The following is a 72,089-nucleotide window of genomic DNA, read 5'->3' as shown; positions in this document are numbered from 1 at the left end:
TTTGGCCTCCTTTTCTAAGGAAGGACATTCTTACGAGAGAGGGGGTGCAGTGAAGGTTTACCAAATTGATTCCTGGGATGGCAGGATTGATGTATGAGGAGAGACTGAGGCGGTTAGGATTGTATTCACTGGAGTTTAGAGCAATGAGGGAGAATTTTACAGACACCTCCTAAAGATATTCAGGCTAGGTGGATTGGCCATGCTAAATTGCCGATAGTGTTCAGGGATGTGTAAATTATGTGGGTTATAGGGGGATGGGTCTGGGTGGGATGCTCTGAGGGTCAGTGTGTACTTGTTGGCCCGAAGGGCCTGTTTCCACACTGTAGGAATTCTAAGAATGACTAAAATACAATTCTAGTAGGACGAGACAGGTTAGATGCAAGAAAGATTTTCTCAATGGTGGAGGAGTCCAGAACGATGGTCACAGTTCAAGGATCTGGGGTAACCCTTTCAGGACTGAGAGGAAGAGAAATTTCTTCACCCAGTGAGTGGGGAGTCTGGAATTTACTATCATGGAAAATGCCTGAGGCCAAAATATTGTGTTTTCAAAATGGGGGTAACTATTGCTGTTGCGCCTGAATGGATCAAGGGATATGGGAAGAGGGTGTGATTAGAGTATTGAGCCCAATGATCAGCCATAATCATAATGAATGGCAGATTAGACTAGAGGGGTCATATGGCCTCCTCCTGCTCTTACCTTCAATGTTTCTTGTCAATGGTGAGACCTTTGAGGCCTGAAGGCTCTGGCACCATATTTAAAGGTTAGATGGAAAGCATTTCTAGGCTTCCACTGAGCTTCTCATGGTCCATCCTACAACACAAGAGAAGCCAATCAAACAAGCTGCCATTGGCTCCCCACTTCAATGAATATGCTATGCAGACCATGAGTTCTGCAAATGTGAGTAGCTTCCTCACAGAGAGATCTCTCAATCTGACTAGGGATAGCAAGGTCTGCAGATGCTGGGGTCAGAGATAACACAGTGTGGAGCTGGATGAACACAGCAGGCGGCAGCATCAGAGGAGCAGGAAAGCTGACGTTTCGGGTCAGGACCCTTCTTCAGAAATCTGTGTTCCTCCAGTTCCACACTGTGTTATCTCTCAATCTGACTATCCTTGATACCATTTCAGTTTATCTGGAAATACTATTTTGAGTTTCTGGTTGTCTCCATAAGTATCAACCCAAAGGTCTTTTGCCATCCCTAGTGTGTTATGAAACTCTTAACTTGAAAGACTGAGTTATGACAGCAACAATTAGCTTTCACAGTCAGCAAAGACATGCATCAAAACTAATTATTTTCACATTGTGGACACAGTGTTAAACTCTATTACAGACTGTCACAATCACATTGAATGATAGGTATTCTTAGCTTTAGACTCAGCCTCTTAATTCTTTGAGTGCTGGATAGGCCTGATGACATTGAATTGCAACACTACTTTGTTATTGCTTTAGACCAAAATAAATATCAGTAGGTAACTCTCTGAGCTTCTGCACTAAGAAAATTCTAGGCTGAATGCTGCACTGCCAGAAATACCACTGCTTTGATGAAGTACTAAACCAAAAGTGTCCTCCCAGCTGGATATAAAATATTCCAAAGCTGTGGCATAAATACAAACAGTGGCACACTGTCAAGACTTATCTTTGAACCAACGTTATTAGAACAAATTATCTGGTCAATATCACAGTGTTGTTAGTTGGATCTTGCTGTGTGCAAATTGGCTGCCATTTTCCCTGCGCTCTAACAGAATCTAGACACCATTAATACTTCTTTGAATTTATTGTCATGTACTCACATGTGTACAGTGAAAAGTTTACAAGTCATCAATTACGCTGCCATCTTAGGTACCAAAGTACCTAGGTACAGATTCTTGAGCACAAATTCTTAGGAAAAGAAAAATTAGAAAAATAAAGAAATAAGTATTCTGGCATTACAGACCTTCAAAAGTACAAAATCACAGTAATAAATTAGATAAATGAAGAAATAAAAAATCCATGATAATATAACAAAGAACAAAAAAAGAAATTTTGGATAAAAGAATTTAAGAGAAAGTCCATTTAGTCCATTTCATGGCTTTGGGCTCGAAGACCCATCGGGATTCAACCATAGGGAATGGCCAGATCCACACTGCATTCTCTGCTGCTGCAACTCGACTCCAATGAAACATCCACGAAGAAAAAATGTGGCTGTAAAGCTAAGGTCTTGGAGCACGCTTTATCAATGCATGCTCTTTTGTAAGGTAAAGGTGAAGTCACTGTGGTCCCAGAGGACCAGAGAGCTGCTTTCTCAGAGAGAGTTGACTGGTGGTGGTTTAACCTTAGGATCACCAAGCCACAGACAAGGAGTGAGGTTGAGGAGTAGAGTTCTTTATGGTAACTCAACTAGTGCGAGAATTAACCAGCACTGTTGGCAAGCTAACCAACCTTCCTTTTACTTGTAATAAGCATATGAAGTAAGGACAAAAACAATTACTTCAATTGAGTTACCAAAGTAAAAGAAAAAAGAGACAAGCTTTTCAGTTCTCAAGTGATCAAAAGTCATGTGGAAATTTCTTTTAAAGCAAAGTTTCCTCTGGATGCCCAATGAGGCAGGAATAAAGTACTCTAGCATAAAAGCATCAAAAATAGGAGCAAGAGTAGGCCATTTGGCATGATGTCATCAGCTGTTAATTTCATATAAAATCGTACAGTATCTGGACCATTAATTAGCAGAATAAGATAATGTACGAATAATGTATCGTCATAAATAGAGTCCTGTTTTCACATTTTCCAAACTATATGAAAATAAGTATTTTAGGGACATTTTCCGCCAACTCAAAGTTAAGCCAATTATAAAAACTTATAGCTTTACTTTTAAATATCAAAAACATTCATTCAAGTATAAAATTGCACTGAGCAGCTCCTTTTCATTGTTAATTTAAACATACGCTTAAATGCCCCATGTTCTTAGCTGGAGACAAGACCACAGGGAAAATGGTCTGCCAGCCATGTTTGTCAATAAGTGATCCAGAGGTAGTTCATCCATCTGGAAATTAAGGCACCAAGATTGGTCAACTTGGAGTCTGACTGAACTTATAAGAGGAAGACAGAGGGGAGAGATGAGGGGCCTTATTAGCATCTGCCCTCTGCATACACCTTCAAATTTGGCCAGCTGGATGGAATATGGGCGCTATCATTCTGGGTGAGGAAAGTTAGTGGGAATTAAAATGGTTGGCTGCTAAAAATGGATCATGATGTGCTATTAACCTGCGCCGGTTCAGTGAGATTCAGGCTGCACTCCAACTTCATTACAGACTGCTCGTCATCATTGTCAATGGCTGAGAGTTGTTGGCTTGGTTGGGACATGGCCCCTGGGATCCTTGTTCCTTGGTGAAAGCCCCCTGCTGATGTATCAAGTGTGTGAGTATCACAAGATGCAGTGGGGCCTTCTTGTTAAGCAGGGATCCTGCTGGTTCTCCAGACTGTGTCTGTAACTATGCCCCTCCTCCTCCCCACCATTTCCACAAGATTCTGTCCACAATGCATGCACCTTAAAGTTGGGACTGGAAACATTGAGCAGTGAGATCAATCCAGCATTACCTCTTGATGTGAAAAAAAAGCACTGCAGCCATGTGTTGAAGGAATGGCCAGAACCTATCTATTGAGGATTGAGTCTCTGCACTGGGGACAACCAGTAAACTGGGTGCAAATTGCACTGGATATTACACCTTCATTTTGAAGTGAGGTCATGCTTCAAAGTTTTGCCCAAACCTATTTGTATAATCACAAATGCAAACTCAACTATTCCAAGAGGCAGCCGACCATAGAGCCATTTTCAGTGACTTTCAATCATGTTGAGAAAATGCACTGAACTACTTACTATCTCACTTGGTGTTTGCAAGACAATTAAATACCTTTTAACGTTTCAGATCCTTTAAAGCATTCTCATGGATGTGCCTAAGAAAACCAACAAAATTTGAAGAAACGTCCAGAAGCAGAACGACAATCAAAACAAAAAAACAAACTCATCATCTTTTTTGTTCCAATCTGGTCAGTGTGATCAGTTTTGTGGGCAGTGATGCCTGGAAGTGAAATGGTTGTTGAACCATCTTGGTAAATTATGTTTTAAATTTCTCAATTGTTTGTGCTGATATGATCAATTTCACCAGATTTGCATTGACAGTGCTGGTTACACAATGAAAAACTCACCCCCCTATTTATTTTCTCGTAACTGTATTTTGGAATGAGATGATAATATGCACATCAAATGCACTTTGGGGATTAGAATGACACATTGGCTCTATTACTAACTGAATTTAACTGCACATGCTAAATTTAATGGCCTATAAATCATCATATCGGGTTTATATTTAAATAAATCTCCTCAGACTAGCCATTAGGCTAAAATATTTATCCTTTTTTGTTACCTTAATTTAATACTTTATTTTCTCTAACTTTATCTTCAGCAGATGAAACATACTGGCAGTTTTTAAAAATCCACTGCTGGTATGTTTTGATTTGTGCCAGTGGCAAAAGGTTAATGAAGATTAATGTCTGTTGAGAGATAAATCATTCAAATTAACTCTGAAAACTCAGAGACTTGATTTCGAACTTAAATGGTATCCCTCAATGCCAGATAGGGAATGTTTCTGGTTTATTGTATTAGCTATTTGCTTTCTTTTTGTAAACACTCACAACTTCACTGAAATTATTTCATGCTTTGCTTCAAAATGGCTTTAAGCAATAACATCAATCTATCAGAATATTATGGCTCAAGTGTTGACTGGATGCAAGTCTACAATTAATCTTAGATAGTTAAGAATATAAAACCACTTATTGCCGAAAACAATCTCATGAAGCCAGCAAATTATTGCTCTTTTTTCATTTCTTCATGCATTTGTTGCCTATTCCTAATTGGCCGGTAGGAGGTGATAGCGAGCTGGCTTCTTGAAACACTGCAGTCCCTGGGGTATAGGTATCCTGGCAGTGCTGTTAGGGAGGCAGTTCCGGGATTTTTACCCAGCGACAATGAAGAAGTGGCGATATAATTCCAGTCAAGATAACATGAGATTAAATTTAATAAGTTGACTTTTGCATTGTTGGGCATATTGTTTTCTGGGAAGGGGTTTGGGCTTTATAGACATGTTGGGAGATTGTGTCAAGCCACTCCCCCAGGTGAAGATATTTTCTAATCAACCTGCTCAGAGATGTTAATTAGTGCAGTAATTACATACATTTCATTGTCAACACCTCATCCTATACCCACTCTCCTTAAACATTCACTTCTTCAACCAACGACACATAATGGCAGCAGTGTATATCATCTACGGATGTTCTGCAGCAAATTATCAACCTCCGTTTGACGGCACCTTCCAAACCCATGAGCCTACAAGACAGAAGGACAAGGGCAGCAGATGCATGGGAACACCATCAGATGCAAATTCCCTTCCAAATCACACACCAAGTTGACTTGGAACCATATCGCAGTTCTTTCCTTGAATCAGCATCCTGGAATTCCCATCTTATCAGCAAAGTTGATGTACCTACACGACATGGAAAGCAGCAGTTCACAAAGACAGATCACCACCATCTCCTCAAGGTCAATTTAAGGATGGGAAAAACAAACGTTGACCCAGTCTGCATCACCTATATCCTGTGAAAGAAACCCAAAATCCTGCCTGTCAGCTCTAAAGACTCAGCTGGGTATTAATTGCCTTGGAATAAAAGTAAGTAGAAAATTCTGGTGGTGGACTAGTCAAAAATCTCCTTTCAAACATAACCACCAAGAAAGGATCAGCTCATCATTTCTCTGAGTGAGAGACTGGTGTGTGTACAATAGACACACGTTTCCTTATAATCCCTGCATATCAAAGATTTTCTAATGAACCTGTTCAGAGATGTTATGACACACCTCTGGAGCAGGTGAAACTTGAACCCAGGTCTCCTGGCTCAGAGGTAGGGACATTACTGTTGCACAAAGAGCCCGTGACCCCTGCATATCATAGCAATTTATCAAATTGGAGATGCTGTGTGGAATTTCAGAGATAAATGTTGAGAATATATTTGTTTTGGTATATACACATACACACACTTGCACACACACGCGCGCGCGCGCACACACACACACACACACACGCACACACGCACGCACACAGAGTTTCCATTTCTCTATTTACCCAAGTATAGGTTTTCTTCCAAAAGGTTATGGAGGTTTTTCGAACAAAAACTTTAAAAAAAATTATTAGTAAAGCAGAATGGGAAGGCAAGTAGACCACGACTGAAATAATGTCATTGTGACATCAAGGTATGATCGGCCTTTCGTTCCAGAAGAAAAACCTGCTGTGAAACAAAAGGTTTCTTACTTTTCCCCTTCTTGTTCTTTTCTTTTATCCAGATGCCTCCCTGGCCACTTGTTTACGCAGTTTGCTCATGATCTCCTTCCTGGTTATCACTGGAGAACACCTTAACTACATGAGGTGTCAGCCTGGGCTCTGTGAGCACTCACTTCTAAGTTGGAAAGTCAGAGACTGAAGCTCTGCTAGAGAGACACCAACACATAATCTAGTCTAGAGGTTCAGTACAACACTAAGTTGGTGTGGGGTGCCATGGTGTCAGATCAGAGCTTAAACTAAGGTATATCTGCTCACTTGGTGGAATGTAAAACTTTTCATGCCATTACTCAATAAGAAGATTCCTTTACATGCAAAAGATTTTAAATGTTCCACATGTTCAAATGAACAAACTGTGCACAATAAGAAAGTTTTAGAGAGCACTTCAGTCCAAATATAATAGTTGTGGCCAATGAATGCTTATTAGATAGTCAGTAAAATATTTTACTTCTCGTTGTTACAAATTTGAACATTAATTAGTGCTATGTGCAATATTTCTGCAGTACATATCACCAAGGATGATCTGAACAAGGGGAATATTTTAAAACAATGAATGGCATTAGCTTAGGAAGGCATTGGCAATGTTGAGTGACAGTCTAGGAAGAGACATAAAAGTTCACGTAAAAAAAGCACACAGTGCAGTGATGGAATTGCATCTTATTCTTGACTATACTTCAATCTCATGATCTGTACCAGCTAGACCAAAAAAGCTGATGATCCTTGACTACCATAGGCTGCCACATGCGAGCAACAGCGATTATATCATGATGGTAACTGTGGAGGGAGTCACTGGAAGCTGCAATCAACTGTCAAGACACAGTAAAAATAAAATCTGAAACAGAAACAGAAATTGCTGGAGGAACACGACAGGTCTGGCAGCACCTGTGAAGAGAAAGCCGATTTAATGTTTCAAGCCTTCTGAAGAAGGGTCACTGGGCTCAGCATGTTAACTTTGTTTTCTCTCCACAGTTGCTGCCAGACCTACTTAGATTACCAAGCAATTTCTGTTTTATTGTCTATAACAGAGGTATTTAGGTTATATCATAGGGCAGTTTATGAATAGTTATGATTCTAGATTCAAACAAATGAGTCAAATGGAGGTTAGGAATTGGAAGAGAACACCATTGGTAGGTTTTGAAAAAGTTAACAGTGCAAAAATAATCAGGCTGAATGGACAACTTTAAAATTAAAACTTCTGCTTTTCCAACTTGGAATGAAATCATTACATGCAGAACACATGAAACAGAAGCAGCAAAGTGACAGCTAAAGAAAGACTGTGAAGATGTTGCTTTGAGAGCACTGGGAAACATAAAATGAATCCATCAAATGTTAGAGCAACTTGAAATGGTATTTAAGATTTGAAATTAGAAATCTGGTGTAGCACCGAGATCATTTCAGGGGTAAAGAGGTAGCATTAGGAGCATTAGGTAGCATTAGAAGAAATCACTGTGAGGGACACAGGGAAATTTCCATTGTTGCAGGAAAATTTCAAACACAGAATAGGAATACCAAGTAAGCATGGAAAGACATTCCATTTGAAGTTCCATTGCCAGAAGGATTAAGTCACAGAAATGGACTAAATTATGCCAGAATTGGCCATTATGGAGAAACCAATTTTTAAGGATTAGAATTACTTCAAAATTAGAGAACAACACTGATGCAGAACAAGTTAATATAATTCTTTATTCCATTGGAAGCACAACACATGATTTAAAAGCTTAACAACACATTAATGGGGCATAAGACAAATTTAATTAAGCTTTAAAAGTTTCTGATAGTTACTTTAATCTCAGAGCCAATTAAATTCTGGAAAGAGCAAAATTCAATTAAAGAAGTCAAAGTCTTGGAGAATCAGTAGATGATTTTATTGATGATCTCTACATAATAATTCAGAAATGTGAATATGGAGATTTGAAGGCAAACTTGGTCAGGGACTGGATACTTGTAGGTATTGCTGATAAAATCTTCAGCAGATTTATTGCAGAAAAAGGAAGTCCCCTCTCTGAAGAAAGTAATTCAGTTGGTGAGTAAAGCAGAGGTTTAGAACAGAACAGATCAATCCACAGAGGAAATTAAAAGCCTTGGAACAGAGGTCTACAGAATCGATCAATTTCCTTAGGAACAATACAGCGCAGTAAGACACACTGGTAGGACAAGCACAAGAGTTCAGGAATCCCCGACTACGCTATGATACCAAAAAGCCTCAAAGTGTAAACCATGTTCAGCCATTAAAATGGAATGTTTTCATGACAAGCAAACACTTCTTATTTTGAGAAGATAGCTAAAAGCAGAACACTGACATGGAGAGATCATAAAAATAAAGCCTTCACACACAAAACTATCAAAAGATAAAACAACCTTCACCAAAAGATAAACCTGAAGTCTTCCTTGGTGAGATCAATGATCATGATCAAGAATTTTGGCACACAGACATTTTCACCAACGAGTATCTTCTGAATTTCAAGTTGAAACATGATAACAATCGTCACATTCTTGTTCAGCAGAAAGTCTCTTGTCACAAAACTGCTTATAACCAACAAGAATTCAGTTACACAGTCCAGTGGGAATAGAAATAAGCATCAAATATGTGCTGCAAGTAACTCTGCAAAACAAGGAAAACTAGACAATAAAGAATTTATCTGCCTTGCATGATCAAGAACTTTCACCATTATGCAGAAGAGCTTGCATTGACCTGAATCTTATTCAGAATGTTGAACATAAATATAAACACACATAGAATTGGTCCAATTATCCAATTGAGACACAATTCATGTACTGTGCATGTTACAAGGATAATTGGTCTTCCAGTCTTAGTTGTTTAATACCAACACTACAACATTTCTTCATTGGCTATATAGCACTTTAGGACATCTGCAGGTGGTGAAAGGCTCTATATACATAACCTCTGTCCATAAACTTAAATTCAACTGCCTTTCATATAAAAAAAAACTCAAACAATTGTGGATGCTGAAAATCAGAAACAGAAACAGAAATTGCTGGAAAAACTCAGTTGGTCTGGCAGCATCTTGGAGAGAAAGAAGAAATGATATTTCAGTTCCAGTGACACTTCTGCAGAACTGATGATAGCTAAGAAATAATTGGTACTTATGCAGAAGATGAGTTGGGAGTGTGGAAAGCAAACCATAAGTAGAGATAGGACCCAAAGAGAGAAATAAACAATTAGACAGACAAAGGGTTGGGTAATGGTCAGCCTTGGCGAATGAGTAGCTGTTAATGGGGACTATTAGTAGCTGACAATGGGTTGTGTGTGGTAGCAGCCCATGCGACGACAAGGCCTGATGTGTGGGTGTTGGGGAAAGGACTTAGGAGAAGGTGCTCAAACCCTAAAATTCTTGAACCTGATATTGCGTCCAGAAGGCTGCAGAGTTCCCAAGTGACAAATGATGTGCTGTTCTTTCAGTTTGCACTGAGCTTCGCTGCGAGATAGGGAACACAGTTGTGTGCTGAAGTGGTAAGCAACTGGAAGCTGAGGTTCATTTTTGAAGACAGGATGTAGGTGTTCTGTGAAGCGGTCACCCAGTCTTTGCTTTGTTTCCCCAATGTCGAGGACACCACATTGTGAGCAGCGAATGCAGCAGACTAGATTGAGTGAAGTTCAGGTAAAATGCTCCTTCACCTGGAAGGTGTGGCTGGGGTCTTGGATACTGAGGGGAGAGGAAGTAAATGGGCAGGTGTTACACCTTCTACAGTTGCAGGGGAAAGTGCCGTGAGGGTGTGGGAATGTGTTGGGAGTGAAGGAAGAACAGACCAGGATGTTCCAGAAGAAACAGCCCCAGCTGTGAAAATACTATGGCTTTAAGAAGTCTACTTTGTCCTGGTTTGTTTTTGAAAAGAGGTTTCAAGACAGAGGTTTGGAGCTGAGACAGTAAGAACTGCAGATGCTGGAGAATCTGAGATAACAAGGTGTAGAGCTGGATGAACACAGCAGGCCAAGTAGCATCAGAGGAACAGGAAGGCTGATGTTTCGGGCCTAGACCCTTCTTCAGAAAAGACCCCATTTCTGAAGAAGGGTCTAGGACGGAAACATTAGCCTTCCTGCTCCTCTGGTGCCGCTTGGCCTGCTGTGTTCATTCAGCTCTACACCTTGTTATATCAGAAGTTTGGAGCTGTCTAGTTGATTTCAATAAAGTAAACAATTTGCGAGGCCTTGGGTTTTTTTTTAAGTTAGAACAATAGAAGCAGCCTGAATAAATCGGGTCAAGTTCTTCCAGAGCCAGGATTTTTAGTTTTAGATTTTCAGAAGCAGTTGTTGCTTGGATCTTGAAGCTGGATTTGGAAGCTACAGTACATCTCTCCCTGCTATTCTCTCTCTCACAGTTTTCAGTTGATTTTTTTTCCTCCTGGGCTGAAGTATTGCCTCTGAGACAATCTATTTTCCTGAATTTGCCTCAATTGGTTTTTTTATATTGGAACAGTTACTGTTTAGTAGCTAAATAATCTATTATTCTGTTAGGTTTTCCAATAGAGTTGTTATTCCAATTTCTTTTTTCTTTTCTTGTATTTCAACTATGAATGAAGTGCATTTTGCTTCAAATCCAATTTGGTCTGGTCCATTAGTCAGCAGAGGGCTAACAAGGGAGGGGAGGGGAATATGTGTCTGCTGGTGGCATCCTGCAGGAGGTGGCGGAAATGGCATCTGATGATCCCCTGGAAGTGGATGCTGGTGGGATGGTAGATGAGGACAAAGTGTCTCCTATCGCTGTTGTGGGAGGGAAGTGGGGATGGTGAGGGCCGAAATGCAGGAGAAGGATTGGCCTTCATATCAAAGTGTCTCAGAATATTACAAAGAATGTGACAGATTGGAAAAACAATTTGGCAGGTGCTGTATTTTGATGAAGATCCAAACGAAAGAAGTAATCATGATTCAATATTAGAGAAAATCATTAAAATAATATATAAAATGATAAAAAGGATTGCATAAGTATAGACATTTGAATTTATAAACAGAATACATTGTGAAATGCAAGCGTTCTTCATTTACAGAATAAAAATCCAAGACTTACTGCACTCCTCATTTTATACTAAAGTCCATAACTCAAGCATTGTCATGTTGAGTTTATTAAATTTGATAAGAAAGAATAAGAAATTACCAGCAAGCAAAAAAACACCACCTCTGGCAATTAACACAGAACTTAGTTCCATCTAACATCACTCAAGTATTTTGCATGCCACTTGTAATATTGAATTTTATCATGCCCTGAATACCCTTACTTAAGTCAATGAGAAGGGAAGCTATTACAAACCAGGGAATGAAATGTAGCAGAGCTAGTAAAATGCAAGTATACCATATCTAATCACACTGCATTGGAGAATAGTTGCAGAACCTTTATAGATTCTCTTGAAGAAATAAACGCTTTTTAAATACAGCAAATTTTTAATTGCTCACGTGCATCCATTAGGTCAGCCAGCAAATATGAATCAACTGTAGAAAAAGAGAGTTTGTTTTAGAAACAATGATTCCAACTGAGGACTCCCTTTAATCGAAGGAAGAATGTTCAATACTAAATAAAAACTGAAAGAACTGCGGAGGCTGCAAATCAGGAACAAAAATGCAAGTTGCTGGAAAAGCTCAGCAGGTCTGACAGCAACTGTGATGAAAAAAAACAGTTAACGTTTTGAGTCCGGTGACCCTTCCTCAGAACAGAAGAATGTTCAAGACTGACTGCAACAGTGGGCACAAATATTAGCTTACATTTTAAAAAAATCACAAGATTTGATCGTTGGCCTTGGTGTAGAAGCTTCTATTGCACTTTAAAAAAGAGGAAAGCGTACTTTTATATTGTACCTTTTGTGGTTATCTCTGACACTTTGTGGTCAAATAAATACTTTTGAAATGCTATTACTGTTGTAGAAGAAATGTGACAACAGAAGTACACAGACTAAACTCCCACAAATTAAACGGTGAGGGTTGACCTTAAAATATGGTTGCAAGGTCATGATCTCCTTTAAGTTGCCTGCCTCCCATACAGTAGCAGTGGTGGAAGTCTGCAGATTTCTTCAGACACAGGTTTAAGAATCTTGCTTTAAGCTAAAGAATGAGCAGAATATTCCAGAATCCTAAGAAAGTTCAAGAAGGTAGAATCTACATTCAAGGTAAAAAAAAAACAGCATTTCCAAACTAGTAAGAGGCAAGTAGCAGTGAGTATGATATAGAAACTCCATGGAGATGCAACACAAGTCATGCCAAGGGAGTTACACATAGCATCAGGTCCTGGTGATCTGTGGGAACAGTTCTGAGTTGAGATTCAAACAGAGAATGAACGGATATCAACGGTGCCATGAGTAAAATTGAAATCCACGGTGGGAAAGGGAAAACTTTAGAAAGATGGCACAGTTCACAGGCTGTTAAAACTAGAAAGTGCTTACAGCCCAGAGTCAGTGTTTTCGCCATAGTGAACAGGCATCACGAGGCATGGCTACAGTAATGGGACACAGAAAAAAATTAAAATGAGGTTGCAGAACAAGGAACATCACAAAACAGAATTAAAGCAATAAACAGGCAACTTAGAAGAATGAGTAAATAAAGTGTAATGGAAGAAAGAAGTTAGGAGATGATCGTGGCAGCAGAGAATGTGGGAGATCCATTATTTAAACAGTGGTAAAGGCAGGAAGCATTAATTTAAGCCACACGCAGCGAGACTCATACAAAAATACATTGTGAAAGCAATAGGGAGGCAATAGAGACACAGACAATAGGAATCATCCATGAAAAACCAATAAAGGAGCAGGCTATACCTTAGAGAGCTGCAAAGTACGACATTCATTCAGTAAAGCTGTTAGGTGAATGAAAATCATTTGTCAAGCCTGCAATTGATGCAGAAAAGCTGTGACAAAGTTGCAAATCTTAAGTGGTATGAACTCTCTGTTTCACTCACAGGAGCCTGGTAACCTCCCAGACGAATGCAGAAATGTGGGAAAATCCCTCTAATATAGCAATAAATAGTAGTAGCATTGTTAAGGGAATTGCCAGCTTTTTGAAATGAGGAAAGGAAAACTAGAAATAGCTGAAGAAACTCAGCAGGTCTGGCAGCGTGTGTGAAGAGAAAGCAGAGCTAACATTTTGAGTCCAGTGACCCTTCTTCAGAAGGATCACAAGAAAGGTCACTGGACTCGAAATGTTAACTCTGCTTATTTCCACAGATGGTCTCAGTCGTGCTGAGTTTCTTCAGCAATTTCTGTGTTTGTTTCAGATCTTCAGCATGTGCAGTTCTTTGTTGTGTTAAAGTAAATAATCACATTTGGAAAACCTGAAAACAGAAATAAGATTGTCAGGAAGATTTAATTTCACTGATCGTAATATTAACAGAAGGGTTCAGCATTCAGGGGAATACAGAGATAATGATCTCTCCAGATTAGTGCAAAATTCTGACTCTGTCGATTTAAATTCAGAACTCAAAAGGGACAGAATTGTTGTTGGGATCGCTGATGATTCTTTGTCAGATTTATTACAGTCAAAAAAAAGATTGACCCTCGAGAAAGCCATTTCAATGGTGAGTGAATTAGATGTCCAGAAGCAGCACAGATCAATCCCAAACAGATAAGATTAACTATGTTATGGTAGATCAGCAGAACAAATTAAGTTCTGAAGGTTAAAAATCACAAAAGACATATGTGAGAAACCAGTGCAGTAAGTAGGTGAGATACTAGGAGAAATTGTCAGTGCTGTGGAGTAAGGAAAGCTCACAGGCACAAGCAATGCCCAATTATTAAAAAAAAGTATACTCTTTCTGTAAAACAATTGGTCACTTTCAGAGAATGTGCTGAAGTAGGACACAATCACAAAGAACAAAGAACAAAGAAGATTACAGCACAGGAACAGGCCCTTCGGCCCTCCCAGCCTGCGCCGATCCAGATCCTCTATCTAAACCTGTTGCCTATTTTCCAAGGATCTGTATCCCTCTACTCCCTACCCATTTATGTATCTGTCTAGATACATCTTAAATGATGCTATCGTGCCCGCCTCTACCACCTCCGCTGACAATGCGTTCCAGGCACCCACCACCCTCTGAATAAAGAACTTTCCACACATGTTGCCCTTAAACTTTTCCCCTCTCGCCTTGAAATCGTGACCCCACTCTGGGAAAAAGCTTCTTGCTATCCACCCTGTCTATACCTCTCATGATTTTGTAGACCTCAATCAGGTCCCCCCTCAACCTCCGTCTTTCTAATGTAAATAATCCTAATCTACTCAACCTCTCTTCATAGCTAGTGCCCTGCATACCAGGCAACATCCTGGTGAACAGAGAAACAAAAGATCAAGTAGCCATTCCAATGAAGAAGTTGCAGGGGCAGAACAGGCTATAATAGAAGAATAGCCAAAGATATTCGTTAGAGGAAATAAATGATCCAGATATAGATATTTGACAGGAGGATATTTACATCAATGGGCATCTCACTAATTTTAAGTTTGATACAAGCATAAATGTCACTGTACTACAAGATAGTGTTTTGTCAAAAACCACGTGACACCAGGTTATAGTCTAACAGGTTTATTTGAAGACACAAGCTTTCAGAGTCTTGCTCCTTCTTCAGGTGTACCTTTGATTTAAGAAACACCATAATTTAAGAAACTTAACAATGCAACTACACAATCAAAGAGGTATGTAGTATTTAAGATTAAAGGGATGTTACAAGCAACCCTGCAACACAACTGGAGTCTGATGGTAGAGAATTACATTTTGTTAGAATCAAGAATTCTCACTCTTGAGCATGAATTGGTGTTTTGACCTGAATCTTCTTCAAGTGGAAGAAGGATTCAAATTAGTTACCATCAAGAAGGCACTGGTCAAGAAAAATCCAAGTGGGTGAAAAATAGCCAGTCATCAAAAAGTAGGTTAAAGAACATTTGATTAAGCAAAAGCTAGTTGTGGAAACAACCAGTCAAAGGATACCCAGTAGAATATTTCAAAGGATTGCTAGGTTCATGGTGGAACTCAACCAGTTATGTTGGCATAAGAGACAGTAAGAACTGTAGATGCTGGAGTCAGAGACAAAACAGTGTGGAGCTGGACAAACAGAGCAGGCCAGGCAGCATCAGAGGAGAAGGAAAGTTGACGTTTCAGGGCAGGGCCCTTCATTTCTGAAGAAGGGTCCCGACCCGAAATGTCAACTTTCCTGCTCTTTTGATGCTGTTGTGTTCCTCCAGCTCCACACTGTGTTATCTATATTGGAATAAGAAATTTGTTTCATATTATCAAAAAGATGGAAATCAATGACTATTTTGATTGGCAGAATTTTTTATTCTGAAGAGAGTTCAAATTACGGTATTTAGCAAGCATTGTAAGAAAACATAAGCAATCAGACTGGCAATGAGGAGTAGAGCACATTTAAGCTTATTGATGAATCTTCAACTGATATAACTGAGTGCAACATGGTTTGCTGAATAAACTGTGATGACAGATTCAGGGGCAACCAGGGATAGAGAATAAACGTTGGCCCGGCCAGCGTTGTCTACATTCCCTGAGTGAATAAAAAAAATGAAAGTGTAGTGCATATATATCTCTGTTAGCCATGACTAGAAGGGATGCCCAATATCCAAATATTCAGGAGACAGTGAAGAAATTGCCTGTTTTGGAGATCCAGGATACTGTATTAAAAGAATCAAAAATGCAGAAGTTCTCTGTGAAGGAAATTCTTGAGATTAAATGTCCTTTAGATTTAAATGGAGCAACTGTCTACTCCAGCAAGAAATAAGTTCCCAATGAAGGAAATCTAAAAGATAAAGGTCCTCCAGTTTAAAGGGACTGACAGATCTCACACCGTCTGAAACAGAATCAAAGTCATTGATCAATCTCATGAATCTGAAGAGAGTGCTTCTAAAGGAATTTTGAAACATTCAGACCTCATGGATTTGTGAAGTCAGAGACTTGGGGAGATATGGGTTAGTGGTAAAAGTAATTATGTACCCAAATTTTTCATGGGAAATAAAGTTTGAGGAGAGATGTTGCATAAGGATGGAAAGATCTGAAAGAGTTAATGCTAGAGAGTACCAAAAGCACCACCCATTATGGTGATGTCATATGAATTTGATGTGAGAACAGCTTGGGACCTCAAGAGTGTAAAACCTGTCATCTGAATCTTCCTTACAGTCCCTGTAATAATATCCATCATATCAGTCTAACATTGCTATCATGCAATGATCTATGTTTTGTTTAAGTCAGGAGAGCCTTCTCATTAGACCATAAAATAGTTTATCTCTGCTACACCCGACCAGCAGACATCCCACAAGAGGCTGGTGGTAACAAATCTACTAGAAATCTCATACAACATGATGAGCAGTGCTGGCGATTCATTTTTCAGCACAAGACATGACAGAGAAGTCCAGTTTTCATTCCACCTAATGTTATTACTTAACAAGTCAGATCCAAGACTGAAATCTGGCTTGATAGATCATATAAAAAAAAATGAGGTGATCATTCACTGGAACACAATGCTGCAGATCTGGTTTTAACAATTAAAATAAAAGTTTATTACACAAAAGAAATAGAATCTCTACAGTGTGGAAGCAGGCCATTCAGCCCACTGATTCCACAATAACCGTCTGAAGAATGTCCCAGCCAGACCCATTCCCCCTACCCTATCCCTGTAACCCCACATTTCCCATGGCTAACCCACCTAGTCTGCACATCCCTGGACACTATGGGCAATTTAGCATGGCCAATCCACCTAGCCTGCACATCGTTGGACTGTGTGAGAAAACCGGAGCACCCGGAGGAAACCCACACAGACAATTGCCCAAGGTTGGAATCCAGCCTGGGTCCCTGGTGCTGTGAGGCAGCAGTGCTAGCCACTGAGCCGCTGTGCCAAGATCACAAGATAAAATTGCGTAAATCAAACAATTTAAATATAACATCATTTGAAAAGTTTTAAAACACTCAATTACATTCAATATTCTATCTACCCCAACAGCAACCCTTTACAAAACTCTAACACCAGAGAGAGAGTTCACTTTTGTGCCACATCTATAAATTTAACTTAACTGGTTCTTTAAACCCACAGCTTAAGAGTTTGATAGCCTTTTGTTTGAGTATTCACACAACTAAACATTGATGTTTTCATTTTCAAATAACCCTTTCAGGGTTCTAACCTAGCACTTCTGGTCAGAAAATTTCAACTAGACCTTTACATTGAGGTAATATCCACCTAATTTTCTGAACCAACTCTTCATTCCAGAAGAAACATCCATTGAACTTCAATCAGCATGTCTGTGAACTGAAACCAAAAGATTTCCAAGCCATAATTGTTTTCGCTAAGCAAAGAAGAATACTTAACCTTCTAACTGAAAGTAAACTAATTCTCTTGAATATTTATTCTGTCCATTCAGAAAACTCTCTCAATGCAAATAAATTCCCATTAGCATTCCAGCAACTATCTCTCTCGTAGTCATTTTTAAAGAGAACATGGCTTCAGAAAGCCTGACAAGTTAATGATTAAACCCATTCATGCAACAGATCAAAACCCACATGACAGTATGTTAAAATCAAAACTCTAAATTAAATGACATTAAAATATATATAAATGACATTTCTTTAATCTCAATCCCTATCTCCTCCAAAATAGTGTTGCAAATTGTTTTTATGTCTGCCTGAGAGGCCCAACAGAATTTTACTTTGATGTCTCATCCGCAAGGCAGTGTCTCTGACAGCTGTGGCACTTCCTCAGTATAAAGCTTATGCTCACGTTCTGGATTGGAATTTGAATCAAGAACCTTTTAAATCAAAGGTTACGCACTGAGCCACACACACGTTGAAAGAATAGGTCACTAAAGATCAAAAGATTAAAAAACTAAAAGATCAAATCTTTGCTTATAATGAAAATTACTGATTATAGAAGATTAATCTGGCTTCAAAATATATCAATGATTCTGTGGACAATATATTTATCTTGCACAGTGCCCTGATAACAATCCTTAGACTACTTTCCTAAAGAGAGAACAAAGAGACTATTTAAACCAACAAGTACTGTAGTGGGTTGCAGTGAGAAATATATGACTGAACGAGAAGGTTGAAAGGTGACTTTATAGAGCTTGATAAAATCATGAGAGTATAGTTAGAACTAATGGTAAGTGTCTTTTCCCTAGGATGGGGGATTTCAAGGCTGGGGGCATATATTTAAGATGAGAGAGGAGAGGTTTAAAAAAAGACATGAGGGGTAATTCTTTTACACAGAGGGTGGTTCACATGTGGAATGAGGAAGTGGAGGATGCGGACCAGTTGCAATGTTTAAAAGACAATTAGATAAGTACATGAATAGGATAGGTTTGGAGGGATATGGGCCAGGAGCAGGCAGGTGGAACTGGTTTAGTTTGGGATTATGTTTGGCATGGAACGGTTGGATTGAAGGGTCTGTTTCTGTGCTGTATGACTCTATGACTCTATAACTAGCAATGGTGATAATATATGTGCATTGAAGGCAAGGTGTGCAATGCACATGTACCATTTAAAGAGAAGATTACACAATTGTCGCAAGAAATGTTTTCTGAAAATAAAAACAAAATAAGAGAAACTATGGCTATCATGAATGAAATGAAAATGTATTTTAATGTTCTCTGCTATTTTTCAGCTTGATTAATCATCATTCATTGCAAACTGAGGAAGATCAAACAGAGAGCTTGTCGGAAACTATGAGGCCAACCCCGTCATTGTTTTCTTGGCTATTAACCATTCACTGACTGAAGACAGTACACAAGAACCTTCTTATGCTTAGACATTATGGAAGACTTATGTGGTGAGAAAATTAGGATTGCAGTGACAATCTGCAAACATATGCAAGCTTCACACAGAAGTCAAGCTGAAGCTCAGAGAGACAAGAAGAATGCAAACTGTAGTACATCTTAATTAGTGGACAGTTTTCTGTCATGCATTGGCAAATGGCCCAGTTGAAATCTCCGTAAAAATATTCAGATTTATAAAATAACCTTTATAAGAATGGGTCATAATAACATGTGACCAATGCAGTATTTCTTTTCTGGCTTCAATCATGCTTCAAAAAGAGAAAACCACACGCATTTTTTTCTTCCATAATTGCATTTCTTAAAGAGACACTTTCTCCTGTAGACAGACTGACTAACATTCTTGATGTATTAATATTGTTCTTGGTTATTTATGAATTTAAAGTGTTAGCAGATAAGTCATTCAGTGGAGAGCTAGGAAATTTGAAAGCACCCAGTGTCAGCATTTCGGATATTATTTGACTAAATACCTTGCAAGCAGCATGGAGTTAGGATATTATCCACTCTACAGTCCCAGAAAGTTACAGTCAACATGGTAATATGACAGGAATTTGTTGCTCTAGCCTTGCCTCAGCAAAGTTTTTTTCTAAACACTTGGACCTCACAATTCCAATGCTTTTCTTGCTGACCTCCGTCTTAATAAACTAGAGATCTTTAAATCTCTGCTGCTCATGTCCTCATGTACACCACTCACACATAACTCATTCCTGTGAGTAGTAACCCATATTGTCTCCTCATTTGGCAATCCCTTGATTTTTAAATTTTCATCCCCATTTGCCAAGCCCTCCATTGCCTCATTCCTCTCTGTCTCAGTTACCTCCTCACATCAAATCCTCCGAGATATCTACACTCATCAAATTTTGATCAAGTGAGCCTCCTGGATTTTAACTGCTCCAACACTGATGGCCGTGCCTTTAGTATCTGAGCTTTAGCTCTGGAATTCCCATATATTAAAACTCTTTGCCTCTTTATTTCTCTCTCTCCTCTTGGAAGACATGTCTTAAAACTTAGCAATTTGACCAAACGTTCGGACAACTGACTGAATTATTATGTGGCTTGTTGTGTGATTTTACTTGAAAATGCTCCCATTAAGCATGCTGTAACGTTTTATTATGTTAATAAAGTACATTTAGTAAGTAGGTTTTGAGTAATACCTGGCACAAGCATTTGTAAATAATTATATTTTTAGATTTATATTGACCCAGAAAGTATTAATTTCTAAAAATTGAAATCACAGGACACATTCTAAATATAAACTCAAAAAATGCTTGCATTGGATATTCACTTCATAATTGCAACTGTAATCCCATAGGATGATGACAAACCAGGACAAAGGTTTAGCCACAATAGCCCATTCTCTGAATCTATCAAGATCCCTTTGTAATTTTATGCTATCATTTATATTGTGTACAATGCTACCTAACTTTGTGTCATAATCAACTTTGGATACATCACTTGCCATGCTATTTTCCAAGTCTTTAAACAATAACCTTGTCAGCTGAGGCTCTAACACAGAACCTTGTGAGACACCACTGGTCAAATCTTTCAATTTGATTTCCTACCCATTATCCCCACTTTCTGTAACCTATTACTTGACCAATTTCCCAGCCATGTCATCTGTTCCATGGGCTTCCAACTTAATTAACAATCAGTTATGTGGGACTTTATCGAATGCCTTCTGGAAGTCCATGTAAACAATATCCATAGACGTTCCCCTGTCCGTACCTTAGTCAAATCTTCAAAAAATTCAATGAGATTTATCAGGCATGACCTATTTTTCATGAATCCATGCTGGCTGTCCTTAATGAATTGAAAATTATCAAGGTGTGAAGTTACCCCATTCCTGATTACAGGCTTCAACAGTTTCCCCACCACAGATACTAGCATCATGAAGGCTTTTCAATCTATCTGAGAGAAAACATTGAGACTTGGTTTAATGTCTCACTTAAAGGGTGGTGTTTCTGATTGGGCAGCAAACCCTCAGTTCTGCATGAGAGTATCACTAAACTTCAAACTCAATTCTTTCCACTTTATACCCTTAATTTTAATCAATTCTGAAAGACAATAGTAAGATTAAAGACTTTAAGCATTGTTTTGTTCTTTAATTTGTCCTTCTATGTTCCTCCATAGTAAACAATGCAACATACAATACAATACAAGACAGCACAGGAATAGGCCCTTTGGCCCACTAAGCCTGCACCGATTCTAATCCTTATTTAGACCTGTTCCTTTTTTGCCCATGCCCTCTGTTCATGCCTCTATCAATATACACCTTAAACATTGCTAAACGTGCCCACTTCCACCACCTCCACTGGCAGTGCGTAGGCACCCACCACCCTCTGTGTGAAAAGTTTTCCATGCACTTCTCCCCTAAACCTTCTCCCTCTCTCCTTGAAACTGTGCCATCTTGCAGTTGACCTTTCCACCCTGGGAAAAGTCCTCTGACTATCCACCCTGTCTATGCCTCTCATAATGTTGTAGACCTCTATCATGTCAGCCCTCAACCTTTGTCTTTCCAATAAAAACTATCTGAGTTTATCCAACCTCTCTTCATAATTAAAACCCTCCAGATCAGGCAACATCCTGGTAAACTCTGCACCCTCTCTAACGCATCCACATCTTTCTGTTAGTGTGGCGACCAGAACTGCACTCAATATTCCAAATGTGGCCTAACTAAAGTTTTATGCAGCTGTAATATAACTTGCCACCTTTTATGTTCAATGCCCTAGCTGATGAAGGCAACCGTGCTATACACCTTCTTAACCACCTAATCCGCCTGTGTTGCCACTTTCAGGGATCTGTGGATCTGTACACCCAGATCCCTCTGCATGTCAACGCTTCTAAGCGTTATCCATTTATTGTATAATACGCACCTGAATTTGTTTTCCAAAATGCGTTACCGCACATTAAGTGGATTAAACTCCATCTGCCATTTCTCCGCCCAAATCTACAATCTATCTATATCCTACTGTTTCCTTTGACAATCCTCCTCACTATCAGCAAGTCTGCCAATTATTGTGTCATCCGCAAACTTACTAATCAGGCCACCTACATTTTCCTCCAGATCATTTATATATATTACAAAGAACAAAGGTCTCAGCACTGATCCCTGTGGAACACTACTAGTTACTGATCTCTGTTCCAAAAAGCACCCTTCCACTGCTACTGTCTGTCTTCTATGACCAAACCATTTTTATGTCCGTCCAGCTAGCTCACACCAGATTCTATGAAATTCGACTTTCTGTACCTGACTACCTTGAGGTACCTTATCAAATGCCTTGCGAAAGTCCATGTAGATAACATCCACTGCCCTTCCTTCATTAATCATTCTTGTCACTGCCTTAAAAAACTTAATCAAGTTGGTGTGACATGACCTACCCCACACAAAGCGATGCTGCCTATCATTAACAAATGCTCGCTTCCAAGTGTGAATAAATCCTGTCTCTCAGTATCTTCTCCAACAGCTTCCCCACCATTGACATCAAACTCACCAGCCTGTAATTACCTGGATTATCTCTGTTTCCCTTCTTAAACGGAGGAACAACATTGGCCATTCTCCGGTCCTCTGGAAAGAGGATGCAAAGATATCTATTAAGGCCCTAGCTATTTCATCCCTTGCCTCCTACAGCATCCAAGGATAGATCCTGTCTGCCCTTGGGGACCTGTCTACTTTAATGTATTTCAAGATATCCAACATTTCCTCCTTCATTATGTTGACCTGCCGGAGGGTCATGTATTGCAGTGTCACTCTTGGTTTGTGATGGCATGTTTAAAGCCCATGTTTAGCCATGCTACAGCAATTGGCTCATCCTAAATAGTCTTTTTATCATGTACTGACCACTCATTAAGCAGAGTTTTGAATTTTAATGGAATCATAAAAGATCTATAGAATGGATCCAAGAGATCTTTGCACAGATCTGAAGCACACTTCTCAAGTTTTCATATCTGATGTTTTACCTGGTACTGAAGACAAGACGATTAAAATGGAGTTCCTACCCGTAAAATGAAAAAAAATTCAATTGATTACAATTTTTTTGTACAGTCATTACATTTGCCTAAACAACAGCCTTTGACAATTATTTTGTGATTGTCCTGACATCCTATTGCAATTTGAATATCTACAGGAATTTACTTCACACCAGTACTACATGGCCTCATGAAGCATCGGCAATCAATAAGGACAGTCGAGGAATACAGGCTAAATCTAGCGCTTAAAAGTTGGAAGCCTTTTTAGATATTGATCTGAAGATTTTTTTTTCCAGAAGTTTTAGCAGTTAAAAGGCTCAGATGAACCATGCAAAATAAGATCTCTTTAAACCAATATTAGGAAGAATCGTAGGGCCATTGCAGAAGGTAAAATTAGAAGTTTTTACATGAGTTTTCTTTACATTGCTAACGGAATAGCTTAACAAGTGTGAGTTAGCATTTGAGACAGGCAATGCTACAGGATACCTGATGAAGGAAGTGCTGGGCAAACTATTAAAATAATCTAATGTATTTCAGAGAATAGCATCTCAGATGGGCTTATGGTCCCACTGCATATAAAAGTTTCATTGGTGAGCTGGTCAGATTAGGCACTTGGCATAATGTCCTTTTTTTTCTGAGGAAGGATGTTCTTGCTCTCAAGGGAGTGCAGCGAATGTTTACCAGGCTGATTCTGGGCACGGTGCGTCTCACAAATGAGGAGAGATTGACTTGATTGGGATTGTTTTCACCAGAGCTCTGACGAATGAGGAGGGCTTTCACAGAGACTTGTAAAATTCTAACAGGACTGGGCAGGGCAGATGCAGGGAGCATGTTCCCATTGGCAGGTGTGCTCAGAACCAGGCATCACACTATGAGGATTCGGGGTAGACAATTTAGGAAGGAGATGAGCAGACATTTCTTCACCCAAAGAGTGGTGAGCCTGTGGAATTCATTGTAGTTGATGCCAAAACATTGAATGTAGCCAAGAGGCGATTAGATATAGCACTTGGGGAGAATGGGATCAAAGGTTATGGGGAGAAAGCAGGATTAGGCTATTGAGTTGGACGATCAGCTATGATCGTGAAGAATAGCGGAGCAAGCTTGAAGGGCCAAATGGCCTCCTCCTGCTCCTATCTTGTATGTTTCTATATTTCTATGACATGCCCTTCCTGGAAAAGGACCAATGCTTAGTAGCAACAGTGTGTACCAACAAGACGCACTGCATAAATTCACCGAGTTTCCTTAAACAGCAACGTATAAACCCATGACCACTTCCATCTCGAAGGACATAGCCAGCAGATACCATGGAAACACAACCACCTGAAAGTTTCCCTCCAAGCCACTCACCAACATGACATGGAAATATATCATGGTTCTTCAATGTTGTTGGGTCAAAACCTTGGAATTCCCTCACTCATGGCTTTGTGGGTCAACTTATATTACATGGATTGCAGTGGTTCAAGAAGGTAGCCCACCACCACCTCCTCAAAGGCAACTAGGGATGGGCTATGTTGCTCCAGTTAGCGACATTCACATTCCACAAGTGAACCTATATAAAAATGGAATCTTTGGAATTGTTGTTATTATTGACATTTAGTGCTGTCAGCATATTGACCACTTTCCCTCATAGTTAAGACTCTCGAGAGGCATATCTTTGAACTATCAGACAGATAGTCGTATTTTCATGAGTAAGTAGTGCAGGTGCATACTCCAATGAATAAAGCATTTTAAGAGGAGAACATTTCGTCCCTTATATTCCTGCCCATGCTATCTTTTCAACCAATTTCAATTCTGTCCAACTCTGGGCACTGCACTTCAGAAAGGATGAGAAAAATCTTTGCCAAAATTGTTCCAGTCTGAGGGACTTCAATTACAATGATGGATTGGAGAAATTAGAGTTGTTTCCCTTGAGTGGAGAAGACTGAGAGGAGACATGGTAAACCTTGAGGATTCTTGATTGAGTAGAAAGAAATAATCTGACCTTGTTGGCAAAAGGGTTGAGATATAAAGTGATTCGCAAAAGCATCAGCAGTGAAAAAAAGAAAATATTCTTTGCAAAGTGAGTGCTTAAGACTTGGATTGCACCATCAAAGAGTGTGTTGGAGTCAGATTCATTGGAAATTTCAAAATAGAACTGGATGAACAACTGAAGGGAAAGAAAGCAGGTTGGGGGGGTCTCCTTTCAAAAATACAATAACATGTTAAAAGACGTTCACAGAAAAGAAAATTTTGACTCTTTGGCAAATGTTGTCACTCACCTAATTTGCCACCATCGCTAATAATAACACAATATGGAAAGGACGGGACAGTGGACTAACTGAGTTGCACATGCAGAGAATCAGCACAGACACAATGGGACCAAGTGGCTTCCTTTTTGACTGTCACCAATCTATGATTAAATTTAAATTCCATTCCATTATCTTCATCTTTAACCTCAGCCTGTCAATGTAAATCTCTTTGAACTCTGGGTAAGTGATTCTTTCAACATGCTGGTGCCAAACTCTTAATATTACTCAGTGTAGTGATCAAATTGGAAAGTTCTCCTGCTTATTGTACTTCAACAACTAATTTGCTTTGCGGAACTTTGTGGTGATATATTTTTTGAGTTCCTGAACATCACATGGTACATTTCCTGTTAGTCCTAAAAGTACAGTCACTTTGTAGATTTGAAGCATGAAGATTAGAGTTTAGCAGACATGTAATCACTAGAGAAAAACCATCTGCAGCTATAGTTCCATATGACTCAGTCACCTACACTACGAATAGAAGAAGTTTGTTCTGATATCACTTTAGCCCTTTCTGGTGACTTGAAATGCTTTTGCCTCCGACATGAAGGATGCTATTATGAATGCTCTTGGCAAATTAATCCACCTGAGGTTAGTGAGTGACAGTAATCTGCAGAAAGGGTCAGGACACTGTTTACTGTGACCGTCCTTCAACATGTTGCTGCTTTTCTGAACGGAATAAACAGAGTTTAGATCTGGCCCACATGGTAGTCACATAACTCTCAAGGGTCTATTTCTGTCTGTGAAGCATGCAGTCAGAGATAGAAATGTGAGATCCAGACTCACTGAGACAACTGCTATGTGGAGAAAGCTTCCTCTGAGGCACTGGCCTCATATTTTCACCAGGTGTAATGTCCCCCAGTTGCCAATGTGACAACTGGCAGCGAATAACTTTCGACACTAGCCCTTTGTTCTCATTGTTGTTTGAGGCAAAATTTTAATTTACCCCCAGCTAAGCAGTAAAAATTTTACCTGGTGCCCTTGATACTAGTCTGCTGGTTAATGTAACTTTGTTTAAGCTGTGTAGATGCAATTCTTACATCAAATGAGGTTTGTGATGCAAAATTCTCAATTAAACAGAATTAATTAAAACTTCTCAAATACCACAAATTTTAGAAAGAGCTGAAAACATTTCAAATCTGTTTTTATTAATCCTCACGGTGTGTGTATAAAAGAGTGAGAAAAGCTTCAGCTATTTTATTAATCATGAGTTTGAACCATCCTTCCTACCTGGAAGAAAAACAGCTTGACTGTGACAATTACAAATCTCTGTAGTAGTTTTAAGAAAAAAAACAGTTAACAGGTAATGCTAATTGCTGAATTATAACATATGAACAGCAAGTATATCCTATAAATAACCCAGTATATAATTTGATATGATCCAGATCTATTTTGGTGGCCTCCATGGGTTTGTAGGTTTTAAATTGGTCTTTTTATCCTCTGGTGGCAAGTAACATTTTTCCCACTTGGATGAAGCAATGGCATAGAAACTATTGTGCCCAGGAAAATATTTAAGAATCTCCAATGCGTACTGTTATATATCACCGGCCAATTGCCACCTCATCGATTACTCTCAATCATCAAGAAAGTATAGCCAAGGCTGCTATCAAGTGCATTGATTTAACAATAGCCTGCTCGCTGACACTCAGTTTCGGTTCCACCATGGCCACTCAGCTCCTGACCGCATTTCACCCTTGGTCCGAGCATGCACAAAAGAACTGAACTCCTGAGGTGAAGTGAGAGTGATGGCCCATGACATCAAGGCAGCATTTAATCAATTTGTGACATCAAGGAGCCTCAGCAAAGCTGAAATCAGCGGAAAACTAGGGGTGGGGTGGGGAGTGGAGGTGGGAGTCGCTGTACAGGTTGGAATCATACCTAGCACAAAGAAAGATAAGTGTGGTTGTTGGAGGTTAATCATCTCAGCTCCAGGACATCTCTGCAGGAGCTCCTCAGGGTAGTGTCCCAGGCCCAAACATCTTCAGCTGTTTCATCAATTCGCTTCCCTCTATCATAAGGTCAGAAGTGGGAATGTTCATTGATGATTGCACAATGTTCTGCCTCATTCACAGGTCCTCAGATACTGGAGCAATCTGTGTCCAGACACAGCAAAATCAGGACAACAATCAGGCTTAGATATAACACAGTGTGGAACTGGAGGAACACAGCAGGCCAGGCAGCATCAGAGGAGCAGGAAAGTTGACGTTTCAGGTCAGGATTCAGGCTTGAACTGTTAAAAAGCATGTAACATTTGCAGCACACATATGCCAGGCAGTGACCATCTCTAACAAGAGGGAGTCCAATTACCATCCCTTGACATTCAAAGGCATTGCCATCACTGAATCTTCCACTATCAAAGTCCTGGGGCACACCATTGACCACAAATTGAACTGAACTAGCCATGTAAAAACTGTTGCCACAAGAACACGTCAGAGACGAGGAATTCTGCAACAGCTAACTCACCCCCTCACTCCCAAAGTCTGTCCAAGGCACAATTACTGAAATGACGGATTAAAAAAAAAAGTTGTATACTTTTTAGTAACAAGCCCAGGTTGAGAAATATTCCATTCCAGATCTGTTGTCCATGATAAGATTTATTGCCCATGGTAAGAGATGCTGTCTGTGATAAGCATTGTTGGTAAATATAGTTATCCATGGTATTAAACGTTGCCTATGATGAGTATAACTGTCCAGGGTACTAGATGTTTTCTGCAGTAATATTAGTAGTCCATGTTAAATGTTGCTAAACAAAGCAACACATCTTATCATGGCAAGCAGTGTTGTCCATATTTTGCATTCCTCCCTAATTTAGCCACTAACTTTGGTTAACATTGTTATTCATGGCAAGATGGGGGCAATATGTTCTGACTCTAAATCATTCACATGAAGTGTTAACTCTGTCTCTCCAAACATATTGTATGGTGTGGTGAATGTAATGTAAGTGGTTATTATAAACATATAAATAAGATAGTTTACATCATTATTGGGAAATGATTTAATATTATAGGTCTGCTCAGAAATGATTCCCTCTTTCAGCCTATTGGCAGAGGTAAAGTCTTGGTCTGTATATGTTTAGTGTTTACAATGTATAAAGAGAATATTTAACACAACATCAAAAGAAATCAATATTTACCAAGCTCTGTCCCAGGCCCAACCATAGAACAGAAATACTTTCTAGTTGTTAGATTTACAGAATCAGCAGTATTTGACTTTTGGAATAAATCCATATGCAGTCAGCATGTGATCTGTATGGAGTAAACTAGACTTGAGGTTTGCACTGCAAGGATAACAACAAGAAAACATAATTTAGCCTATTTTACTTCCCAAAACTGCGGTTAAAAAGTACTGATTTATTCATTAGAAAGCAAACTTAAGAAAAGTATATCTTGTCGAAAAGCCAAGAAACAGTGTAAGGCATTGCAAATTCAGCAAATGTAATGTACTACACTACAATGGAACATTTGGCAAAGAAATCTTCAACTCTCAGAACCTACCTAATGTTAAAGTACAAAGTTAATATTTGCCTGATTGTTTATGGCCTCAGTCCCCAAGCACTGGATGTTTGCTGACTAAAAACTCTGATATTAATTTGGAAGCGTGCCATCACAGATTATAATGCATTTGCTATTTAATAAACTCGGCTTTTGGGCAAATTGTCACTTACTGGTGAACTGAATCACATGGGCATTCAACTGCATCCTGTGAGTGACATATGTACTACACTGGCCCCCATTGACTTTCTCTATGACAATATTGCTAGCAGCAAATATAACAGGGAGATGGAGGCAAGCACAATAGGAAATCTAAATTTGTTCTCAGCAATTAATTAAAAAGCAGAATTAGGTGCAATTCTACAATTAATTAAAACATTGGCCCAGATCTTCCAGCCTGCAGAACATCAGAGACTGAGAATTTGATGTAAGATGAGCATTGGGCTACTGCACTACGATAGAAGAATATGGAGAGATAGTACAAAGCAAAGGGTACTATTCTAAAGTAAAAAGGCATTAATGGATATATATGTAAGGACATAAGAAATAGGAGCAATAGTAGGCTATTTGGCACCTCAAGCCTGCTCTGCCATTCAATAAGATCACTCTGACCTACCCCAGGCCTCAACTTCTCTTTTGTTCTAGCTCCCCATTGCCCTCAACTCCATGATGGCCTAAAAATCTATCTCCTTTTTAAATGCTGTCAGTAATCTAGTCAGCAATGGAGTAGAGAATTCCAGACATCCACCACTCTCCGGGAGAAGAAATGTCTACGCATTTCAGTTTTAACTGACCATCTGCTTATTATGTAATGATGCCCACTTGTTCGACATTCTCTCACCAGTCGTAACGTCTTCTCAGAATCTACTCTGTCAAGCCCCCTCAGCATCTTCTATGTTTTAATTAGATTACCTCTCCTCTCTCTAAACCTTAATGGATATAGGGCCAATCTGGAGCACGCCTGCAGTTATAATCTCCACATCTGAAAAAGAATATAGATGGAGCAGAATAAAGGTTCATTAAGTTACTTCCTGAAATGAGGGGCTTCAGGAGAGAATTTGAGTGGGTGAGCTATGTATTCCTTGTGTTTAGAAGAATGAGAGGTGCTCTAATTAAAACATACAGTTCTTAAGGGTCCTTGAGATGAATACACTGTACAGTTGCTCTTCTGGCTCAAGAATCTACAACATGCAGCCGCAGTCTCAGACTAAAGAGTTGACTTAAAGTGGATAAATATTTTGTGTTCTACTGTAAAGAACTGTGGGTGTTAAGTTTTTGAGGACAATCAGAAACAGTGTCAGTAAGCATATTGAGTGCTAAGGGAACTATGGGATATGGCAATTGAGTGAGAAGGTGGAATTGAAGTAGAACATTGGCTGTGATATAATCAAATTCCTGCTCCAGGTCCTATTTCCTATTTACTTAATATCATATCCTGATGTTATCCACAAATAATGTTACAGGAGATCTGCCAATACATGCACCCCGACACAAACACATGGTAAAATATCTAGAAAGGAATTCCAATTGCTCGCAAATAAAGATTTATTTGCTAACATTCCCATATCATACTTTATACCACATAGTGTTTTCCTCATTTGAAGCTGAATTAAAATTCTTAAGTTTAGTATTATACTTTGAAGTGCTCTGAAGCTGGAGTAAAGGAAAAAAAAATTGTTACCAATACACTTGAGAGACTGTATATGTTACTACTGTATGTATGTATTCAGTAATTTTCCAGAATTTCTGGGTGATGTATAAGTGGTCTATTGACATCGAAAGGTGCCAGGATTTAATCATAGAATCCCTACAGTGTGGAACCAGGCCCTTCAGCCCAACAAGTCCATAAAAAGCCTCATAGCATCCCACCCAGACCCATCCACCTCATCTACACAGCCCAGAACACTACAGGCAATTTAGCATGGCCATTCCTCCTAGCCTCCACATCTTTGGACTGTGGGAGGAAACTGGAGCATCCAGAGGAAACACACGCAGACACAGGGAGAATGTGCAAATTCCACACGGACAGCCGCCCGAGGGTGGAATCAAATCGGGGTCCCTGGTGTTATGAGTCAGCAGTGCTAACCACTGAGCCACCGTGCCAGCATTGTTAGAAACAATGTTGCTTACTGGGCTTGGTAACAACACTGCTGTATCATTTATACTTGCGCAGTTTTTTTTAGCCTAAAGGGACTGTTGAGGGAACATGTAATAAATTGATCTTCTGAGATTTTTGTTTTGTGGTGAGTACACTCTGGTGAAGGGCACTTAATCTATGGTAATATTATAGCTTAGCACTTGCATAATAAATTATGATAAGAACACATTTTCACTGATTCAATTACCATACATCAGTGACCTGATAACATATTACATATTGTGTTATGTAGAACAGTATCTCTTGCAACTCTAAATGAACAATTTAATTGTAAACCTGCCAGATTATACACATTTTTATGTACACACAAGATTTTTCTCATGTTGCTATGGGAATCTATCAAATATAATTCAATTTTTTAAGAAATGATTATGTGAATTTCTTTAACACAAGAAAATTACTCAATAAAGCAACATCTAATTAAAAGCACCATCTGAACTGATTACTCCACCTCCTCTGGGCCTCTGGCATTAGAGATAAATGAACATTCACTGCCCTGGATGTGTGGGAACAGTCATTGGACATTAATTGGCCAATCCAGGCAAAAAGAAAAGCCAGAATGGAGTTATAGAGCCATGGAGTCATACAGCACAGAAACAGACCCTTCAGCCCGAACTCATCCATACTGACCAGGTTTCCCAAACTAAACTAGTCCCATTTGTTTGTGTTTGGCCCATATCTCTCTGAGCCTTTCCTATTCATGAACCTGTCTTTTAAATATTATAACTGTACCTGCATCTCTCACTTCCTTTGGCAGTTCATTCTGTATATGCTTCACTCTCTGTGTGAAAAAGTTGCCCCTCAGGTCCTACATTACTCTCACATTGAGTCTTCACGATAATCATCACAGTGGATGATGCTGACTGAAATTTATCACATATTAACCCTTTCAGACCCATATCCAACATATCTCCCCGAGCTTATACTGATGTTATCGTTTTCCGTTAATTTACATAATGTGATGTACAACTACCCCATCTTCCCCCAAGTCTTTAATTTTATAAATTCTGATGATCTGGAGGTTTCACTGTTCTCCCCAAACATATTCGCTTCACCCTTGGGAAGAATAACAGCTTGTTGCGTGTGAGGTAGCTGTTTTGGATTGTTTTCCTGACAATTTGAGATCTGGGATTCCTTCCTGAACTGGAGGATCTTTAACTTGTATTCCTGTTGCAGAGGATGTCACTGCTGCTACAGTAGGCACCTGTTTCTTGGGAGTGCCTTGAATGTGTAGACATTGCCTGTCTCTTAGTGATCTCTGCCATGGTATTGTATGCATTACACATTCAGTTTGTGTCAGTAGATTTACATTCACGAAAAAACTATAAATCTATCTTGAACTATGAAACTTTGCACTTCAACTTGTTGATTAGTTTGGACTTCCTTGTTTCCCTGAATTACTAAACTATAGGTGAAATCAACTTTTTCACCTTCCTGGCAAAAACAAAATTTTCTGGAAAATCTCAGCAGGTCTGGCAGCATCTGTGAAGAGAAATCAGAGTTAACGTTTTGGGTTCGGTGACCCTTCCTTAGACCCTTCTGGTCACCGGACCTGAAACGTTAACTCTGATTTCTCTTCACAGCAACTTCTGGTTTTGTTTCTGATTTACAGCATCCACAGTTCCTTCATTTTTTATTTCATTTCCCTAATTGTATTACCTGAAGACGCCTTTTGCTTGTTGTGATATCGTGAGGATTCTTCTTTGAAGGTGGTGGGGTTAGATGTTTTACTTGAAATAGTCTCTTCTGAGCCACCTCAGCATCCAATGCGTAATGTGAGTTTTTCCTAACTAGTTGTTCACCTTGCTGTGTTGCAATTTGACCCAATTCATTTCCAGATGTTTCAAACTTCTTGAGGGGAAAATACTAGTCAGTTAATTCCTCATAGTTTGCCTCACAGGGCCTGGATCTGTTACTTTAAGTCTTCTGATCCCATGTTAATCACCATGTTATGTGTGCTGCAACCTACATTATCTAAGTGTGAGAGTTCTTTAGGGGCTTATGTGGTCTAACTTTAGGTCTGACACTCACAAGATCCTAATTTACTCTGTCTCCAAGTCCTCAAGATATCATGACTGTGGGTTGTGCACATTGGACTCGACCAAGTTTAAACCCCTTCAGATCCTTTGGGACACACATGCAATAGGGTGGGCACCTCCACACAGCTGGAATAGTCCACAATACCTTGGGGGACTGATGTTTGCCTGGGAAATTCAAAAATGACAGGCCTTAAATGACTACCTGCAGCTTGTGGGTGGGAATCCCTGCCACCTCCTTTCCATCCCACTTCTGGGAATATGATGCTGTTGGCAAACCATGAAACCAACCAGCAGTTTCAATTTTAAGGCCTGTCCATGTCTACTGTTGCCTCCACTAATATCTAAAAATCCAGACACAGAATTTTCAAAATGGACATAATTCATTTTAGCGTCTATTATTTAAGCACTTAGTAAAGGTGATACATTCATCAAACTAGCTTCTGTTTATCCCACAATGAGACTACCAGGTCCTTAGTGTTAGGCCCTTGAATTAGCCGTGTTGTGAAGGTCAAATGTTCACACCAACCATTATCCAATTCTTGACAAATGGGCAAGGTCAGAAATCGCAAGACTGCAGGTTATAGTCCAACAGGTTTATTTGAAAACACAAGCTTTCAGAGCCTCACTCCTTCTTCGGGTGTTAGTGAGAGGGGTAGTATCAGACACAGAATTTATCAGTAAAAGATCAAAGGGTCACACCACTGATGAGGATGCACTAAACAAAGGTAAAATGCTGTTAAATCTTGAATCAGTTAAAAAGCTTTAATTGATTAATATGTGTATGTAAACCCCCGAATTCCTTTGAAGTCACCATCTTAAGAGAACTAAAGGTTTTATCAGTGTAAAGAAGAGGTGACATTTTAGGTCAGACAGTGCATGTTAAGTGTGAGGCCTTGTTTAGAATCTTGTTTGTGTTTTGGTGTGGAATCAGACTAATTTTATTTCTAAAGTAGGAATTTATAAAACACCACATTGATTAACTGTCTATAAATTGTGTACTTTTTAAACAAAAGAGAATGCATCTGCAAATATAAGTTCACCCCATAGATTCATGTGTGTGTGTGCGCCTGCATGCGTGTGCATGTGTGTGTCTGTGTGTGAGTGTGTGAGTGTGTGTGTGTGAGTGTGTGCGTGAGAGAGAGAGAGTGTATAGTGTGGTGGGGTCACCCGTAGTGCAACATGAACCCAAGATCCCTGTTAAGGCCTTCCTCATGGATACTGAACTTGGCTATCAGCCTCTGCTCGACCACTCTGCGTTGTTGTGTATCCTGAAATCCGCCTTGGAGGACATTTACCCAAAGATCCGAGGCCGAATGTCCCTGACTGCTGAAGAGTTTCCCCACTGGGAGGGAACATTCCTGTTTGGCGATTGTTGTGCTGTGTTCATTCATCTGTTGTCATAGCGTCTGCATGGTTTTGACAATATACCATGCTTTGGGGCATCTTGCATTCAGTGTATGAGATAGAGAACGTTGGCCAAGTCACATGAGTACTCGCTGTGCACATGGTGGGTAGTGTTCCCACGTGTGATGGTAGTGTCCATGTCGAAGATCTGAAATGTCTTGCAGAGGTTGCCATGACAGGGCTGTATAGTGGTGTGCTCGATGTTGTCCTGAAGGCTGGGTAGTTTAGCATGAACAATGGTCTGTTTAAGGTTTGGCAGTTGGTTGAAGGTGAGAAGTGGAAGACTTGGCGAGGTGATCATGATCATCGATAACATGTTGAAGGCTGCAAAGAACATGACCTAGTTTCTCCGCTTCCGGGAAGTATTGGACAACAAAGGGTACCCTATTGGATGTATCCTGTGTCTGCCTTCTGAGGAGGTCATTACGGTTTTTTGCTGTGGCACGTTGGAACTAGCGATTGATCAGTTGAGCATCATATCTTGTTCCAATGAGAATGTCCTTCAACACCTTCAGGTGTCTGTCTCGTTCCTCCTCATTTGAACAGATCCTGTGCATGCATGGGTCTTGTCCGAAGGGGTTGGCTGTTTTAATATGTTTAGGGTGGAAGCTAGACAAATGCAGCACCGTGAGGTTATCTGTGGGCTTGCAGTAGAGTGAGGTATTGAGGTGATCATCACTGATGCAGCTGCATGTGTCCAAGAATGAGACTGATTCTAAACAGTAGTGCATGGTAAGTCTGATGGTGGGACGAAACTTGTTGATATCAATATGTAGTTGTTTCAGTGATTCTCGCCATGAGTCAAAAGGAAGAAAATGTACCTGGTGTATAGCATTGGTTGGAGGTTCTGCACAGCAAAGAAGTCTTGTCCAAACCTGTACTTGAAAATGTTGGCATATTGGGGAGCAACTCTGGTCCCCATGGCTGTTTCCTGTGTCTGGATGAAGAACTGGTTATCGAAGGTGAAGACATTGTGGTCGAGGATGAAGTGGATAAGTTGCAAGATGGTGCCTGGAAACTGACAGTTGTTAGTATTGAGTACTGAGGCTGGTGCAGTGATGCCGTCATCATGGGGGGATGCTGGTGTAGAGTGCCGAAACATCCTTTGATGATTTAACAGCATCATAGATTTGTTTAGTACATCCTCATCAGTGGTGTGACCCTTTGATTTTTTACTTATAAATTCTGTGTCTGATACTGATGTCTGAAGAAGAAGTAAGACTCTGAAAGCTTGTGTTTTCACATAAACCTGTTGGACTATAACCTGGTGTCATGTGATTTCTGACCTTGTCCATCCCAGTCCAACACCATCACCTGCACATCTTGACAAATGGAATAAAAGTGCTATTGACAAACAGGTCTTGGCCCTATTAAGGATTACCCTAACCCTGCCTTAATCAAATGAGAAAGTTATTTTGACTGTTCTATAAAGAAAAGTCTTTCTTGGACTTCCTGATATAACTCCTGACCACAATGCATATCATTCCTATCTTGTTCTTTGACCATATTGTCTGACATCCACCTTCTGAAATTGTCCTAGTTATTTCTCTGTCCTATCTTGGTTTAACTACTCTCCACATGGGTGAGAAATTTCCTGGACTTAAGGACTAAACAGTTGGACTTAACTGTAATCAACTCTGGAAAAGATGATAGAGGTGATACATAATTATGTTTTTTAAGTGAATTGCTTGAAAGCTTTATTTTACCGATCTGTAACATATTGGAAATGGGGGAGAGGGGCAGTGGGCAAAGGATGTTTGAATGACACCCAAAATTCTACAATCAGCCTTGCTTTCTGTTTGGCATGAAGTAGGAAGAGCACCATGAAGATTGACATGTTAGGGAACCAATGGCAAGAGCAAAGGAGCTGATTGGTTGATGGTAAGAGATCATATGATGGCCTGGAATGCACCCAACCAGAATTGGCAACATTGTTGCCATTACCTTTGGGGTGGCATGGTGGCTCAGTGCTTAGTGCTTTCCATCACAGCATCAGGGCCCCAGGTTCAATTCCAGCCTCGGGTGGCTGTCTGTGTGGAGATTGCACATTCTCCCTGTGTCTGCTCAAGTTTCCTCTGCATGCTCCTGTTTCCTCGCACAGTCCAAAGACGTGCAGGTTAGGGAGATTGGCCATTGAATATACAGCATTCAGAGGTGGGTGTTGGTGGGATGATCTTCAGAAGGTCTGTGTGGACTCAATGGGCTGAATGGTCTGCTTCCACACTGTAGAGATACTTTTCTATGATACCTTTATGGTTGCCAATTTACAAATAGATCTGAAATGCAGACTTCTCGTGTTCTGTTGATTCCTTCTTGGAAAACAATCATTGCAGAAACCTGAACCATAACCCTTAGGTAGTTTGAAACATGTCTGAATTCCTTTCCTAAAAAAAAATACACTTTTACAACTATTTTAATTATCTATGTTCTGGTAATTTTCAGTCAGACTTATCAATCCTCTGACTCTGTTGGGTTCTTTGATACTTTTAGTTGAAAGCAGTCCTTCTATTCTTGAGTATTGCTAAGAAAGTAGAATTGCTGTCGAAGATTTTTGTGTTATCAAGACAGATGCATGAATTCCAAATTCCAAATGGAGTAGCATTTCATAATGCACGCAGTCTTTCTGAATTGTTTTTGGTGGTTGACATTACTTGATTGCTTGCCCAATACCAAATGTGAGATCAGTGCCAATTGAACAGGAGCCAGTGTTCACAGCAACAGCCATTAGCTTCCATCCCATGCCACCAGGGTTCAGTTACAGGGGTGTATTGAGATTAAAAATTCACTTCAACATGAGAAACCATTGACATGTTTGAAGAAAAATAATCGACTTCTTCATAAAACTAAATCTCCTTAACTAAACATTATCTAACTATTGCATTATTGCCTTGGCCTCTTCAGGTTAAAAAAGGGTTTATGTCAATAGTTCTCGTGATTTGTTCCAGCATCTTTGCATCCAATTGTTTATTTCAGACCCAGGAGTTAAACTGTAAAAACTTTAAGCACCAAACAGTTGAACTTGCATTTATATAGCACCTTGCACTTTGTAAAATGTACCAAGGCATTTTAGAGGAGCATTAACAAGCAAAACCTGGTCATTGATTCACAAAAGAATATTTTAGGAACATTTTACAAGTAGGTTTCAGACAGATCTTAAAGGACAAAAGACAGCAGAAAGTCTTGGCAGGGAATTCTAGAATTTAAACCCTCGGTCATTGAAAGTATCACCACCACTGATGGAGTAATGGAAGCTGTGGATGTAAAAACTACCACAATCGGAGGAGAGCAGAGATCATGAAGGATTAGAGGCTACAGAGAATTGAAGTCAAGGATGAGAATGTTAAATTTGGCGATTTGCTGGTAAATACATTTTCTTCTCTGTAAAGAGCGGTTATTTGGAAGTGTAAGACCATTAATGTAACTCAGTGAGCACAGGACTGATGCTGATTGTTAAAGGGTGTAGCCATAAAATGTCTTCAGCGTCATTTGCTGTTGCTTCTGTGTCAGGCCGATCTCCTTCAACATTGCAGGCTGAAATAACTGCACACTAATGTCTGTGCTAATATGCATGAAATTTAATGCAGCAAATTGCACATTTTGCTCTCAATCCCAAAATTCCTTTTGGAACCAAACTGATGTACTATAATGTTATGCTAAGTATTAAGCCTCCTTTATGTCTCGTCATGAGCTTCAGTTAAAGGAGACTATTTACATTTGAGTGGATCTGGAGGAACACAGCATTCAGGCAGCATCAGAGGAGCAGAAATGTTGACGTTTCGAGTCGGGACCCATCCTCAGAAGGGCCCTTTCCTGGTCAACTTTCCTGGTCCTCTGATGCTGCCTGGCCTGCTATGTTTCTCCAGCTCCACACTGTGTTATCTCTGACTCAAGCATCTGCAATTCTTACTGTCTCTTATTAACATTTGTCACTTGTCTTGCAGCCACATTGGTCTTAATGACACCAGTTGCAATCTATAAAGATATCATTAAGGTGGTGGGCAGAAGTGGTGGAAACCTATCAGCATTGATGTAGAAGACGTTGTTAATGGCAGCAGCTATCTTAATTTGCATTGCTGCATAAATACATCAAGAAGTTACACTCTTCCATATAGCTTGTAGGAGAATGAGCAACATAATATACAACAAAGTGTGGCGAGGGCATAGTATGGCTATAGAGGAAAGGATTACTGCTTAATTGTTCTAATACATTCAAAACATAATAAAATAACCTACAATCAGCATTGCTGAGCACAATTTTGTGTGTTCCTTAATGTTGTGATTCTCCCTAAATCAGTGAGACCTTTTCAAATGCTTGATGTTGATTCAAAATTGCTTCAAGTGTAGATCATATTGCGTTCTCAGGAGAAGTCTGCTGGTGAGAGGCCAGGACTGTTGCTGATGAGCATGTGTAATGAGAGAAAAGAAGTAAATAAGTCAATGTTGTTATGAACTTCTGAGGAGGGTTTGAATCAGCTCCACTTTTTCAACTTCCCCAGTTGTTTGCAAAAAACACATAACTTCTTTCAGCGCAAAACATCCCTATTTCCAATTAGTTGTAGTTGACTGATTTCACCAGAAACAATAAGAAGCTAATTATAAAATTTTCTTGGGTGAACGAATGAGTAATTTTATTATCTGCTAACCCTGAACAAAATAAAGACATGATATCAAATATCTACAAATAGATACAACATTAATAAGGGATTGTGTTCAAAAGGAAGATGAAATGAATAGACAATTTAAAGTCCTTAGGCTAGCCTAAGACCATGTCTGTTTAGTTGTATCTTGAATCATGAGTAGGAGTAAATATTGCAGATATGCTTTCTAAATTCTCAGTCCCTTGTTGCTTCTCTGTAATCTATACTATCACTGGACACTTATCCTTCCTGAGAAACCAAGGGAGCCCTTTCTCCAGTTAGTTCCAGTTCTGCCAACAAAAATCCCTTTTTACCACAAGTGGTTTGTGTCTTTGGAAGATATTTTTAACTTTGTGAATTGTAGATGAGATTCCATCTCCAAAATTGTGAATTCCCATGAAGGTGTAAATTGAAAGGAGAGGAGGAACCTTTTACAGCTGACTGAATAATCGAATGCCTACAGTGAGGAAAGAGACCATTCAGACTATTGAGTCTGCACCGATCCTCCAAACAGAATCCCACCCAGACCCCAGCACCCCACATTTAACACCTAACCTACACATCCCTGGACACTACAGGGCAATTTAGCATGGCCATTTCGCCGAACCTGTACATCTTTGTGGGAGGAAATCACGTAGACACAGGGAGAATGTGTAAACTCCTCACTTACTGTCACCTAAGGCTGAATCAACCTGGGTCCCTGACACCATGAGGCAACAATACTAGCCACTGTGCCACCCTGTGCTGGTTTCAGTGCCTTTGATAAAATGTTAATTTCAGTTCATAATAACGTTTTAAATTATTTTTGTTTATTCCACATAGGTTCACCAAGCTTCATAAAATCAGCATTCAAATCAAAGCCCTAAGTTAGTGATTTGTAAGACGTGGTTCAATCCTACCACAGCAGATGGTAAAATTTAAATTTAAAAAAGTACTGGAATTAAAAACTGTCCTTAAAACAACCTTAACCACTGTAATTAAAAACATCTCCAGTTTGCAAATGTCCTTTAGGGATGGAAATCTGCCTTTCTTATGTGGTTTCACCTACATGTGAGTTCAGACCCATAGCAATGTGATTGATTCTTAACTGCCCTTTGGGAATTTATGGATGGGTAACAAATGCTCTCCTAGTCAATGATGCACATATCATATGAGCAATTGAATAAAAGAGGCCAATCAGCCCAACATTTCTTTTGAAGAGTGAGGCAATGGTCTAGTGGTATTATCCCTGGACTGTTAATCTAGAGACCCAGATAACGTTCTGGGGATCCAGGTTTGAATCCTGCCACAGCAGATGGTGGAATTTGAATTTAATAGAAAAAAAAAATCTGGAATTAAGGATCTAATGATGACCATGAATCCATTGTCGATTTCAGGAAAAACCTATCTGCTTCACTAATGTCCTTTAGGGAAGGAAACTTCCATCCTTACCTCGTCTGGCCTACATGAGACTCCAGACCCACAGCAATGTGGTTGACTCTGAACTGCCCTCTGGGCAATTAGGGATGGGCAATAAATGCTGCCTGGTCAATGATACCCTCATCCCATGAATGAATAAATTTTTAAAAAATCAACAACATCAGCATACTGGGGTTACTATTGACAAGAAACATAACTGGACTAGTCATATTAATACAATGACCTGGTCAGAGGCTGGAAATTCTACAGTAAGTAATTCACCATCTGACTCATTGAAGCCAATCTGATTTGCAAGGCACAAGTCAGGAGTGTAATACCATACTCCCGACATTCCTGGATGAGTACAGTTCCAACAATATTTGAGATGTTTAACACCATCCAGGACAAAACAACCCACTTGAATGGTCTCGCTACCATCACCTTTGACATAAACTCTTTCTGCCACTGATGTTCTGTATCTGTAAAGACGTACTACAGCAATTTGCCAAGGTTGCTTTGACAGCAGCTTGCAAACTTATGATCTTGAGCATCCAGAAGAGTGTCTTGCAACTATATTAGTGTATCCCAGAACACTGTGAGAAGTAAGGGATGAAATTATGAGGCACCCTGCAGAAACATTTGCATCATCTATAACTATGCGTGAGATGCCTGACGACTGGAAGGTGGCTAATGTTGTACCTTTGCTGAAGAAAGGTTGTAAGAAGAAACCAGGGAACTATAGACCAATGAGTCTGACTTCGGTTGTGGTTAATTGTTGGAGGTAATTCTAAAAGATGGGATTTATGGACATTTAAAGGGGCAGAAATTGATTAGGGATAATCAGCATGGTTTTGTGCAAGGAAAATCACATCTCACAAACTTGATTGAGTCTTTTGAGAAAGTTACCAAAAAGATCGATGAGGACAGAGCAGTAGACGCTTACTTGGAGTTCAGTAAAGCCTTTGACAAGGCTTCACATGGTAGACTAATTAATAAAGTTAGGTCACATGGGATTCAGAATGAACTTGCCAGTTGGGTTGATAATTGGCTTAACAGCAGGACACAGAGAGTGGTGGTGAAGTGTTGTTTTTTGGACTGGAGACCTGTCACCAGCTATGTTCCACAGGGATCAGTTTTGGGTCCTATTTTGTTTGTTATTTATATAACTGATTTGGATGAGAATATAGAAGGAATGGTTAGTAAGTTTGCGGACAGTTCCAAAGTTGGTGGCATAGTAGACAGTGAAGAAGATTGTCTAAGATTAGAAAAGAATCTTCATCAAAAGGGTTAATGGGCTGTAAAATGGCAGATGGAATTCAATTTTGATATATGCAAGGTATTGCATTTTGGAAAAGCAAATAGAGACAGACTTATAAAATTAATGGTAGGGCCCTGGGGTAGTGTTGTAGAACAGAGAGACCTTGGGGCTCAGGTATATAATTCTTTGAAGTTTGTGTCACATATAGACAGAGTGGTTTAAACGGCGTTTGGCATGCTTACCTTTATTGCTCAGTCCTTTGAGTACGGAGTTGGGAAGTCATGTTGAGGTTTTAGAAGACATTGGTGAGGCCTCTCCTGGAGTACTGTGTCCAATTCTGGTTGGCCAAATATAGGAAGTATATTATTAGACTAGAAAGTGTTCAGAAGAGGTTTACCAGGATGTTGCTGGGTATGGAAAGCTTGAGTTATAAAGAAAGCTGGGATAGGATGGGATTTTTTCCACTGGAGTATAGAAGGTTACAACGTGACGTTATAAAAGTTTATAAATTCATGAGGGGTGTAGATAGGCTGAATGGTAGGTGTCTTTTCCCTAGGATGGGGGTTTCAAGACTAAAAGGAATATTTTTATGGTGAAAGGAGACAGGTTTAAAAAAAGACATGAGGGGAAATTTTTTTACACAGAGGGTGGTTCATAAGTGGAATCAACTTCCTGAAGAAGTAGTAGATGTGGGCATAGTTAGAGTGTTTAAAAGACACTTGGATAAGTACAGGAATAGGAAAGGTTTGGAGGGATATGGACCAGGAGCAGGCAGGTGGGACTAGGTTAGTTTGGGATTATGTTCGGCGTGGACTGGTTGGACTGAAGGGTCTGTTTCCATGCTGTGTGACTCTATGATTCTATATTGTTGTTCCTGCCTTGTTACTGGGTGAAAATCCTCTGGCTCCTTTCCTAAAGCTCTGTGGGCATTCCTTCACACCACATCATTTCAAAAGGCAGCTCAAAACAACCGTCTCAAGGGTTGTTATAAATGCTGAAATTGTCAATAATATTCACAGGCCATTAATTAATAATTTAAAAGCAGTCACTTATCGTCCTAACTTAGTGTCAGAATTCATCTGAATAATTATCATTGAACCTCAATATTCATAAGCTGCATCATGCTAGGTTCTATTTCTTTGATCATGCCAAACAAGTAATTATCAGTTGCTGGATTGCATTTACAGTATGCGACTGGATCAGTCAGGACTTTTGTTCCTAAGCAGACTTGACTGACAATTCCATATAAGGAGGGTTCCAAATTCAGCTGTGCTAATCCTCAGATTTCTCAGTTGCACCCTTGTTATAGTCTGAAACTTCAATTTCAATCACATCATTTGAAAGTTTGGTTTTATGAACAGTGTCTTGCTTACTGAGACAGAAATTTCTGGGTCTTAGCCCCATGGGTGCACAATCTTCAGCGCTAATGAGGGAGTGCTGCATATTCAAAGCTATGTTTGCTCTGTAGTGTGTCAAAATTGTATTCTGTATATTTTCCAACTAAAAGGTGCCATGCCACATTGCAGCCGAGGCACTCGAGAAGCAGAAGAAAGGAGTCTATATTTTAATAATGTGCAGTTCTGATTCTGAATGTTTCCTCCTGAATTTTGCTGTTTCTTCCCTAGAGCTTCACAGTGGGGATGTAATGGCTGCAAACTAGGAAACATTGTATTTGGTTTTGGAAGGTGTTTGTCTACTTTCTGCAGTCAGCATTTTCAGTTGGATGTTTAGGGAACACATTGGGGCTGTAGATATGACAGGAAAGTTGATGTTTCGGGTCTGGACCCTTCTTCAGACCCGAAATGTCAGCTTTCCTGCTCCTCTGATGTTGCCTGGCCTGCTGTGTTCCTTCAGCTCCACACTGTGTGATCTCAGACTCCAGCATCGGCAGTTCTTACGATCTCACATTGTTTTTACATACACATTGAAGTACTCCAGCTCAAGGGTGAAGGTTGGATTTTGTATACACATGTAGGTCTCACCAAACTAACCATTCAATCAAAAAAAAAGACTCTTGGATCATTGCGGAGAAGTATCTCTTTGAAAGGAGAGTGATGCTGGATTCTTGATCACACATTATCGCTGCATTGCTGGAAAAGATAGTGTTGTCTATGCCCATGTCATGCCATGCCCAATCTGCCATGGTTTAGATGTTCTTTCGGAGCAACCATTTGGATATCTACATTACAAAAAGTAACAATGATGTTTTGAAGGTGCGATGGCAGATTTTTCAATCACTGATGATGAAAAGCAAAACGTCTTATTTCTCCACTTTGGGAGTGAAGAATTAGGCATATTTGATAAAGGTACCCCTGAATAAAATGCCTAAAACAAAGTGCTAGCACTATATTTCATACCCAAAAAAAATGCAATATACGAAACAAATAAGAAAGAAACGAGACAATTGACCAATATTCCACATGATTGAGACAACTAGCAGTCAAGTATAACTTTGGTGATGTTGAAAAATTTGAATTAGAAATCAAAACACAATCAAATTTTCTGTCTAGTCAGTTACTCTTAAAAGAGAACTTAAGATAGAAAGTTATCAGAGCTGTTGGAGTTAGCAAGATTATTATCCCTTTCAGAGTACAGAGCTACTGAAAGATGAAGCTGACAACTTTAAAGGCTAAATTCCATCTTTAGATTTATATTTCAGATTTAGATTTTATTGTCACACGTGCTCAAGTACATAAGTACATGAGTACAATGAAAAGTGAATAATGTCACCACGTACGGCACCATCTTAGATACAAAGGTTCTTTGATACAAAAAAGTTATGTACAAAGTAGTAAGAGACTCGGAGTTAAAAAGTTAAGCATTATATTCACAAAATAAGTAGAAAAATAATGAAATAAGGTCATGAAAACCCTTCCTAATTTAAACTACTGAGCCACCAAGCCACCGTAGGGTGGCACGGTGGCTCAGTGCTTAGCACTGTTGCCTCACAGCGCCAGGGATCCGGATGCGATTCCAGCCTCAGGCAACTGTCTGTGTGGCGTTTGCACATTCTATCCGTGTCTGTGTGGGTTTCCTCCGGCTTCCTCCCACAATCCAAAGATGTGCAGGTTAGGCAGATTGGGCATACTAAATTGCCCATAGTGTTCAGGGATGTGTAGATTAGGTGGGTTATAGGTGGATGGGTCTGGGTGGGATGCTCCGAGGGTTGGTATGGACTTGTTGGGCTGAAGGGCCTGTTTCCACACTGTAGGGATTCAATGGTTCCATAAAAAGAATTAAATTAAATGTTCAACAGTCTGCGATGAGTCCACTGCTTATCTCTTCCTCCAGGTGACCTCAGCTACCTGTTCTTGACAGTGACGCTGCAGTTACTGGGGGACCTCACTCTTCCCACATTGGACCATGATAACACCTCTACTGCTGCTACTGCAGAAATTGCCACCTCACGAATCTTCCCGTGCTGCTCCTGAACATACATGGGCAGGACCCACTCACACGTTGAGAAACTGTCATTGATGGGCCAAGATACTGCCATGAGCTGCCAAGAGACTGGGCTGAGAGACCACCATGAGCTGCCGAGACACCGCTGGGCCAAGAGACTGCCATGGGCCGCTGAGATACTACGCAGAGACACCACCGGGTCAAAAGACCATGCCAAGGAATTACCATGTGCTGCCAAGAGACCGGGCTGAGAGACTGCCAGCTTGAGACACTGTCACAGGTGCCTCTCTATGTTCGGGTTGAGGCCAGGAAGAAGCACCAAGATAGAAAGAAGTAAAGAAATGAGAAAGAAACGGATGGAGCGGATGAGCTCTGGCTGAAGCATCCTACTTTGCCAAATTCTTGGACATTTAACTTCTGTGAGGACTGTTCTATGCTCAAATACCAGCAAATTCTCTGCAAAGCAGCAATAGAGGTCTCCTAGATGAAATTGTAATTCATTCAAAAACTGTCTTTCTGAACGTGCTGATCAGTTTCCTCACAGTGACAGATCTGTACGTAATGGCCAGCATGTTTACCATCCTCAATGCTCCCAAAAAAATTTTCAAAGTCCACACTGACCACATCATTGAGAACAAACAAAATGAGTACAACAAATAAACAAACTGAGAGGTGCTACACACAATCTGTATGCACATCCTAACTTGCCACTAGTTGCGCACCAATGACGAGGAATGCTGTTCATGTCAAAAAGCAGATAGAGAGGAAACTTCAGCAGTCCCTTGACCATTATTGTGAAAGTTGGGTGATGAGTCTACTCATTAAGTCTCATCCATATAAGTCACCAACAAACCCAAGACCAAGACCCAGATAAGTATTTGTCTTGAGGTGCAGTCACCAAATCAAGCCTCACAATGAAAAAGATATTTAATATTAACATCATAAAATGAGTAGCACAAATGTTATGAGAATTCATTGGAGGAGGAATTCATTGGGGGAGGCAATGGTCTAGTGGTTCTATTACTGGACTGTTAATCCAGAGACCCAATGTTCTGGAGAGGTGGGTTCAAATCCTGTCAGACCAAATAATGGGATTTGAAATCAATAAAAAAGTAAACCAGAATTAAGAGACTAAATGATGATTGTGAAACCATTGTCGATTGTCAGGGAAAAATCCCATCTGGTTCACAAATGTTCTTTAGGGAAGAAAACTGTCATCCATACTGGTCTGGACTACACGTGACTCCAGAACCACAGCAATGGTTGATTCTTGACTGCCCTTTCAGAAATTAGGATGGGCAATAAATGCTGGCCTAGCCAGCAAAACCCATGTCCTGTGAATGAAAAAAAAGTTCCCACAGATTATATGAGAGAATTGAAGAGGGGAAAGTTTATTGCTCCTAAAAACATATTTAGAAACTGTGAATCAAGCTTCCTTGGCACTTTGCGTCTCTATTGCATTAACAATGCCCATATACTTTCCTAGACCAGAGTGTGGTAACCTGGGACAGTTTAGTGGCTAGATTGTTTGGAGGGCTAAGAAGTGATTCTAAGCAGTTACAGATGGCATTCACCCAAAAGCTAGGAAAACGAAAATTCGAAAAGTTGTGGACAGGCATTTGTATTTGTAACTTGAGATTAAACTGACAGGCAGGCTGGTGTTAGAAAAGGCCCAACTGGAATGGTGGAGGTTAAAGTTGAAATTGAGAGAATGGAATTCCAAGAAAGGGATAGAGAGAAGATCAGAAGGAAACCAGTGAATTGGCGAGACAGAATAAATTTTCCAGTGAGAACAGCAAGAAGGGGAGTGAAAAATGGTTGGATTGCATACAGACAGGTTGACTGAGCTTGCTGAAGGTGAGGGAAATAGTTTCAGTTTGGCATTGAGTGCCAAGTAATTCAAGTTGCCCCATTTAATCCCTAATTATGATGAGGATGAGGTAGAAGCCTTTGGGAGATTGGCACAGCAATTAAATAGTCAGAAACGAGCCTAAATCTGCTTGTGCCAAGCAAAATATCAGCCAAAACTCACAAAGTTTACTTCTTGTTGCCTGACAAGAGTTCAGCAAAGTATGAGGTAGGTAGCAGGAAAATGCTACTTTTAGCAAAGATGAACAATACTTCAAATGTACTGTCAGAAATTCCTTACCTTCAGCTAAAAGCCTGATCAGTCACAGGTTGAAATTGAATGGCTTAATCAGCTCACTCTTGGTCAGTGAGTGAGTTCTTCAAATTCCAGCCCTGCGTAAAAATCTTGAGGAAATTATTTTCCTTCAAGAGTTCAAAAAATTCATTCTATCCCTTTATGAAATTTCTTGTAGAGGAATAATCTGTGGCAAGGGCACGAGCAGCAACCCTGGCAAATGATTATGGATTAATCCATAGATCCCAAACCCACAGTAAATCGAGATTTCGACATCGTAACATACATGGGAGAAATGGAAGTGAGATAGACAAAGCAGAAGCAGTCTGGAGAGAAGGAGAAAGCAGAACAATCTACATCTTTCAAAAGGCCCAGATCAGAAGTGAGACTGATTTTCCAGTGTAGGAAGCCAAATCGTTTGAAAGAAAACCCTTGGTATTTGATAAGGAGTAACATTGCCATGCCAGTATCTGTAGCCACTGAAATTGTAATCCTCTGCCCAACCACAACAGAGAAGTGAGTGGAGATAGGGTTGGAGTTTGTAGATACCTACCAGGCTTTTCTGTTGAAGGGAAAAATGGCCACTAACTGATTAAAAGAGACAGAAAAGAGGTCAGCACTCTCAGAGACACCAGTTGCTTTCAAACATTGCCAGATTGGAAGATTAAAGAATTCCCTTTGGCAGCGGGCTAAATCCCACTGTACTCATGAAGGGACACCCAAGGTTGTGTGTACAGGTTCCTTTCATGTGAATTTGCTTGCAAAGTGAGTTTGTTAATCATCTCAATAAGAGTGGGTATGATCCCCAGTTTAAACATGCAAGGTTTTTGCTGGCGAATTATCTGACAATTTGAGGCTATCACGCTTAAGAAGTGGAGGACAGTCCGGTGAGGTTGTAAAGCCTGAATGAATTCAGTAGAGTCCTGCAGATATGGTGAAAGCCATGTGAGGATTAGAGGTCCTTCAGGGCCAGTAGAGGCCGTGAGGGTTGAGGTGACTCCAGAAATGCCACATGAGGTGAAAAGACCCAAAGCCAGGCTGGCCAACTTGAAAGGGGTCAGGGGCAGAAGCCAGGGAAGCTAAAAAAGAGGCCAAAGTCCAGCCATTTGAGGTATAAGGGGACCATGGAGGAGCCATGATTTTTAAGAATGTAAGGGAGTTGCTCAGAAATAGGATTAGCCAACACCTTCTGAGAAGAGTTATAAGGGGAACAGCAGTGTTCCCAAACAGTAAGTAGACAGTGAGGGAGATGTCTTCCTTACTTGAGAGCCACAGAGGAGTGCAGCAGGACCTGAATAACCATCTAACATCTCTCCTTCCAGAGAATACAGGACAGCCGAGGGAAAAACAAAACCTCACCCAAAACAAAAAGACGGTAGGAGACAGACGGCATTGGCAAAGGGTTGTTTCTTGGACTGGAGGCCTGTGACCAGTGGTGTGCCGCAGGGATCAATGCAGGGTTCACTGCAGATTGTCATTTATATAAATGCTTTGGATGAGAATTTAGGGGACATGCTTAGTAAGTTTGCAGATGGCACCAAAATTGTTGGTATAGTGGACAGTGAAGAAGGTTATTGAAGATTACAAAGGGATTCTGATGAATTGAGCCAATGGGTTCAGGAGTGGCAGATGGAGTTTAATCTGTATAAATGAGATTTTTGATTTGATTTCTTGTTGTCACATGTACTGAGATACAATGAAAATTGTTGTTTTGTGTGCAATATAAGCAGATCATACTATACAAAGCAGCATCAGAGTAACAGAACAGTGTGCAGAATAGAGTGTTATAGCCACAGATAAGGTGCAGAGAGACAAAGAGAATGATCAACATTTGAGAGGTCCATTCAAAGAGATATTGTATTTTGATAAAATGAAAAAATGCAGAACTTATAGTTAAAGGTAAGGCCTTGGGGAGTGACATAACTAAGGGTTCAGATACATATTCTTTGAAAGTTGTGTCACGGGTAGCCAGGGTGGTTAAAAAAAGGATTTAGTTTGCTTGCCTTCATCACTCAGACCTTTGAGTATAGGTGTTGGGATGTCGTGTTGAGGTCGTACAGGATGTTGGTTGGACCTCTTCTGGAGTATTGTGTACAGTTCTGGTTGCCCTGCTACAGGAAGGATATTATTAAATTGGAGAGGGTTCAGAAAAAATTTATAAGGATATTGGCAGGACTGGAGGGTTGGGGTTATAAGGAGATACCAGATTGGTTGGCACCTTTTTCACTGGAGTGTAGGAGATCGAAGGGTGACCTTATAGAAGTTTATAAAATAATGAGGGGCATAGATGAAGTGAATAGCAAAAATCTTTTCCCAAGATGGGGGAGTTCAAAACCAGGAGGCATATTTTAAGGTGAGAGGAGAAGGATTTAAAGGGACCTGAAAGGCAACTTTTTCATACAAATGGTGGTTCATATATGGAATAAACTGCAAGAGGACGTGGTAGATGCAGGTACAGTTATAATATTTAAAAGACATTTGAATAGGTACTTGAATAAGAAAGGTTTAGAGAGATATGGGCCAAATGCAGGCAAATGGGACTAGTTTAGTTTAGGAAACTTGGTCAGCATGGACGAGTTGGACTGAAGGGTCTGTTTTTCTGCTGTATGACTCTATGACTCTAGAAAAGAACTAAGGAAGGATACCTAACCCAAAATGAACAATACTTATGTAATCAACTGACAACAGTTTGGAAACTGAAAAACCTAGATTTATAATTCCCACACTCTAGAATGTGTTCAAAAGACACTCTGGTGATACAAGATTGCAATTTAAGAAAGGGGGCAAACATAGATGTTTGAAACAAAAATCTTTATGATCTTCCCTGACTCCCAAAATAATGAAAATAAAGGAAAACCCTGTTTTATCAAGACTCCCAATGGTGGTGAATTAGAGATCAAGACTCACAAATGTGAAAAGATTTAATCAAACTGTTCAATGTCACTTACTTCCTTGACCAATGAACTAATTAGGTTTCTGTACCTAACAAGAAATCAGCTATTGATTGCAAACAGATCGTTTCTAACTAATGACAGGGAAGAAACGCAAACTACTAACTTATAGAGTCACAGAGTCATAGAGCTGTACAGCATGGAAACAGACCCCTCTGTCCAACTCATCCATGCTGACCAGATATCCTAAATAAGTCTAGTCCCATTTGACAGCTTTTGGCCCATATCCCTTCCTATTCATATATGCATTTCGATGCCTTTTAAATGTTGTAATTGTACCAGACTCCACCACTTCCTCTGGCAGTTCATTCCATACACGCATCACCCTCTGTAAGAAATAGTTGCCCCTTAGGTCCCTTTTAAATTATTCCCTCCTCTGATAAACCTATGCTCTATAGTTTTGGACTCCCCCATTGCAGGGAAAAGTTCTTGGCTATTCACCTTATCCATGCCCCTCATGATTTTATAAACCTCTATAAGCACACCCCTCAGCTTCTGATGCTCCAGTCTATTCAGCTTCTTCCTATGGGGCAAATTCTCCAACCCTGGCAACATCCATGTAAATCTTTTCTGAACCCTTTCAAGTTTCACAACATCCTTCCCATAGCAGGGAGATCAGAATTGCACACAGTATTCCAATAGTGGCCTAGCCAATGTCCTGTACAGCCACAACTCAATGCACTGACCAATAAAGGCAAGCATACCAAACACCTTCTTCACTATCCTGTTTACGTGCGAAACCACTTTCAAGGAGCTATGAACCTGCACTCCAAGGTCTCTTTGTTCGGCAACACTCCCCAGGACCTTACCATTAAGTGTATAAGTCCTGCCCTGATTTACCTTTCCAAAATTCAGCACCTCGCATTTATTGAAATTAAACTCCTTGTAACTCTTGATAATTTAATCTCTATCCCTTTAAAAACAAACACACATTCGCAAAGAGGCAAGAGAATACACAAATGTTACAGGTGGAGAAGAACAAAAAAAATTTTATGAAGCACAGTAGCTTGCATCAGTCCAGATAACATGCATTGGTGAGATTTCTGTTTCTCTTCTTCGAGTTTCAAAGCGAGTTTATTGTTAAAACCATATCTGAACTTGTGTCATATGGCATTTATATCATCATTCAGCACTCAATGAGCGAATGTATCGTGGATTATAGCACAAGGGTAATAGGGGAATTGATTAAATCAAACAATTCCTTTGGGAAAAAGTTCCCCAGAATTGACTCCATTGAACTGCAAAAAAAAATCAATCAGTGGTTGCCATATCAAATAACCACAATGTCAAATCTTCTTGATCCGCTCAAAGTGCGTGAGCTCCTTCAGGGCCTTAGACAGAGGCTAGCGTTAGTATTATTTATTTTCCCACTGGTGAATTCAGATTTCAGTCACAGAAATGGTTAAAGTCTACTTCAACAATAAATAGTTATCCCAAAGATTGCTTTGTTTGGAATCACTCAAATAGTGACAAGTGATAATGGAGCCCCATTCAATAGCAATTAGTTCAGTAAACTCGCATGGTTATCTGGGTTTCATTCATCAAAAAAAATCCCTTCTTATTGGCAAGGAGCTAATGGAGAAGTTGAGAAATGAATGTGCGCTTTGAGAAAAGTGATATGCAACAGCTACAATTGAGAGCAAATCACGGAAGCAGGAGTTGCATTGCTTTCTTCGTAATTATGGAACAACTCCTCGTCTGACTATTGGTAAGACTCCAGCTATAGATCTTTACACATCTGTCTACACTTCCTTCTGAGCCACTGCACAGAACTAATGATCAAAATATACCAGAAAGCAATCGAGAACAGACAGAGAGTAAATGCAGAGGGAAAACATGAAATTCCGAGCCACAGCCTCAAAGTCAGGAGATAAAGCACCTGTACAAGTTGGTGGTCATGTTGAAATGCAAACAAACCCTATGACATCCAGTTATTTTTTGTGACCAGCACGAGAGCATCAATGATCATTGCTAAGTTTAATTCATAAATCATCACACAGGTTCATTCTTCAGAGTGTTGACAATGCCATTCAAAAACATTAAATCCAATTCTGATTTTGACATTTCAGATTACAAACATGAGTCAAATGAGAGTAGATTTAATATCAAATTATATTCTACTCATGATAGAAAATGTCCACCATACTTAAGTGTTTATGTTATGAAGTTAACTTTTTTTCAATTGGTGAACAAATCATTTAGCTCTTGTATGTATTTGTATACATTGTTAAATTAATGCAGAAGTTAGAAACTGTAATAGAGCTACTGACAAAACTGATCACTATGAAGTTATTTTTTAATGCTATTGTTCATAGTTTTGGAAACACACGGTGCCTCTCATTTACTGAGAAGGGGATGGATGTAATGCATTGGGAATTGCATTGTGCATTTTCTCCACTGAAGGGTACCATACCTATTTTCCAGGACAGGAAACCTAGTCAGAGAATAATAGAATCTATGTTTAATTACACCTAAAATTCTGATTCTGACTGTTGCTGGCTGAATATCATCATTTCTTCTCAAGAACTTCACTGTTACCTCTAAATATAACCATTTCCACACTCTTCTGACTGAGCTCCCATTATGTACTCTTTGTAAACTAGAGCTCGTACAAAATTTCATTTCCTGTAACTTAATCCGCACCAAATCCTATTCACCCATCATCATGTGCTCACATTCTGTTAATGGTCACTGGCATAGGACACCTTGGTTTCAAAATTCTAAGCTTTTTTCAAATGTATCCATGGTCTCAACCCTTCCCATCTCTGTAACCTCCTCAATGCTACAGCTCTTTCACATAACTCTGCTCCTTGAATTCAATCTTCTTGTTCATGACTGTAATTGTGCTTTGAATCCTCTAGTCTCCAAGTATGATCATTTACTCCAAAACCTTCTCTAGCACTCTTTCCTCCTTTAAGATGGTCTGTAAAACTAATATCTTCTTATGTCTTAAGATCCCTTCCATGTGTTGATGTCAAGTTGTGCTTGATAACACTCCTGTGCAATACTCATGACTACATAGAGCCATAGATGCCTACAGCACAAAAAGAAGGTCCTTTAGCCCATTGAGTCTGCACTGGTCAAAAACAACCCCCTGATGTTCTAATCCCAAATTACAAGTTATTGTTGTAAACTCAGTACAGGCTTCCAGGTAGCTCTTAATCAATATCAAAAAAAAAGTTTTCATGTTATTTTTCTTTCTGTGTTCTTGTGGATTTTTTTTGTATTTGGAAACCAAGATTATTTTGTTTGCTTAGATGTTAGAATCGATGCCTGTTATTTCCTTATTGCTATATCAGGATTCTGTTCGACAGTACAAATTAACCGTCTTACTCCTTGAAGACACTTCTGTGTTCCAATTAAATTCAGTGAAGCATCAGTTAAAGTGATTCAGACATAATTCAAAATAAAGATTTTAGATGTGAAAGGCCAATTCTAGCTCAAATTACATTTTAATCACAGAAAACACAGAGACAGCAAGTTATAGCAGAAAGGGGGATGGTTAGTTTGTAACAGCAGCATGTTGATGACAAGGGTCCAATTTAGTTGCATTATAATAGGAATGAACCAAGCCATTTATTTGGAGTCCAGTTTTGTTTTCGCATTTTGACATATTGTAAATCCCAATATGAAGGAGAAAGTTCAACAAACCATAACAACATTTAAAAAGCTGGGGTCTGAAAAATGAAGGTTGAGTGGTGTCCTGATAAAACTCTCTGAATTTATGCAAGGGTTCGATTAGGTCCGTATCTATAAGATGTTTCCACTTGTGGCTGAGACTGGAATAAGGAATTAGAAATACAATACAATTGTTAATAGATCTAGTAGAGACTTCAAGAGAAACTTGCCTAGCTTGTAAGTGGTGAGAACGTGGAACTCATAACTACATGGGCTAAAATTGAGGTGTATGGCATTATTTGACATAATTTGACAATTATATGAGGGAAAGAGTAGAGGAAGTAATGTCAATGGAGTTAGATGATAAGGGATGGGAGGTGTTTCATGTGGAGGGTAGAAGCCCATTTCGGTTTGCTGAGTTCATAACTTGTAACTGTGCTTTACCTTCTATGTAGTTCTATGTTTGTCCCAATTTATTTCAAAGACCAGAACTCAGCAAAAAAAAGGTGGCTATTTATGATATAAAATTCAGTCTACAAGCGAAACACGTTTTTCTCTTATTAAGGAAATGTATCTATGTTGTTTTGAGATGCAGAGGACACAGCCATTTGAAAATTAATATTTGTCACAATATAACGACTAAAAATACCTGAATAATTGATGATTATTTGTTCAACTTATAAGCATGGATTTTCCATTTTTACAAAGAGTGTCCAGGAAGGAAAGACTTATTATAAGAAAGGGCAATGGATCTTCTGACAATCAAACAGTTCATTGGCTGCTTGCAGGCTTTAATGTCTAGGGCCAATTAATGCTCCAGGACTCAACAATGCCATGGAAGATGCTGGACTCCTAGCATGGAGGTGTTCACTGACAGGAGAGATGGGGGGATATTTCCGAGGTCGTGCAGAGAGGAGGGCATAGTCGGAAGTGAAGGCAGTGGCTCTTAGCAGTCATATATCAAGGCATCACCTGACATCCCTCATCCACTCCAAACTGATCCCAATGGTTTACCAGGCAGGTAGACTGACTCTTCCTTACTAGGATCTAAAGGAATTGGATCCCAAATATCATGAGACTTTTAAGTAGTCATTCATTAATGACTGAAGGGTCTCAATTTGAGACAGTACGAGAAGTTGGAACTTGGGCCTCCCTGCTTGGATTTTAATTTGGACAAGGGCAGGTGGGGTTCTGGTTGAGCCCAAACACACCCAAAGAAATTTGCTTCCCTCCCCCAGGCCTACTCTCTGTGAGCCCTTTAATGATGTGCATAAACATAATCCGCTATTCCAAGCAATTTGTTGACATGTTTTCTTGTGTGATTTAAATACTTTGCTTTATGTACCAAGATGAAAAACCTTAAAAGCCCAGATGATCACATTAGTATTTCGTAAGCTTAACCATTCTAGTCAAGCAAACTTGCCTTTAGAAACACATGAACTTTGCAATGACATGGATTTAATTCTATGTATTCAATATATTAAAAAAAATTATTCCTGGAAACAAAGGAAAGCAAGACAATTTGGAGATTCTGAAGCACCTTTCATATTCTCAATGCCCTGAAGCCATTGAAATGTTTTTGAAATAGAGCCACTACTATAATGTAGGAAATGTGAGTCAATTTGTGTATAACAAGGGTCCACAAGCAGCACTGTAGAATGGTGACTAGATCATTCACTTAAGATATTGATTGCAGATTTAATATTGGTGCAGGGCACAGACCAAAACTCCCCTGTATTCTTCCTCCAAAGGTGACAATGAAATCTTTTGTTCCAGAGGGCTGGTGATACTTTGGTTTAATGTCTCCTCAGGAGGACAGACATAATTCTGTGATGTTGTGAGTAGGGTACAGATATGCTAATTGAGCATCTCCCAATAAAGGAATAATATTGGATTCAAAGTGAAGGTAAGATATGAATTTGATACTGAAAATGGCAATGGCTATTTAATTATATCATTACCAATATGCAAATCATTAATTCAGTAATTTCATCGAGATGTAAGTAAGAGAGCAATATGTCAAATTTTAAGAAAAGCTGGAAGGCAAGAAAAGGACTCTGCAGGTTCAATAGAAACAAATTAATTGTAAAACAAGGTCTTATTATCTTCAGAGTTATTGGGTCCTAGATAGATGGACAAAATAAAGAAACAGAAAATGCTGACGTTAATGTTTCGAGTACAAACATTCTTCTTCTCTTTTCCTCTTTCCACAGATGCTGTCAAGGTAAAATCACTAAAATAGATTATTTTGTTACTATCAGAGAACTGTTCATGAAGTCTTGCTGTGTACATATTGTCTTCTGTGTTTTCTGTACAGACTGTAAGATGTGGAAATATCCTAAAGTTGTGACAAGTACGACGTAATTTCTTTTAAAAACGAAATAAAAAACGAAAGCACAGTGGATGCGGTAAATCAGGAAACAAAACAGAAATTGCTGAAAAAGCTCAGAAGGTCTGGCAGCATCTGTGAAGGAAAAAAAATTTCTTTTACTCTTGTTTTGATAGGCTCTATTATAAATTTTAATTAGGCCCATGTCCCAATTACATGCCATAGGCCTCTGATCCATGTTCCAGTTGGCTCATTAAATGTATTTAATTTAACATTCACTATAATCATGCTTACCTGCCTTCAAAACCCATAACTTGGCTCTGAATCATGCTCTTGTCCTCAACTTTTTCTTTCTAGGCCATCTATCCTCACCCATCTCCTTATGGCGCTGAGTGTCAAATCTTGTTCATCAAAATTCCTTTGCGTGCATTGAAATATTTTACCACATCAAATGCATTGTACAACTATCAGTTTTCATAAAAACTGAAAGAACTGAAGATGCTGTGAATCAGAGACAAAAACAGAAATTGCTGGAAATGCTCAGCAGGTCTGGCAGCATTTATGGTCATTTATGGAGACTGATATCAAGCAGTGGTACCTGGGATTATGACTTCTTCCTCACCCAATGCATTCTGCTTTATGCCATGATCATCCCAGACCTTGGATATACCCTGCTGTTATACTTCATGCTTCTGAATTGAAGTCAAACATCAACAGTACAATTTTCATGAGCTGTAGTGTGGTTATGCTTTGAAGCCAGTATGATATAAGCAAGCAGGCAGACTAAACATTCAAAAACTCATTGGATAGCTGCTGTCTTGAAACTTTTCTGGCCTTTCCTCATAGGTGTTATGATCTCTATATTATTTAGATTTTGATTTAGATTTTATTGTCACATATACACAAGTACAAAAGCATGGGAGTATGGTGAAAAGTATTCAATGTTGCCACACACAGCTCCATCTTAGGAAAAGTACTTTGGTACATAAACTTAAGAGCAAGGTGGAGAAAAATAAGGATCAAAGTTTAATATTAGTTACTCTTAATGTAGTGTTAAATTGAAAAGTAAAACTAAAAGTTCAACCATTGGAGTCTTTTTCATTAGCTACAAACCCACAATGGATGCCTCTTTGACCAAAACATGCCAACCATCCAACAACTTTGTTTATTTCAGTACAGTCCTAAAGAGAAACCTGGTGCTGTAGCTCCTTTTCCATATATTCTTCTGCCTGTTTCTCCTATTATTCCTACTCCTGCACTATTGCTTAGTTCAGTCCTTCATTTGATACCTTGCTGCTCCTCTTATCTTGTGCTTTTTCATAGAATCCCTACAGTGTGGAAACAGGCCCTTCGGCCCAACAAGTCCACATTGACCCTCAGAGCATCCCACCCAGACCCATCCTGCTATAACCCACCTAATCTACACATCCCTGAACACTACAGGCAATTTAGCATGGCCAATCCACATAGCCTGCACATCTTTGGACTGTAGGAGGAAACCAGAGCACCCGAAGGAAACCCATACAGATATGGGGAGAACATGCAAACTCCACACAGACAGTCGCCCGAGGGTAGAATTGAACCTGGGTCCCTGGTGCTGCAAGGCAGCAGTGCTAACCACTGAGCCACAGTGCTGCACATTCCCCCATTTTTTTCACAATTAAAGCGATTATGACATAGACGTCATGGGCAAAATGGCCTTCTCAGGTGCGAGAGTGACTCTATGGCTATGGATAAAGTGAATATGTTGATGGTTTGAAGAAATGAACTCGAACTGGTTAAACCATCCTGTGTACTACTTATAACAATTCTATTAGCATATTTGCACAACTGTCCTTTGCTAATATTTTAACAATAGGCCATATGCAATGCAAACAAAAATGCTTTGTTGATCCAGTGGTTAAAAAAATCTTGAACAAACATTTTCAAATAATTATTACTAGTATCAAGCAGAGCTATTTCAATATTAAAGCAGGGATAAACTCATGACATAAAAACATGCACACAATTTTTAAATATGAAAACAAACACAATTTACTCAGATAAACATATTAAGCTAATAGAACAAATCATGGAGGATAATTGTATTGAGTACACAGGGAAATGGAAGATTGTAAACTATCCTTTATAAATGGCATTTCTAAATTAAAATATACTCTTAATAGTTCTTATTATTTAATATTTTACAGGTGCTTTTATTATGTTTTCACATGAGTAAGATTAAATACCAACATTATAATATTACACACTAAGAACCAAGCTAAAATATCAATTGTATTAAAGCAAAGTCTGAAAGAAAGCAGAAGCTTGGTAATGGTGGACAATCATGATCACTCTATACAGGGCAAAATGGGGCTTGGGTAGACTTCAGCAATTTATTTTGGGCAATCACATCTCCACTGTGAGATTATCCCCATTTAACAGATGAAGGAGGAGTCGGGAGAGGAGCTTAAATCATGTCAGAGTACGCAATAGACTTGGCACTAGATGGTTACTTTCTCAAGAGAGTAATGATTCTTACGAATATGCTGCCAGTGAGTACACTAACTCCTGACTCTCTGCATCATCTTTAGGTGGAAGATTGTTGGATGCTGGTGGTGTGTGGTTCAGATTGGTTTATGACCAGGAGCAGAGATTGCATTACCTAGAAGGCAAATATTTAGAGATAACACTCAGTCACTATGATCGTGGTGGCACAGTGGTTAGCACTGCTGCTTCATAGGGTGACTGCCTGTGTGAAGTTTGTACATTCTCCCCATGTGTGTCTGGGTTTCCTTCCACAGTCCAAACATTTGCAATTAGGTGGATTGGCCATAGCATCCAGGGATGTACTGAGTGGATTAGCCATTGGAAATGCAGGGTTACAGGGGTAGGATGCTCTTCAGAGAGTTGGTGTGGACTTGATCGACTGAATGGCTTGTTGCTACACTGTAAGGCTTCTATGAACTGGACTAATTTTCTCCTGTTGAGGTGGGAGAGTATTTTTATTCTTTTTCGGTTGTAAGATTTATTCTCTCTCTGTTTTTCGTAGGAGATAAGATGGTTGAGGGAGGTTAGGGTTTGAGCAGAAGAAAATTCTCTGAGGGTGGGGAATGATAGAGAAAATGTTTATTCAGGGCAGCCTGGGCAGCAAGATGAAGGAACTGCCTATTCTACTGACATGTGCAAGGCTTGAAGAATGCTTCTTTCCCAACAATGGCTCTCTGCTCCTTTTCCAGAACTGGACTCTGGTGCCTTAAATTGCTCTCTGTATCCTCGCGTGGGTGGGAGAGTGCAAGAAATTCTTAAGCAGGGAAAACATGGAGTTTTCCACTCTGCTTGCGAATCATCTGTTTGAAATACTGGGTTGCAGAACAGCTTAAGGAGACATGATGTCCCAGTGATCCAGTGTCAGCAGCAGAGGCCTTGAAGCTTAACTTACAGTTTGGTCAATGGAATCATTGCACATGTAACCTGACCATGCACAGACCCTAGAGCAGCAGGAATGTTTGTTTTAAGAAATTGGCCACCAGCAGCTTGCCTCTAAACTTTTTCCTCCATTCTCTCAACAGAAGGTTTCAGCCCAAAGTTTGATTGATAGCCCTGGAAGAGGCAATTCCTCCCTTTTCATTGTGGATGTCAGACTATGGTATCATATATAATGCATGATGTAAGACCACCCGCTTTAGGAGCAGAAGAAGGCCCAGTGATGCTGCTCTGCTATTCAATGAAACCATGGCTGATGTGAATTTTATTTTCATGCCATTTCCCTATAACATTTGATTCACTTACTGATTAAAATCCTGTCTCTCTGAGCCTCACATATACTTAACACGCAGTCATTACAACCCTTTGTAGTATAGAATTCCACAGAATCACTATCCTCTGATACAATTAATTCCTTCCCATCTCTATCCTTCTAGATGATTCTTTATGCTGAGACTCTAGATCTACGTGCTAGACTTTCCCAGAAGGGGAAACAATCTTTCCACATCCTGCCTAGGCCCCTAAGAATCTTGCATATTTCATCATTCTTGCGAACAGAACAGGCCCAGTTTACTCCACCTCTCCCATAAATCAGTTACTCCACATCTGGATCAACCTACTGAACCTTTTTTGGACTACCTTCAGTGCCAGTATGTCCATCCTTAAATAAAGAGACCAAACTATTCACACGAATCTAGCTGTAGCCTGATGAGTGCTTTGTATATTTTAGTAAGAACTCCCTATTTAGATTTTCAGAAGACATTTCATAAGATACCACACATTAAACAATTTAATTAGAGCCATGGTATTGAAGTTAAGTGTCTTAGCATGTACTCCATTCCTTTTGAAATAAAGGCCAACATTCTATTTGTCTTTCTTATTACCTGCTGAATTTGTAGGCTAGCTTTTTGTGATTTATGCACAAGGATTCTAAAATCCCTCTGTGCTGTGTTTACCTTTCTGCGGTCTTTGTCGATTTAAGTACTAATCAGCTGTCTTAATCTTCCAGCCAAATTGCACAACCTCGTGTTTTCCCACATTATATTCCATCCGCCAAGGCTTTGACCACTTATTCCTGTGGCACTCTACCAGTTTAAGGTTGCCACTTTGAAGATGCCTCCCCTTATCCCTGCTCTCTGTTTTCTACAAGTTAGCCAATCCTCAATAGAATCATAGAGTACAGAAGAGGCCCTTCAGTTATCAAATCTGTAGCACCGAAAAAAATATACAGCTACCTACACTGTCCCACTTTCCGGACTAAGCCAATACCTTGAATGTTGTAACACTTAATGTGTTCGTCCAAGTGCTCTTTAAAGGTTATGTGGTTTCCCACCTCCACTATGCTCCCAGGCAGTGCATTCCAGACATACACCGACCCATTGGTGAAAACAAATTAGGCTCAAATCCCCTCTAAACCTCCTGCCTTTCACTTTAAAAGTGTGCGCCCTTGTTCTTCCCTCTTTGATGAAGGGGAACATCTGCTTTTTATTCACCATGGCCATACTCCTCATAATTTTGTATACCTCAGTTAGGTCCCCCCTCAACCTCTGTACATGCTAAGACACTTAACTTCAACACCATGGCACTAATTAAATTGTTTAATGTGTGGTATCTTATGAAATGTCTTCTGAAAATCTAAATTTATTTCAGCTACTGTTTTCTCTTGATCTATTTTGTTTTTATAACTCCTCAAAGAATTTGAATAGTTTGTCAGGCATGATTAGTTGTCTTGTGTTGATTTTTAAAATTTTTACAATCCTCTGACATGCCATTAATTGTTGCCACATTGAATGCTTTCTCATACAATATAATACTATCCCCAATTTGCCTGGTTAACTATTGTTGGTTTATCGCCACCCTAGCATTCTTCTTTCTTCTCGCGATATATCTTTGTTGTAAGCCATGACCTTTTTTGTTCTGAGGAAGGGTCACCGGACCCAAAACGTTAACTCTGTTTTTTCCTTCACAGACGCTGCCAGACCTGCTGAACTTTTCCAGCAACTTTGTTTTTGTTCCTGATTTATAGCATCTGCAGTTCTTTCGGTTTTTACCTTTTTTAATGCATCCGCTGTTGTTCTTCAACTGCATTTGCGGCTAAATTCCTTTCCTATTCATCTCCAGCAAACTCTGCCCTTATTCCTTTGTAATTACCTTTATTTTAAATTTAACTTTCCTTCCTAAGTTTCTCCCCCTCAAACTGAATTCTACCTCATGTTTTGGTTACTGTTTCCTACGGAATCTTTCACACTGACATTATTTATTAAACCTGCCTCGTTGCACATCTCCAGATTCAAACTGGCTTGATCCCTGGTTGTTCCAGAACATATTGTTCTCAGATACTGTCTCTAATACACTGTATGAACTTTTCCTCATGTCTACCTCTGCCAATCTGGCTATCCCAAGATTAAAGATATACATCAAGATTGAAGCCACCCATGATTGATATTCTGCATCTTTTATATGCCTCCTTATCATCTGATTTATTCTGTCTTCTACCATATAGCTACTATGACAGGTCTATAAACTGAACAATGACTTCTTCACCTTTTTATTTCTTACCACCAACCATATGGATTCTATATCTATCATTCCAAGATCATTTCTTGCTATTGTACGTATTCCATCTGTACTAAGAAAACTACCCTCTCACCCTTTACTTCCCATCTCTCCTTTCAAACAATCATACAAACCGAGATATTTAGTTTCCAAAATTGCAAGTTATAGCCATTACAGAGGCATGTTTACAACATCATACCCATCACCCTGTATATTAATTCATTCATTTTCTTCTGAATACTAAGTGTATCCAAGTAAAGAGCCCTTCATTTTGGTTTCTTGCCATTTTCTCCCCCTTTTGATGGGGTGTATTTCAATGTTTGTATACTCTATCCCTTCCTGTCCCATTCTGGCTATCATTAGCCAAATAGCTATCCTGTAATTCTACCATGCACTCTTGTTTTGTAAACCTATGCTTCCCCTCTCCCAAGCCCACCACCCACCGCCAACTAATTTGTTTCGAGCCCGCTCTACTGACTCTGTCATTCAATTCACAATGACACTGGTGCCATCACAGTTCTGGTGAAGCCTGTCCCATCAGAACAGCTCCATTCTGACCCAGCGCTGGTGTCAGTGCCCCGTGAACTGAAAGCCTTTCCACCCACACCCGTATTTGAGACAGGCATTTAACTCCTTGACTCGATTTACTCTGTTGCCTACGAGTCTGAAAGCAATCGAGACAGTATTATCTTGGATGTACAGCTATTAACGTAGCTCCTAACTGTCCAAATCCTTTCTAGTCTTACTGAGGTGGATGACATCAACTGAACCCTTCCCCTTCCACTCCAAATTTCGTTCTAGCCCTAAGGAGATATCCTTAACCCTGAAACTGGGCAGACAACACAGACTTCCAAACTCCTACTCATGGCTGTACAGTACCCTATCTATTTCCCACCCCCCACCCCCCCACCCCATCTATCTGTCTCCTACTACAACTACATTTCTATTTAAGATGACAAGGTGTAGAGCTGGATGAACACAGCAGGCCAAGCAGCATCAGATGAGCAGGAAAGCTGACGTTTCGGGCCTAGATCATTTTTATTTACTCCTGTTAATTAAATAGCACCTTGTACCAGGTTGGTGTGGTCATTTCCTTCATTCTACTTGATGTCCCCATACTGGCCCGCAGAACCTCATAGTTAGAACATAGAACATAGAACATAGAACATAGAACATAGAACAGTACAACAGTACAGCACAGTACAGGCCCTTCAGCCCACGATGTTGTGCCAAACTTTTACCCTACCTTATACTATCATACATATGCCTATCTAATAGCTGCTTAAATGCCCCTAACGAGGCCAACTCCACTATCCTGTCCATCAATGCATTCCACGCCTCTGCCACTCTCTGAGTAAAGAACCTACCTCTGATGTCTCCCCGATATCTACCTCCTTTCACTTTAAAACTATGTCCCCTCATAAAAGCTACCTCCATCCTAGGAAAAAGTCTCTGGCTGTCTACTCTATCTATACCTCTGATCATTTTGTACACCTCCATCAAGTCACCTCCCATCCTTCATCGTTCTAAAGAGAAAAGCCCTAGCTCTCTCAACCTTTCCTCGTAAGACCTTCCCTCCATTTCAGGCAACATCCTGGTAAATCTCCTCTGCACCTTTTCTAACGCTTCCACATCTTTCCTGTAATGAGGTGACCAGAACTGGACACAATACTCCAGATTTGGCCGAACCAGGCTTTTGTATAGCTGGAGCATAACTTCACAGCACTTGAACTCAATCCCTCTATTAATGAAAGCTAACACACCATACGCCTTCTTAACAACTCTATCCACCTGGGTGGCAGCACTCAGGGAACATGAATCCGAAGATCCCTCTGCTCCTCCACACTGCCAAGAATCTTTCCGTTAACCCTGTATTCTGCTTTCAAGTTTGTCCTTCCAAAATGAATCACCTTACACTTTTCAGGGTTAAACTCCATCTGCCACTTCTCAGCCCAGCTCTGCATTCTATCAACTTCCACAAAGTGACCCACGTTCGTATCGTCCGCGAACTTGCTAATCCACCCTTCTACTCCTTCATCCAAATCATTTACAAAAATCACAAATAGAAGAGGATCCAGAACAGATCCTTGTGGTACACCACTCGTAACTGAGCACCATGTTGAATATTTTCCGCTACCACCCTTTGTCTTCTAAAGATCAGCCAATTCTGAATCCAATCTGCCACATTTCCCCCTATCCCATGCCTCCTTACCTTCTGCATGAGCCTACCATGGGGAACCTTATCAAATGCCTTACTTAAATCCACGTATACCACATCCACTGTTCCACCTTCATCCATGTGTTTGGTCACCTCTTCAAAGAATTCAATAAGGTTTGTGAGGCATGATCTACCCCTCACAAATCCATACTGACTATCACGAATCAAACTGTGCCTTTCCAAGTGATCATAAATCCTGTCTTTCAGAGCCCTTTCCAATAATTTGCCCACCACTGACGTAAGACTAACTGGCCTGTAATTTCTGGGGTTATCCCTGTTCCCTTTTTTGAACAAGGGAATGACGTTTGCCTCTTTCCAGTCTTCCGGCACTATACCCATGGACAGTGAGGACAAAAAGATCAACGCCAAAGGCCCTGCGATCTCATCCCTCGCTTCCCATAGAATCTGTGGATAAATCCCATCAGGCCCGGGGGACTTATCTATCTTCAACTTCCTCAGAATTCCTAGCACATCTTCTTTACTAATATCAACCTCCTCTAGCCTATCTGCCTGTTTCACAACGTCTTCCTCTACAACTAGGTCCTTCTCAGTTGTGAATACTAAAGAAAAATATTAATTAAGGACCTCTCCTATCTCTTTAGGCTCTGTGCACAAATTCCCTTTACAATCCTTGATCGGCCCTACCCTTTCTTTGGTCATTCTCTTGTTCTGCACATATGTGTAAAAAGCCTTGGAGTTTTCCTTGATCCTATCTGCCAAGGTTTTCTCATGCTCCCTTACAGCTCTCCTAAGCCCTTTCTTCAGCTCTTTCCTGGCTAACTTGTATCCCTCTAGAGCCTTTTCCGTTCCTCTTTTCTTAAACCTTACATAAGCCTCTTTCTTCCTCTTAACCAGTTGTTTGACCTCTCTCGAGAACCATGGCTCCCTCACTTGACCACATCTTATGTGCCTGCTAGGGACAAACATATCGAGCACATGCAGTATGCATTCCGTAAGCAATCTCCACATTTCTGTGGTGCTTTTCCCTGACAGTATCTGTTCCCAATTTATGTTGTCAAATAATTGCAGGGGCTAAGGCTCCTTTGGGTCCTCATCCCTGCTTCATCTGCAGTCACATCTTCTTTCCCTGATGTGGAGTAATATCTGCATATTGGATTCCAGCTCCTCAACTGAGACCTGAAATTCCTTGAGCTGCAAACATTGACTATAGATATTTTCACTCTAGATCACGTTAGTGCCCAGCAGCATCCGTATGAAAAAGCAGCACATATCACTTTTTCTGACTTTACTACTGTATTTGATTTAACTTGTAAATTAATAACTCTAGATTCCCTCCCCTTCACACTTTAATGAAATGATATTTCACGTTAATAAAAACAAAGTCACCATTACCAATATACTACTTAACCATCTATTTTTAAGAAAAGCAAGGGAAAAAAAAACAGAGGTGACCTTATTTTATCTTAAAGGCTAAAAATATTCACTAGTCCTTCTCACCAGTCAGCCTGCACTCGTTGTGGTTCATAATGTCATTTACTTGATTGTCTTGTGAGAGTACAGCAGTGAGTTAAGAACATACAAACAAGGAAAAAGAATAGACCACTCAGCCCATTGAGCCTCCTTACCATTCAATAAGATCACACAGATATGAAAGAATTTGAATTAACTTTGTTGTCACATGTACTCAGATGTGTACAGTGAAATATTTACAAGTCGCCACACTACAACGCCATCTTAGGTACAAACATACCTAAATACAGATTCTAAAGAGCGAAAAAATTAGAAAAGTAAAGTAAAAAGTCCAGCACGACAGCTCATAGGAATAAATTAGAAAAGTAAAGAAATAAAAAGCTCAGAATAACAGACTTTCCAAACCAGCCTATGCCAGCAGCTGGCCTCCAGAAACTGAAAGAGAGACCTCTATTGCCTCGCCATCACCTGCGCCATCCCACCAACATAGGAGTTGCCCCACTTTAGGTGCCATCTCTTTGCTGCTGGGCTCACCTCGCTGACGCTATTGAGCCCACAATCGCTCTGCAACCAGAAGTCCCTGTCTACACTGCCAGGCCAGGCTGCCACCATGCCAAGAGTCCCACTTTGGCTGCAGATGTGGCCTTGCCAGCGCCACCATCTTGGAAGAGTCCGCTGCTGCTGGCGCCGCTGTCCCTGATCGCTGGAGGAGCTTTTCTGCTGCCACTGGACCCAAACGCCAGGAGGATGTCCTTGCTGCCGCTGCCACTGGCCACAAACATTGAGAGCACGTCCTTACTGCTGCCGCCACCATCCCTGAACGCAGGGAGGATGTTCTTACTGCCACTGCTGCCGCTGCCTCCAATTGCCGAGAGAGGTTGTGTCCGCCATTCTGCACATGGCTCGCTCTCGCTGCTGTGCCAGTGCTGCTGACCAACCTACCATAGAAAGCAAAAACAAAAGAAAGGCGAGGAAGGGACATAATTTGAAAAGGAGGAGTCAACACCTTCAAGAGTTCCAAAGAGGAAAATTGATCTGAAATGGTAACTCTGTACGGTTGCTACCTGACCTGCTGTATACCTCCAGCATTGTCTGTTTGTATCCCTTCAAGAGAAGAATTGATGAGAGAAAACTGGCAAGGGAAAGAAGGAATATAATTACAGTCTAATCTGACACTACCTTAAAACACAAAACTGTATAATTCAATCAACATCTGCCTAAAACGTGCCCACATGATAAGAAATTGTGGATTAAAAGTTTTAAAACATCCCTATCTGCATTGTTATTAACGATTATAAACGCCTCCGATTTCTTAATTTAAATTAGTCTAAGTTCAAAACTGTATGGAAAACACAGAAAATGGTTGAAATATGCATAGGTCAACCAACATCTGCAGAGAGAGAGAAAGAAACAGAAAGGGAGAGTTTACCTAAGACCTGACATTATCATAAACCTTTCCCTTTCTTCATACATGTTACAAAATGCAGCACTCTTTGCTTTTTATCGAATAATCATGGGTTTAAATGCTGTTGCTGAGGGTTAAAAACAGAATCCAGATTGGCATCACATTGTTTCAACATGGCCATTAAATTGCATCCATTTCTGTTGATTCATGCACACGTAAAAGATCCTAAATCAATGTTTTGAAAAAGAGCCAGGGAGTAAAGTCATATCTCCCAATCAACATTTAACTCTCAACCATTATCGTGAAAAAAAGTCAGCCATTACCATGTTGCTGATTGTAGAAGTTTGCAGGCTGCATGATAGCTGCTGCATTACTGATATAACAACAGCATCCTCACTTTGAAAAGATGTTTTGGGATATCCTGAGATAGTGAAATGTCCTATACAGATGGAAATGACTTTGTCCTTTGATGAAAATCATCAGCAGTATTTTGTTTTCGATTCAAACCCATAGTCTATTCATTGACTGGGCCAGAGGAATTGAGTCAATATGTTATTTTAATGCCATCGCTGGTAGTTGCTCTCCATTTATTGTGCTAAAGAAATCAACAGCATTTCACTTAATAGTTGTTTAAAATATATAGTACCAGTTAAGTTAAATATTGTATGCTTGAGAAACAATATCTGTAAGTTCTATTAGTTTATTTAACTGTTTCCAACAATGATAATTGATAATCCATATAAATATGCAGCTGCCTATGTCTACAATCTTTCACTGGAAAAAGGGCTTAATTTTTTTACATTTTGACTTTTTGCTTGAGTTACTTAGTTCTTGGAGGTTTCATTAAAGACTCTCTCCAACTGCTTCACCCCCCTGCACCAACACCTCCCCCCCCCCAACTCCTTTAATTTCTGTCCTTGGCTACTCAATATGGCACCGCCATGATGCACTGTAATCCCAGTGCATAAAAGAATAAATAAACCTTTTGTTATAACTTGAATGGTGCTTGACTTCCAGCACTTTTATACTGTCTCCAATTTTGGCATATGATTAATAAAGATTCAAAAAAATGAAAATCAAGTCACAAAATCGGCTTTTATGAATAGCTCAATGATTTTGTTTAAAAACTTGGTTAACTGGGGACATGCTTACACTATTATTTTGCATTAGTGGGGTAAAGTGAAACAGGAGATTTGGCACCAGGTTGAGATTTGACAAGCAACAGGTTGCTGATTGGTTTGTGGAATTGTTACCAGTTGTGGATGTCAAATGTCATCAGCCTGATGACAATTCTCAGATTGGCTCCTGGATAGCTGAACAGTTTGTAGGTGTGATCGAACTGGCAAGAAGCATTTGGGCCTCTGAGAGGGCAGGTGGTGTCTCTCTCCAGCAACATTCTTGAATTTGATGAAAGCCAGTTTGAGTTTTCCTGCAGGTGTCTGTAAGTTGTTGCTTTTAACCAATAAGACAGTGATTTTATAATTTGTGAATCAGTCACTGTGTGCCTCCTGCAAAGAAGTGAGAGAACCTGAAGGAAGAGATCAGAGAACTGAAGGACTTGATGAAAAAGGGGAACAGTTCATTGAATCTTGAGGACTGCTTCCTCAAGTTCTTTATCCCTCCACATAAAATGCCAATACTTTTTGTCCATCTGTATGAATGTATAGTGGTAGGCGGATTTGAGAAGGTGGTTAGAGTTTTAACTGGAAGAGCCATTTGTTGACAGGTCATAGTTTTAAATTATGGTTAGACTCAGTTTATTTGTAATATATGATAGCTCTTGTTAAGTACAGAAACGTGGTCAGAGTTTTCAGTTAACCCAAGTCTATCAGACAGATAAAATTGGGGATTCTGCATGCTTTGACAAATTTTATTAACTTTTGTGACAACTCTGGGAATAGAGCATTTTGATAACCAGTGCAATACCACAGGGAAGCATGGCACTACTTACATTCTCTTTTATGACTAATCTGGAAAGCGAAGCTTAAAGCAGTAAATTTAAACATGCAAATGAGCAACTTACTTACTGTACAATGGATTGCTGGTGAAAATGCTGCCTCTAACATAAACAGCAACTTTGATTGGCCCCTAAATTCCTACTATTAAGGTAAATTACGAATTAAGTCTATGCTCCAGAGTTTTGCATATCTTCCGCCCCTGAGGTGGTGACCATGGCATCAGGCACACAGGATCCCTGTTCTCGCAATCCTGTCTACATCCATCACTTTCTTCAACGCCAGGTGAACAATACCTCAACAACAGGCCAGTGAAGGCTGAAACAACAAGCTGACTGAAATACAAAAGGAGTGGGAATATTTCTGAAAGTACATCAGTATATATTTACCCATCCGTAACACAGGGAGATGGTGACGCCATGTCAATGTCAGTGCTAGTTACGCACATAACTTTTACTGCACTTTAAAAGTCAAAGAACTGGAAGCGCCTGCTCAAATCTTACAGCAACAACTGATGGAATTTGAATTCAACTTAAGCAATCTGGCATTAAAAGTTTGCCCCAGTAATGATGACCGTGAAAACTATCATTGATTGTTATAAAAGCCTATCTGGCTCATTAACCTCATTTAAGGAAGGAAATCGGCCATCCTTAGCTGATCTGGCCCACATGTAACTGCAGGTCCATGTCAACGTGGCTGACTCTCAACAGCCATCTGAAATGGCCCAGCAAGATATTCAATTTAAAGGGTGATTAGGGCTATGATACTCACATGCCACGGAAGAATAAAAAAAAATGTTTCTTCCAAAAGTTTGGAAACGCAAGCTGTCTGTCACCATCCAGCCAAATGGTTACCCCTTTCCAGATTAGATTTTTCAGCAATTGAATGTTTGGTTTTTTTTTTGAACTCCTAGCGAACAAGTGATGTATGTGGGCAAGGCTTGAGAGTACAAGCCCCTAAACAACCTGCCTGGCAGCTGGAAGCAAGAATTCTGTAGGCTTATTTATATTATCATGCCGCTGTCAAACACATTTCAAAGCATTAAACTCAACTATGAACACCTCCCCCCACAATGCCACCATTCCCACCCGAGATATATTATTTTCCATCAATGTGCTAGTAGTCTAATTACAGCCCCTGAATTAACTTTCTGCAGCACTTTAAATGTCAAAGAGCAAAAATTGCCTGACATTCATAAACTGAGTGTGATTCACAAGCATCACATACATCATCTGATCACATCAATTAGATTACAGCTTTGTAATCACTCTCTGACTGTGTGTTCTATCTAGCCATATGTCAAAGCAACCAATTGACATTTCAACCAGACACCATGGAAAGGGATTAAGTTGTCCACATTAGACAGCATGCCGTTAATTAAAAATAAAGTTTGGCATTGTATCGATGTTCTGTCGCTGGATAGCAGTACAATATTTAGTGAGTGTGTGATATACATTTATGAAGTATGGATGAAAAAGGGAACTAAATAAAATCTTTAATGCAGCATTCAATTCAACATCACGTTTCAGAAAATTGAATGAATGTTTTAGCTGCATTTGTAGATTAAACATCATTCTGTGTCACTGATTATCCCATGCAGTCTAAATTTATTGAAGCATGACCAAATTAATTTCTAATATTCTGTACAAAAGGAATTACACCAATTTTGGCACAAATGAGGATAACACAAACCTGTCAGTGATATTAATACTTGAATCTTTAACATTTCATACTCAATTTAAACAACTGTGTTAACCCACATATTCTAAACAAATGAATGCCTTTATTAAATGATTGGAGAGGCAGACTCCATACAGATCCCAAGCGCTTCTTTTTGGATGCCAAAGTTCCATAGTCTCTGGAGAGTCTCAACATTTTTGCCTTTTATGAAGAGGTTTCTTTGATGATGAACTTCTTGACTTGTCAGTGTCTCTTTTATATATAGGTTTCATCACCCTGCTGCTGTAGATCAGTATGCAGGTTTTTTTTTAAACACATCACGAAACTATTTTTGTCTTTTAGGCAACATGCTTTCTTGGCCAATTGTCTTTGACTTTGTTTCAAATGCATCCAAGTTTCCCTGTGTCGATTCTATTAAATGAAATTTCTTCTCTCTTTTCTTCTGTTCCTTTTTTCTTTCCTTTGCTGATCTGCTCATGGGGTTTTCAGTTCTCTGAAGAAAAAAAGGTCCAATCTTATTTCATGGATCTTTAGTTTGTTGCTACTCCCATTCTGTGTAACCTTGCAAGAGATGTTCAGAGAATTTACTGCTGGCATAGGTATTATCACTCTGTGAGAAATGGATTGGAAAATCAGAAAATAGTAATGAAAGGGAAAGAACTTGGTTGGACATAACAAATTTCATGCTTCTATTTTGAAGAAGAATAAGAGAGTTCTTCTCAATGTCCATCTATCCCTCAACCAATATCACAGGAACGGAATATCTGGCCATTATTATAATCTTATTGTGGGAGTGTTCTGTATCTAAAATCGGCTATTGTGGTTCCTACATTACAACAATCGTTACACTTAGCTGTGAAATATTTTGGGATATCTCGAGGTTATGAAAGGGGCGAGAGAATCATGATTCTTTCTTCAATTCACTCAACAAAATGTTCTTCAACATTCAGAAATGCACTGGTTCAGCTATTCCAAGATTCCTAAAATCTAACATGAAAGTCTTCCCCTTCAGCATCTTCCTTTGATGGACTAAGTTATTACTTTGAGTAATCTGACTAACTGAAATTAACCATCAATGTTAGAAATCTGATGAAAAGTTTCACAAACATGTCTCTTTGTCAAAATCAAGAAGATACATCCGGTTTCTAATTGTTTTGCCAATAATGTTTAAATATTTTGACTTGTT

Source organism: Rhincodon typus, chromosome 6, assembly GCF_021869965.1.
Source record: "Rhincodon typus isolate 14 chromosome 6, sRhiTyp1.1, whole genome shotgun sequence".
NCBI lineage: Eukaryota > Metazoa > Chordata > Chondrichthyes > Orectolobiformes > Rhincodontidae > Rhincodon > Rhincodon typus.
Note: the sequence above shows the minus strand (reverse complement) of the source record.